General features: G+C 46.1%; 3 protein-coding genes across 4 annotated transcripts; 2 read left to right on the top strand and 1 right to left on the bottom strand.

The window, feature by feature from the left end:
• The first annotated feature begins 16,953 nt into the window (after positions 1-16,953).
• LOC123062579 (protein HESO1) lies at positions 16,954-22,387 on the top strand. The gene is made up of 9 exons (XM_044486158.1): positions 16,954-17,197; positions 18,166-18,325; positions 18,935-19,096; positions 19,452-19,630; positions 19,708-19,803; positions 19,896-19,965; positions 20,045-20,175; positions 20,952-21,059; positions 21,151-22,387. Exons 2-9 carry the CDS (start codon positions 18,175-18,177, stop codon positions 22,198-22,200), a joined length of 1,947 nt encoding a protein of 648 aa, XP_044342093.1. The 5' UTR covers positions 16,954-17,197; positions 18,166-18,174; the 3' UTR covers positions 22,201-22,387.
• A 1,723-nt stretch (positions 22,388-24,110) lies between these two features.
• LOC123057037 (protein HESO1-like) lies at positions 24,111-32,060 on the top strand. Its single transcript, XM_044480210.1, has 6 exons — positions 24,111-24,125; positions 24,836-25,001; positions 30,969-31,145; positions 31,337-31,515; positions 31,603-31,698; positions 31,784-32,060. The coding sequence occupies exons 1-6, from the start codon at positions 24,111-24,113 to the stop codon at positions 31,868-31,870; spliced, it is 720 nt and encodes a 239-aa protein (XP_044336145.1). The 3' UTR covers positions 31,871-32,060.
• LOC123062580 (uncharacterized) lies at positions 28,358-30,872 on the bottom strand. Of its 2 annotated transcripts, none has more exons than XM_044486160.1 (2): positions 29,060-30,872; positions 28,358-28,733 (listed from the first exon to the last, which is right to left on the bottom strand). In XM_044486160.1, exons 1-2 carry the CDS (start codon positions 30,132-30,134, stop codon positions 28,690-28,692), a joined length of 1,119 nt encoding a protein of 372 aa, XP_044342095.1. In that variant the 5' UTR covers positions 30,135-30,872; the 3' UTR covers positions 28,358-28,689. The 2 variants fall into 2 exon arrangements, with proteins under 2 accessions (XP_044342095.1, XP_044342094.1); XM_044486159.1 differs by having other exon boundaries at positions 28,931-30,872.
• Positions 32,061-72,089: the final 40,029 nt, after the last annotated feature.

Raw genomic sequence — 72,089 nt, forward strand, 5'->3', positions numbered from 1 at the left:
CAGCTGATGAAGCTATGTACCTAGGGTAGGGTCATGGACCTGTCCAGCATACCCTCCCCGAGGACATCTTTACAAAGAATCAGAAGCAGTCGAAGAGAAAATATCATCCACTCAACCATGAAGATGTGCTCACTCGACTTCCTTGAAGACACTCGACCACCTTGAAGACACTCGACCACCAGAAGACGAGAAGCCCTCCACTCTGCAACGGTCGCGACTTAAACCATAGCATTATGGGCATTTATAACACTTTATTGTAGACGTTACCAGTAACGCCCCACCTTTATGAACATTGAACCCTGTGTAATGGAGGGGAGCTGGGGTCCTGGCGCACTCTATATAAGCCACCCCCCTCCTCTGGGACAGAGGTTCGCACTTTTGTAAACACACACACACACACGTATAATCCAGTCGACAGCCTCAGGGCACCGAGACATAGGGCTGTTACTTCCTCCGAGAAGGGCCTGAACTCGTAAAACTCGTGTGTACAACTACTCCATAGCTAGGATCTTGCCTCCTCATACCTACCCCCATTCTACTGTTAGTCTTAGATCCACGATAGTTGGCGCCCACCGTGGGGCAGGTGTCTTAGCGACTTATTGGAGAAGTTGCAATTTTTCCGATCCCCATCATCATGGTTCCAGGCGGAGGTTTGGCTGAGGGCCGCGAGATCCATCTCGGCGTGCTCGTGTTTGTCGCCGACGACTCCGCTTGGCTTTAGGAGGCACCACTCGACATCGATGCGCTCCCCGCCCACAGGGCGACGCACTTTCACGCGTGCGTCCGCGGCGTCCTCCTACGGCAACCGTCGACCCAGTACCAGTTGACTCCTATGGCTTTCCCCCTCCCTGCGACCCGCCAGAACAAGCGCACCGGCCGGTCGAGGGTTCAACGGTGGGTGAAGCATGCGGTGCCCCGCCAGTCGGCCACCCCTCAAGTCGCGGCGCTCGAGCCCGACGAGTCTCTCTACGGCTTGTTCGATCTGTCGACTGGCTCCGTAGAGACTGCATCCGAGTGCGGCAACAATGACTCGGCAGCGGAAGTCCTGATGGTCAATGGACCATGCGGTCCTCCTGGCTTCGATCGTGAAGACGGAGGTGACGGGAACGGCGATCCGTCACGCGTTCACGAGGAGTACCGCCCCGAGCCTCTCTCCTCGCAGCAGAGAGAAGAACTTCGTCGCCGAAACATGGATGCCCTTCATACTCCTATAGTTGGAGAAACGCCTGAGGCCCAGGCCTTGGAACAGGCTCGCTTGGCCAATCTGGCTAAGCACACTCGGCTGGAGAACCTACAGCACGCACTCGACGATCGCGCTCGTCAACGTGCTCCTGAGTCCAGCCGACGCCAACTTTTTCCACCTCTGGCTCAGGTATACCGAGCACCGATCCAAAACCTAGAAGTTGCGGCCCGGATAGCAGAGTCGATTCAACCTTCCCAGTCAGAAGCTGGCCGAGGTCTGGCGCAGATCAGGGCCTTGCTCCGGGCAGCAGAAGAGCAGAATACGGCCGTGTCTCAGTCGCAGGATAGGATCAATAGCAGATTTGTGGTCGCAGATACGGTCCAGTCGGCCCATAGCCCGAGATCGCCCCCGAGGCGTGAGGGACGTGGAGAGCGGCGTGATCAGTACAGAAACCAGGAGCAGTATGATCGTCGAGCCGATCGCGATGGTCGCCGTCGAGTGCCCACGCCTCCTCCAAGGAGTGGGTCGTACGTGCCGCGGCCATATGAACACAGGCGCCCTAGCATCATCGGAAGAGGTATTCCAGTCGACCCCAGGGAGCCAGGCTTTGATGCGAGATCTATTCTCGTACAAGGCTTGGTCGACAGAAACAGAGCTCACCGAGATGGCCATGACAGAGGCCCGCAAACCAGCAACAGGGTGCATGTCTCTGGCCCAGAGTGCTTCAGCAGAGCTATCAGAGCTGCAGTGATTCCCCCAACTTCAGGTTGGCGACTGGAGTCAGTAAGTTCACCGGAGAGTCCAAGCCTGACACCTGGCTCGAAGACTATCAAGTGGCTGTCCAGATTGGTGGCGGCAATGATGAGGCGGCCATGAAACACCTTCCTCTGATGTTGGAGGGCTCGGCTAGGGCATGGCTGAATCAGTTGGCGCCTGGCAGCATCTATACTTGGGAAGATCTCGCCCGAGTGTTTGTCAGAACGTTTGAGGGTACTTGCAAGCGGCCAGCAGGTTTGACAGAATTACAGTGTTGCGTCCAGAAACCGAATGAAACTTTGAGAGATTATATCCAGAGGTGGATCACCCTGCACCACACAGTGGAAGATGTGTCTGATCATCAGGCAATTTGTGCTTTCAAGGAAGGCGTCAGGTACCGAGAGTTGAATCTGAAATTCGGTCGGACAGGAAACGTGACTTTGACTCGGATGATGGAAATCGCCACCAAGTATGCCAATGGTGAAGAGGAGGAGCGACTGCGGAGCGGCAAGCACAAAGCAGTCGCCCACGAAGCCGGAGGAGGAAACTCCAGTCGGAAACAAAAACGCAAGGCCGAACCAGCTGCTCCGGGTGAGGCCTTGGCTGTGGTTCAAGGAAAGTTCAAGGGGAAGCCCAAAGGGCCGTGGAACTCCAAGAAAGTAAAAGATCAAGATGGAAATGATGTGTTGGATCTGTCGTGCCATATCCACACCAAAAAAGACGAAGAAAGTAATTTCATTTACCCGAAGCATACCACTCGACAGTGTCGGCTCCTGATCCAGCAGTTCCGAGAGAAACATCCCAAGGAAAAGGAGAAGGAGGCAGACAAGGCTGAGAGTGAAGGGGAAGATGATGATGGTTATCCTCACGTGAATTCCACTCTGATGATTTTTGCTGATGTTGAAAACAAGAGTCGATTGAAAGTCATCAACAGAGAAGTGAACATGGTCGCTCCGGCGACACCCAATTACTTGAAATGGTCGCAAACTGCCATTACGTTCGACCAGTCTGATCACCCAGCGCACATCGCCACCCCTGAGAGGCAAGCGCTGGTGGTCGACCCGGTGGTCGAATGCACTCGACTGACAAAGGTCCTGATGGACGGTGGCAGTGGCCTGAACATTCTATACGTAGAAACATTGAAAGGAATGGGCATTCCGATGTCTAGACTCAGTGAAAGCCACATGAGTTTCCATGGGGTCATCCCAGGCAAGAAGGCTGCGTCCCTCGGTCAGATTGCACTCGACGTGGTTTTCGGTGATGCCAAAAATTACCGCAAAGAAAAGTTGACATTTGAAGTCGTGGATTTTCAGAGTGCGTATCATGCAGTTCTGGGCAGGCCAGCTTATGCACGATTCATGGCTCGACCTTGTTACGTGTACCTCAAACTAAAGATGCCTGGTCCGAGAGGAGTGATCACTATCTCTGGTAATCGGAAAAAGGCGGAAGAGTGTTTCCAGAAGGGCTCAAAGATCGCCGATGCCCAGATGGCCGTGGCAGAATTGCAAGAATACCAGAAAAATGCAGACCCAAGTGACTTGTTGTGAGCCAAGAAGCCAGCCACGGATTCACAATTCCAGTCGTCTGGCGAGACGAAGTCTGTTCACATTCACCCGACGGACCCCAATGCAGCTCCGACCCACATTTCAACCACACTCGACTCCAAATAGGAAGAAGCGCTCATCCAGTTCCTCTGTGAGAACTGGTACATCTTTGCATGGAAGCCTTCTGACATGCCAGGTGTTCCCAGGGGACTGGCTGAGCACCGTTTGCGAGTCAACCCAAAAGTGAAACCAGTCAAAGAACATCTTCGACGGTCCGCCGTCCAGAAAAGAAAAGCAATCGGCGAAGAGGTGGCTCGGCTTTTGGCAGCTGAGTTTATCCGAGAGATTTACCACTCCGAGTGGTTAGCCAATGTTGTCATGGTCCCAAAGAAAGATGACTCACTCCACATGTGCATCGATTTCAAGCATATCAATCGGGCCTGCCCGAAAGATCACTTCCCTCTCCCTCGCATCGATCAGATAGTCGACTCGACTGCTGGGTGCGAGCGTTTGTCCTTTTTGGATGCCTACTCCGGGTACCACCAGATCCGTCTGTACGGACCCGATGAAATAAAGACAACTTTTATCACCCCGTTCGGGTGCTTCTGTTATATTACAATGACATTCGGCTTGAAGAACACCGGAGCCACATTTATGCGAATGATTCAGAAATGCCTACTCACTCAGATCAGTCGGAATGTGGAAGCATACATGGATGACATTATGGTCAAGTCACGTAAAGGTTCTGACCTGCTGACCGACCTCACCGAAACCTTTGCCAACCTTAGAAGGTATGATATCAAGCTCAATCCATCAAAGTGCACGTTTGGAGTTCCAGGCGGAAAGTTACTCAGTTTTCTTGTTTCCGAACGAGGAATCGATGCTAACCCAGAGAAAGTAGGCGCTATACTTCGGATGAAACGCCCTGTGCGTGTGCATGATGTCCAGAAGCTTACTGGTTGCTTGGCTGCCCTAAGTCGATTCATTTCTCGCCTCGGTGAAAAGGCCCTGCCTCTTTACCGACTGATGAAGAAATCAGATGCGTTTGAGTGGACTCCGGAAGCTGATACAACATTTGCAGAGCTAAAAGCCCTGCTTTCCACCCAGCCGGTGCTTGCTGCTCCAATCAGCAAAGAGCCTCTTTTGCTTTATATAGCAGCCACTGGACAAGTCATCAGTACATTACTTACGGTCGAGCGGGAAGAAGAAGGAAAAGCGTACAAAGTTCAACGCTCGGTTTATTATATTTCTGAAGTCCTGACCCCGTCAAAGCAGAGATATCCTCACTATCAGAAGCTTGTCTATGGAATTTACATGACCATGAAGAAGGTTGCACACTACTTCTCAGATCACTCTGTTACAGTCGTCAGCGATGCTCCATTGTCAGAGATTCTGCACAATAGGGATGCAACTGGTCGAGTGGCAAAATGGGCGATTGAACTCCTTCCTTTGGATATCAAGTTTGAAGCAAAGAAAGCTATCAAGTCCCAAGCAATAGCAGATTTCCTCGCCGAGTGGATCGAACAGCAAATGCCGACTCAAGTTCACTCGGAGCACTGGACCATGTTCTTTGACGGATCCAAGATGTTGAACGGTTCTGGTGCTGGAGTAGTTCTAGTATCCCCTCAAGGAGACAAGCTCAGATATGTCCTCCAGATTCACTTTGATTCCTCCAACAATGAAGCAGAGTATGAAGCACTCCTGTATGGGTTGCGCATGGCCATCTCACTCGGCGTCCGTCGCCTCATGGTCTATGGCGACCCAGATTTGGTAGTTAATCAAGTGATGAAGGAGTGGGACGTCAGAAGCCCAGCCATAACTGGTTACTACAACGCGGTGAGAAAGCTTGAGAAGAAGTTCGAGGGGTTAGAACTCCACCACATCCCCCGATTGAAAAATCAAGCAGCCGATGAATTGGCAAAGATAGGTTCCAAGAGAGAGGCCATTCCCAGCAATGTGTTCTTGGAGCATATTCACACGCCGACAGTTCAGGAAGACCCTTTCATTGAAGAGCCCCCACAACCCAAGAGTGCCACGGATCCGACTGAAGTCGAGGTCCCAACTGTGGTCGACCTAATCATGGAGGTTCTGGCCATTACTCCCGACTGGACGGTGCCCTACATTGCGTACATCCTTAGGAAAGAGCTCCCAGAGGATGAAGAAGAAGCTCGATAGATCATCCGCCGATCTAAAGCTTTTACTGTGATAAGAGGGCAGCTGTTCAGAGAAAGTGTGACTGGAGTCGGTCAGAAGTGCATAACACCAGAAGAAGGTCGAATGATCCTCAATGACATCCACTCGGGGACCTGTGGTCACCATGCGTCCTCTCGGGCCATCGTGGCTAAAGCATACCGAGCTGGATTCTATTGGCCACGAGCAAATGAGATGGCGAAAGATATAGTCGACAGATGTGAAGGCTGTCAATTTTACTCCAATATGTCTCACAAGCCAGCGTCAGCCCTGAAGACCATCCCCCTCGTCTGGCCCTTCGCTTTTTGGGACCGGATATGGTTGGACCGCTGAGGACCGGCAGAAGCGGCTTCACTCACGCGCTCGTTGCAGTCGACAAGTTTACCAAATGGATCGAAGCCAAACCCATCAAGAACCTTGACGCTAGCACCGCTGTCAGTTTTATCAGAGAATTGACGTTCCGATATGGAGTCCCACACAGCTTCATCACGGAAAACGGATCAAACTTCGATTCCGATGAGTTCAGAATTTTCTGCGCCTCTCAGGGCACTCGAGTCGACTATGCTTCTGTTGCTCACCCGCAGTCGAACGGACAAGCAGAAAGAGCCAATGGCCTAATTCTCAAAGGACTGAAGCCCCGACTGATGCGTGATCTCAAACACGCAGCAGGTGCTTGGGTTGATGAACTTCCGTCAGTTCTGTGGGGTTTAAGGACAACTCCTAATCGGTCGACTGGAAGAACTCCTTTCTTCTTAGTCTATGGAGCCAAAGCTGTTCTGCCAAGTGACTTGCTCCACAACGCACCCCGAGTTGAACTCTTCTCCGAAGAAGAAGCAGAGCAGGCCCGGCAAGATTCAGTCGATCTCTTAGAGGAGGAAAGAGAGATGGCCTTGATCCGATCAACCATTTATCAGCAAGATTTGCGTCGATTCCACGCCAGGAATGTGAGGGGTCGGGCCTTTCAAGAAGGAGACTTGGTTCTTCGAGTGGATCAGCAGAAACCACCCAAGCTCGCTCCAACTTGGGAAGGCCCCTTCATCGTCACCAAAGTTCTCCACAACGGAGCATACCATCTTTACAGTATCGAGCATCAGAAAGACGAGCCACAGGCTTGGAACGCGGAGCTGCTCCGCCCCTTTTATACTTAAACACTCGTTCGAATAAAATGCAATAAGTAACACCTTTTGTAATTCATCAAAGACAAGAGCTTACGGTTCTCTCATTCGATTGTGTTGTTCTTATTTACTCCTGAAATCCCCCAGTGGGTGGGCTTAGTCACGAATCCGTTCCGCCTAAGTTCGAAAAAATCCTACCGAGTGAAGAGCAATCCTTCCACTCGGGGGCTTAGCTGCAGTCGAGCACTCGCCTAAGTTCTCTCACTAAGAGGCTTAACGGCAGTCCAGCACTCGCCTAAGTTTGGAAAAATCCTACCGAGTGGAGAGCAATCCTCCCACTCGGGGGCTTAGCTGCAGTCGAGCACTCGCCTAAGTTCCCTCACTAAGAGGCTTAACGGCAGTCGAGCACTCGCCTAAGTTTGAAAAAGTCCCACCGAGTGGAGAGTAGTCCTCCCACTCGGGGGCTTAGCTGCAGTCGAGCACTCGCCTAAGTTCTCTCACTAAGAGGCTTAACGGCAGTCTAGCACTCGCCTAAGTTTGAAAAAATCCTATCGAGTGGAGAGCAGTCCTCCCACTCGGGGGGCTTAGCTGCAGTCGAGCACTCACCTAAGTTCGCTCACTAAGAGGCTTAACGGCAGTCCAGCACTCGCCTAAGTTTGAAAAAATCCTACCGAGTGAAGAGCAATCCTTCCACTCGGGGGCTTAGCTGCAGTCGAGCACTCGCCTAAGTTCTCTCACTAAGAGGCTTAACGACAGTCCATCACTCGCCTAAGTTTGAAAAAATCCTACCGAGTGGAGAGCAGTCCTCCCACTCGGGGGCTTAGCTGCAGTCGAGCACTCGGCTAAGTTCTCTCACTAAGAGGCTTAACGGCAGTCCAGCACTCGCCTAAGTTTGGAAAAATCCTACCGAGTGGAGAGCAATCCTCCCACTCGGGGGCTTAGCTGCAGTCGAGCACTCGCCTAAGTTCCCTCACTAAGAGGCTTAACGGCAGTCGAGCACTCGCCTAAGTTTGAAAAAATCCCACCGAGTGGAGAGCAGTCCTCCCACTCGGGGGCTTAGCTGCAGTCGAGCACTCGCCTAAGTTCTCTCACTAAGAGGCTTAACGGCATTCCAGCACTCGCCTAAGTTTGGAAAAATCCTACCGAGTGGAGAGCAATCCTCCCACTCGGGGGCTTAGCTGTTGGAAATATGCCCTAGAGGCAATAATAAATTAGTTATTATTATATTTCCTTGTTCATGATAATCGTTTATTATCCATGCTATAATTGTATTGATAGGAAACTCAGATACATGTGTGGATACATAGACAACACCATGTCCCTAGTAAGCCTCTAGTTGACTAGCTCGTTGATCAATAGATGGTTACAGTTTCCTGACCATGGACATTGGATGTCATTGATAACGGGATCACATCATTAGGAGAATGATGTGATGGACAAGACCCAATCCTAAGCCTAGCACAAAGATCGTGTAGTTCGTATGCTAAAGCTTTTCTAATGTCAAGTATCATTTCCTTAGACCATGAGATTGTGCAAATCCCAGATACCGTAGGAATGCTTTGGGTGTACCAAACATCACAATGTAATTGGGTGACTATAAAGGTGCACTACAGGTATCTCCGAAAGTGTCTGTTGGGTTGGCACGAATCGAGACTGGGATTTGTCACTCCGTGTAAACGGAGAGGTATCTCTGGGCCCACTCGGTAGGACATCATCATAATGTGCACAAAGTGATCAAGGAGTTGATCACGGGATGATGTGTTATGGATCGAGTAAAGAGACTTGCCGGTAACGAGATTGAACAAGGTATAGGGATACCGACGATCGAATCTCGGGCAAGTACAATACCGCTAGACAAAGGGAATTGTATACGGGATTGATTAAGTCCTTGACATCGTGGTTCATCTAATGAGATCATCGTGGAACATGTGGGAGCCAACATGGGTATCCAGATCCCGCTGTTGGTTATTGACCGGAGAACGTCTCGGTCATGTCTGCATGTCTCCCGAACCCGTAGGGTCTACACACTTAAGGTTCGATGACGCTAGGGTTATAAAGGAAGTTTGTATGTGGTTACCGAATGTTGTTCGGAGTCCCGGATGAGATCCCGGACGTCACGAGGAGTTCCGGAATGGTCCGGAGGTAAAGATTTATATATAGGAAGTCCTATTTCGGCCATCGGGACAAGTTTCGGGGTCATCGGTATTGTACCGGGACCACCGGAAGGGTCCCGGGGGTCCACCGGGTGGGGCCACCTATCCCGGAGGGCCCCATGGGCTGAAGTGGGAAGGGATCCAGCCCAAAGTGGGCTGGGGCGCCACTTCCCCCTAGGGCCAATGCGCCTAGGGTGGGGAAACCCTAAAAGGAAGAGTCCTAGGAGGGGAAGGCACCTCCTAGGTGCCTTGGGGAGGAGGGATTCCTCCCCTTGGCCGCCTCCCCTTTCCCATCTAGGGCTGCCGCCCCCCCTAGGGGTGGGAACCCTAGAGGGGGCGCACCCTCCTCCCTCTCCCCTATATATAGTGAGGCCTAGGGCTGCCCATAACACGCGATTTGATCTCTCTCATTGGTGCAGCCCTCCCTCTCTTTCTCCTCTCCCGTGGTGCTTGGCGAAGCCCTGCAGGATTGCCACGCTCCTCCATCACCACCATGCCGTTGTGCTGCTGCTGGATGGAGTCTTCCTCAACCTCTCCCTCTCTCCTTGCTGGATCAAGGCATGGGAGACATCGTCGGGCTGTACGTGTGTTGAACGCGGAGGTGCCGTCCTTTCGGTACTAGGATCTCCGGTGATTTGGATCACGACGAGTACGACTCCATCAACCCCGTTCTCTTGAACGCTTCCGCTTTGCGATCTACAAGGGTATGTAGATGCACTCTCCTTCCCCTCGTTGCTGGTCTCTCCATAGATAGATCTTGGTGACACGTAGGAAAATTTTGAATTTCTGCTACGTTCCCCAACATTAGCTGCAGTCGAGCACTTGCCTAAGTTCCCTCACTAAGAGGCTTAACGGTAGTCGAGCACTCGCCTAAGTTTGAAAAAATCCCACCGAGTGGAGAGCAGTCCTCCCACTCGAGGGCTTAGCTGCAGTCGAGCACTCGCCTAAGTTCTCTCACTAAGAGGCTTAACGGCAGTCCAGCACTCGCCTAAGTTTGAGAAAAATCCTACCGAGCGAAGAGCAGTCCTCCCACTCGGGGGCTTAGCTGTAGTCGAGCACTCGCCTAAGTTCTCTCACTAAGAGGCTTAACGGCAGTCCAGCACTCGCCTAAGTTTGAAAAAATTCTACCGAGCGGAGAGCAGTCCTCCCACTCGGGGGCTTAGCTGCAGTCGAGCACTCGCCTAAGTTCTCTCACTAAGAGGCTTAACGGCAGTCCAGCACTCGCCTAAGTTTGAAAAAAAATCCTACCGAGTGGAGAGCAGTCCGCCCACTCGGGGGCTTAGCTGCAGTCGAGCACTCGCCTAAGTTCTCTCACTAAGAGGCTTAACGGCAGTCCAGCACTCGCCTAAGTTTGGAAAAATCCTACCGAGTGGAGAGCAATCCTCCCACTCGGGGGCTTAGCTGCAGTCCAGTACTCGCCTAAGTTTGAGACCCATCCCTATCCGCAAGGACGACGAGGTGCAGGTCGACTACAACCTTCTTCTTCGGAGCTGCGGCACTAATACAACGTCCGCTCCATCCCTATCTGCAAGGACGACAAGGTGCAGGTCGACTGCCACCTTCTCCTTCGGAGCTGCGGCACAAATACAACGTCCGCTCCATCCCTATCCGCAAGGATGAAGAGGTGCAGCGAGCAAAGTCCATCCGAAGGCAAACACAAGCACATTCGGAGATAAACCAAATTCAGATAAATACTAAAAGGTTCCAAGCAGCGAATCAAAAGTACTCGGGCACCAAGCCCGAAGGAGTTTAACGGTTACAGAAACTACTCGGCATTCCGAGGCAAATTTAAAGCGTATCCAAGTTTCATAAGATTGTTCACTCAGCCGGAGGAGGACTGGCAGGCTCCACGAATGAGTCCAGATCGATCCCATCAGCGATCCGAGTGGCGGCAGCAATGAAAGTCTCCATGAAGGACTGGAAGTCGTGCTTTTTGGTGTTAGCGACTTTGATCGCAGCCAGCTTGTCTTCACGAACCTCCTTGCAATGGACTCGCACCAGGGACAGCGCCACGTCAGCACCGCACCGGGCGGAGGATTTCTTCCATTCTTGCACTCGGTCAGGGATCTCATTCAGTCGAGTCGTCAGAGATTCCAGATCATTCTGAAGCGTCGCCTCCGGCCAAAGTGTCGAGTCGATTCGAGAGACAACCTCCTTCAGGCGTGCGAGGTAGCTTGTGGCGCTGGCGATACGGGACTCCAGTCGGAGCACGTTCATCGCAGTTTCGTCGCAGACTGGGGAAGCGATAGGGTCCAGACCCATCTCGACCCTCCCAGTTTCTTCGTCAAAGTCTTGACAAAGTTCTGCAGCCAAAAGTCAGTTCAATCAACCGAGCATAATCCGATGGCAAACGTCAACACAGTCGGATTAAAAGAAATACCTCCCAGCACAAGATAAAGCTTCTTGGCGAGGGTCCTCAGATAAGCTTCTGTGTCGTTCCTCTTGCGGATCGCAAACTCCAACTTTTCATTCAGGGCGACTTTATCCTTCTTCAAGCTGGTCACTTCGCGGTTAGCTTCATTAAGACAAGATGTCAGTCTAGTCACCTCTCCTTCAAGCGTTCCGACTGAAGCAAGCTTCTTCTCTGCGAGAGCGGTTTTGTCTTGGGCTGCTTTTTGCGCGGCGGCGAGGTCCGAGTCCTTCTTGTCCAGAGCCAACTTCATTTTCCCTACAAAAGAAATAATCGAATCAAAAAAGAGATCAAAGAGATATATTGAAATTCAGTCGGCAATCAGTTACCTTCCATACCAGCGGCCTCGTCTTGAGCTTTTTTCAGATTTTGCTGAGCCAATTCCAAGTCTAAGTTGAGTTGCCTCTGCTTCTCTTCGAGTTCGGCAAACTTGGAGATAAGAGTACAAGACTTCTGCAGGAGGCAAGAGACAGGTCAATCGATAGGTTCGAAAGCAGTTCATTTCCGAATGAATAAAACCTAAAGAAGTGGACAACAAGCTGTTCAGACCCCAGTCGACTGCCAGCAGTTGACCGCGGTCTCGGGGACTACACCCAGTGGGTGCACTTGGCGTGCCCCCACCGGTTCTGATCCCACTCGCCCGGCCCGCCGGAGTCGAGTGCAAGGAGTAAAAAGAGAGAGAAGGAGAGAAAGAACAATTGCGCCGTCAAGAAAAGAAGAACTCAGACCACAGTCGACTGCCAGCAGTCGACCGCGGTCTCGAGGACTACACCCAGTGGGTGCACTTGGCATGCCCCCATCGGTTCTGATCCCACTCGCCCAGACCGAGTGGAAGAGCGAAACTACCAAAAACGACAGCAACACCCAGTGGGTGCTCTAATTCAACGCGAACAACAGGAGATTGTGCAGAAGAAGATTTTTCGAGAACAAAAACAGTCGGAAAGTCTACTCACCTTGACGTTGGCCCGAAGAGCGGCACTAGCATCGTAGGCAGCCTGACCGCTCTCGTGCACTATCTTCACCCGCTCCATCATCATATCAGCCTGTCGGATGGCTTCAGCAACCGCTTCCGACTGGTTGTCTGGGACGGGGTAGCTGGTGAAAAAAATGTGCAGACGACCCAGGTGCAGCTGCTTGAAGCTCCATGGTGTGGAGTTGGATAGTTGAAGGAACCACAGGCGTGGTCGACCGCATGGGGTGCCCACTCGGCAAGGGTGCAGTGAACGTCACAGCGGCCCTGCTCGCATCTTCAGCTTGACAGACGGGAGGCGTTGCAGTTGGTTCCTGCCGAGCCACCCTGCCAGCTGTTACCTTCTTGCTCTTCCTAGGCTTAGGAGCCACATCTTCTTCGTCGTTCGGAAGGTCAATGATGTTGGGTGGAGCTGCAAGACAGAACATTCGACCCCAAGTGAACCACTCGACCCTAAAAGGATCAAGAATCGAAATCTCAAGAGTTCATACCTAGGTTAGAGGTCACCGCATCCTCCATTTCCTCATCCCGGTACTGGTATGAAGAGGTCCCTGACGTAGCAGCACTGCAAAGGCCCGCATTCAATCGGTTACACCAAGTTAATTGAATCCACATAAAGGACAAGTAAGATGGTTACCCGGAGATAGTAGGAACGGTCACTTTGATCTGAGGCAAAGCTTTGGGCGGTTTGGAAGAGATGGCTTTCGGCACTTTCGGCGCTAGAAGCGCGACCTTGGATTGCTTTGGAGGCTTCTCAGTCGGCGTCGGGGAAGACGTCCTGGGGCGCTTCGAGGATTGCCCGATCGGCGCAGCCACCAAGTCCGGAGCGCGTGCCGGGTCATGAGTGTGCTTGGACCTCCTCTCCCTGCGAGGAGGCGAGTCGACTTCTTCCTCATCGGTCGATTCATCGCTCTCCTCGTCCTCCTCGGCTTCCGAATGCTCCTCGCCGCTCTCGCCCCGCTCCCTTCTTCTTCAGCGCCGGGGTCCTGCACTCCGTTGGGCATCAAGTACATTTCAATGAGGGCCTGAAAGGATAACAATCAAAAGACATTCAGTCGACCACAAACAGGACATCACGTGGTGAATCGGAAAGATACTTGATAAAACAGAAATATACCTGCTCCGGCTGGCGCGAGTTGTCGAATGGAATCACCCTCCTGGATCCCCGAGTGTTGTCTTTGTTGCTAGTGGTTCCCCTCAACCAGTTCTCCAAGGTATCCTCGCTGACCTCCTTCGGGTGGATCCGAGTGGTATCTTCGAGCCCAGAGTACATCCACATCGGATGATCGCGCGCCTGAAGAGGTTGGATGCGTCGACCGAGAAAGACCTCCAGCAGATCCATCCCGGTCACTCCGTCGCGGACAAGCTGGACGACCCATTCGACCAGCTCCTTGACCTGCGCCTTCTCTTCTGGAGCTACCTTCAGGGGAGCAGGCTTCTCCACTCGAGCCAAGGAGAAAGGAGGAAGTCCAGTCGACTAGCCAGGGGTTGGCTGATCCTTGCAGTAAAACCAAGTCGACTGCCAGCCCCGGACCGAGTCAGGAAGGATCATCGCTGGGAAAGTACTCTTGCTCCTCATCTGGATCCCCAGACCACCGCACATCTGGATCACCCGCGTCCTCTCGTCACTCGACTTGGCCTTTATGACCGACTGGGAACGGCAAGTGAAGATGTGTTTGAAAAGCCTCCAGTGCGGTCGACAGCCCAAGAAGTTTTCGCACATGGACACGAAAGCGGCCAAATAGACTATGGTGTTCGGAGTGAAATGGTGGAGCTGAGCCCCAAAGAAGTTCAAAAAACCCCGGAAGAAAGGGTGGGGAGGCAGCGAGAATCCGCGATCTACGTGGGTTGCTAAGAGGACACACTCACCCTCTCTAGGCTGCGGCTCAGTTTCATCCCCTGGGAGACGAGCTGACTTGTGGGGGATCAATCCCCCCTCCACCAGGTCGTCGAGGTCGTCCTGCGTGATTGCCGAGCAGATCCAGTCGCCCTGGATCCAGCCCGCCGGCAGGCCGGACCTCGACGAGGATCCGCCCCGGCTGGTTCGCTTGCCCTCCGCCTTCGCGGTCGCCTTCTTCGCGCGTTCTAGCACCGCCGTCTTATCCTTCCCCATGGTGGCAGATCGAGCTCGAGTGGAGGTCCGGCGACGAGGCGGAAGCGAGAGTGGCAGAGAGATCGGGATAAAGAGAAGAGAGAATGGTGGCGTGCGGAGCAGAGGCCTGGTCCGAGACCTTTTATAAGACCTTTCGCTGAGTGGCTGACTAGTGGACCCAAGTGATCTAAACAAATCCCGCAACAGTCGCGCGCACAGTACGTGGCGAAAAAGGTGGCGCGGGGATCGAGGAGACTTACCTAATCCGTCTCGATGACCTCGTTTCCTCCCGTCTGGCGCGCTTCCCAAAATTTGAATCCCGCGAGATCCGCGGAGAGCGGAACAACCTGTCAGACTGAAGACAAACACCCTCTACATCATCATTCAGAATTCAACCATGAAAGTTCACTCAACAACAACCAAGAATGGACCAAGGCGACTGAGAAAGGAATCGACGTCGTCTCCTCAACTCATTGTTTCAGGACAAGGCATATTCATAGCACAAAGAGTGTGTCGGAAGTGTTCTCAACCCCTTCCTCATTCAAACCCTGATCCATTCGGGGGCTAATGATGAAGCTATGTACCTAGGGTAGGGTCATGGACCTGTCCAGCATACCCTCCCCGAGGACATCTTTACAAAGAATCAGAAGCAGTCGAAGAGAAAATATCATCCACTCGACCATGAAGATGTGCTCACTCGACTTCCTTGAAGACACTCGACCACCTTGAAGACACTCGACCACCAGAAGACGAGAAGCCCTCCACTCTGCAACGGTCGCGACTTAAACCATAGCATTATGGGCATTTATAACACTTTATTGTAGACGTTACCAGTAACGCCCCACCTTTATGAACATTGAACCCTGTGTAACGGAGGGGAGCTGGGGTCCTGGCGCACTCTATATAAGCCACCCCCTCCTCTGGGACAGAGGTTCGCACTTTTGTAAACACACACACACACACGTATAATCCAGTCGACCGCCTCAGGGCACCGAGACATAGGGCTGTTACTTCCTCCGAGAAGGGCCTGAACTCGTAAAACTCGTGTGTACAACTACTCCATAGCTAGGATCTTGCCTCCTCATACCTACCCCCCATTCTACTGTCAGTCTTAGATCCACGACACCGGCAACCGAGATAATTCATGGTGATGGACACTCCGAACAACACACGAGGCGGCATATGAGGCACAACAAAAAACACCACAAAAATATGGCCCCACGCACCCCCGTGACTCACACGTCATGGACCCCTGAGCCCCCCCAGCTCGATGAGGAGCGCCTGTGCCCGATCGGATGTCGGGGAGGGTGCCAGGCAGGTCGCGGAGACGCGCCCGAATCAAACGAGTTGGAAGGCACTTGCTAGCGAGGATACCCCTAGGAGGCGGGTACTCCAACATCTTTTATATGAGTAATTATTAGTTTAGATTAAAGGAAACCAGTTTAAATTGCTAGGGCAATTGCGCGCTCCCATCAGCTACCTCGGTCATATGTCACATGTCCCATGAGCTCGCACACTGGCTCCATCTTCTACTCATCTCTACGGAGGACTATCTTATCCACTTCTTTTCCCGAACGTGTCCCCATCCCTTTCTTTCCCCTTTGCCTACTTCTGGATCCTGGCCATCGCCTCCCCCTCCATTTCTAAAGATGACATGGATGCGGTTCCTCGAGCACTGGTTCGCAACTCGGTTGCGTCCCCAAGTGAACATAAGCGAAGAGAAGCACCTCCCCACGATTCCGAGTGAAATCTATAAGAGCGGGAAGAAAAATGATGCAAGCAAGGTGTCGCTACAAGGTAAAGGCGTACAAGAGTGACACGACACACAACTGCAAACCCATTACTGCTGCTATGAGTAGAGATGCGCGCTGCTGCAATGGCTGGTGGTCGCTGCTGCAAAGGAGACGAGAGGCGAGGCAAGATTAGGCACCGGTGCTGAGGTGGTCGACGATGGTGCAATTGCGGCCGACGATGCTACAAACGCGGCCACGTCAGATGATGGCTGCTACGAGGGGGGCCACCAATGCCTGGATCCGGCCAACATCTGTTGCATCCACGTGTGATGTTGTGAAGGGGCTGCGCGGTGTGGCAAGTCGACGGGCAGTGATGTCACATCCTGAGTCAACACCGAGGGAAGAGAGATGACCGTGCAACGTCATGAGGGGGTGATCAGAGGATGGGTTTGACCATGCAAGGTGGATCTAGCTACTAATAGCAACAAAATCGAACGGTGTGCGAGGCGGCTTCGTTCGTCCTATCGCCGAGCCGATGCAGAGCGTTGCCCTAGATTTAAAGTATGATATTCTATAGTGGCCTTGTATATAAAAATGGAGGGAGTACTATGTTTAAAAATCAGCCTTTCATTTTGAGAGAAAAAAAAACAGCCTTAGCACCGAAGGTACTAGGGAATGACAAAGGGTAGAGTACATTTAATTTACATCTGTAAAGGAAGTGTGATCGAGTCAGCATCGTACCACATTAACCACCCCAAGGCCCACAGATCCATCGAAAGCTTCGTTTCCGGCTTTCCTCTGGCGCGTGCCGCTTCGGCGTCTCCGAACCAGACCAGGTCTCCGCCCTCGTTTCAACTCGGCGCGGCCGCTGCATAACCCTTTCCCCCCCTGCCATGGTCTCCTCCACCTCTCGCCCCTCGTCGACCTGCCCCCCTTGACCCGACCCGACGACGCGACTTCACCGCACGCGGCCGCCGCCGTCGCCGCCACTCAGCGGCCGCCGACTTCGCGCTCCCCCAGTAACCCAGATCCACCCCCCGTTTTTCTCCAGGTAAAAATCCCCTCGCCACTCCGCGTCGGCTAGTCCGTACGACCCCCCTCCCGGCATGAAATTTTGGGATAGGGGTCTTTCGATTGTGGGGGGTTTCGCTGGCCATCGCGGTAGCCCCCCCGCCGCTCTGATTAAAGAATGCGTCTTGCTTCGAGGGCTGATACTCGATGCATGGAAGCACGCCATGTCAGTGCTTTGCTTTCTACTACTAGCCTAGCGCTCACGGTGGGCAGCACTAGTTGTGGTGCATCAGCCTAATTAAGCTACTTTTAAGACTCAGGTTTTGCCTTTGCGTGGATGAGCAAAAGCTGCAATATACAGAAAATTTGATGAAAAAAATTTCGCGTTTGAGGCAGAAATCACTCACGGCATCGGCATGGGAGCTTTTTCTGTGGATTGTTTCCCATGTTGTGTGTTAATGGTAGGTAAGGTAAACACAAACAAGATAGGACATGCACAAAAAGGTTCCATTCCTTGACTTGGGCAGTGATGCTTCCCCTCATACCATAGTTGAATATGGTAGGAGATTTTCAAAGTACCCCACTCCTCCGAGTTGCATTGAGGGTAGTCCACTCCATGTGCCTTGTTTACATCAAGATCCTAGGGGAGTCACATATATATACTCAAAATCCCCATTACGTTAAAACTTGGTAGCGCTGCCCCTAAATCCATACTGCCTTCTCATTATGAAGATTCTAGGTTTTAGTTTGTGGTCTCCATAAATTTTCTACTTTTAGAGAGTTACGGATATGTTTGGTTCTCTCAGAGAATGCAGTGCTCCACTAAGTTCTTTCTTTGTTACGGTTCTTTGAAAACATGGCTCGTACATTCTGTCCTGGAAAATTTTGTATGAAAGAAAACCAGGGCAATCATTGTACTTGTAACTGGTGTTTAGCGGTGCTAATTGACACTCATATTACTTCTCCCTTTTTTTCTTGCTTTGGTCTCATGTTTCTTCTTGGCTTCAGTATTTCAGCATGATTGAACTTGCCCCCAACAACGATGTGCTGGAGAAGTGCATTAAAGACATCCTCTCTCAAATAAAACCGGCAGATGATGATCTGAACAAAAGACTATCTGCAATTAAGGAGCTGGAAGTTTCCATGCAACCAGTTGCAGCCTTGAAAGGTAACTTACTCCTTTACTACCATGGGAGCCTTATCCATTATTTGGAAATGAGCCTGATATTGACAGTGAAGTTTGTGCTGCACTCTGCACTACTGAAGGGAAAGCCTTTTCCTTTTGTCCATGGACTTTTGATATAAATTTCTGAAACACAGTATTTGTAATCCGTTACAGGACGTCTGCAAAGTTGAATATATCCCCAAAGGTTTTCCATAGAGTCTATCATATTCCTAAAGAACCCTAGAGTAGTTTGTGTTTGAGAATAGCAAAGAACCAAAGACGATAGATGAGAAGCGGTAATCTAGTCACCTGTGAATGCACTTCATTTGGAGACTAAGTATTGCAATGGTGACTCATTGACAGGTCCAGGTGTCTGCCACTGTGTAACTAGTGACCTATGGCGGCAATATGGGATTTGCTAGGTTATGAGCTGCTCAAATGACACACAATGATCTTTACCAGAGGATAGATTTATTTCTTGTCATAGACTTAATTAACCAACATACAGGTCAAGAAATTTGAAATTTCTATAATGACAAGTGAAAGGTGTTTGAAGTTTCTCATGATACAGTTTAAATGTTGCTTTACCTGATTTTCTCACTTTCCTTACAGGTGCTGCTGCAAAACCTTTCGGATCCTTTCTATCAAATCTATACTCAAAATCAGGAGATTTGGATATATCAGTTCAGCTCATGAATAGCTCAAACCTTCCTATAAACAAGAAAAAGAAGATAAGTATCTTGAAAGCAGTAAGGACAGCTTTGCAAAGGGGAGGTAATTCTATCTATTCTACAATACATAAGCCTACATAATGCGTTGCCTGATCACTCTATCCTGCGAATAGCATTAACCAGAATGATGAATTTCTAGTTTCGACTTGTGAATACTCATAGCTTTTGTGGTAAAACAGTCATCATATGTTTGTGTGCACCAAGTAGTACAAATCATGTGAGGGACCATCATTCTAACTTATGTGTTGGCTGTGATTTATTCAAGAATTTCATTATTGTTCTGTGGTTAGTGAATTTATTGTGGCACTTTGTTTTTTTGCCCCTGTAATGGTTTTTAGCACTCCATGCCTACTGAACATCTCATTTAAATTTGGTTGTGCTCCTTTTATTGTATTTAGGTGTTTATGGATATATGGAGTTCATTCCTCAAGCAAGAGTCCCAGTTCTTCAGTACGTGAGCAACCGCTTTGGCATTTCCTGCGATTTATCCGTTGATAACTACCCTGGTCGAATTAAATCCAAAATCTTCTACTGGATCAGTACTTTGGATGAGCGCTTTGGTGATATGGTTTTATTGGTAAGCTCCGAAGTGATAGTCCTTTGCTGATGGGTTTTTCTAGTAAACCCAAGGCTCAGCATCAAGTTTCCTTGCAGATCAAGGAGTGGGCAAAAGCTCAAAACATTAATGATCCAAAAAGTGGGACCCTGAACTCCTATTCGCTTTGCCTACTTGTTCTCTTTCATTTTCAGGTAATACTTCTTACTTTGGAAGTTAAGTCCAATTATCTTGTTTATCGTTTCAATAATATCTTTTGCTTACCTCTCTGATGCTAAATTTTGAGACATGTGAGCCAGCAATCCTACCACCTTTGGAGGACATTTATGAAGGGAATATCACAGAAGATTTTGCAGGTTCAGTGAACTCATATTTTCTCTGATGGTTGTCTAGCGTACTAGTTCCTGGTAACTTACTCATTACAGTCACATGTAGACATGACGCTTTATAATGAGGAACATCTTGACGAGGTTTGTGCTGCAAATATAGCAAAATTTCAAAGCCAGAACAAGGAACAAAGAAATGAAAGCTCTCTTTGTCATCTCCTTGCAACCTTTTTTCACAAGGTAACTGAGCATTGTGCCCTCACTATCTTTGCTAAGCCAACCATCTCTCTGACTATCTTAATTGTACTCTTATCACTTGTAGTTAACATCTTCATAAAACAGGCTACTTGTGTTTTCAGGAAATTTCCTTTTTGTCTTGGTTACGGTCATTTAATTTCCTGGTACACTTTTAGGCCATATTTTAATTAGTTGAGTTTCCCATTCCCTGATTTTGAAATGCACCTTCCATTTTGTTGATACTTCAACTAATTGATAGGAGCTTTCAGGACAGTGATAACAGAAATATTTCACTAGAATTTGTCATACAACTTACAAGGAGGCGAAATGCTAATTGATATGATAGGATATTTCAGAGCAATAATAGCATAAATATTTTACTAGAATTTGTTAAACTCCATATAACTAGTTATATTCCACAGGACAGTGTCACACAGCATCAGCCAGTCGCAAACTGTCCCATATTGTTTATTTTGCTGGGGTTACATTCCCAATAAAGCAAACTATCTTCTTTGCATTCGCTAAATATGCTAATCCCTTGGTTTCATGGATTAGTTCATGTTGCTAGCTTAAGTTTTTGAAGTTTTTGCCAATGAAAGCACGTTTAGCATTTATCCGCTATTACTCATTTGCTGGATGAGTATGTGCAATGGAATTTGGTATGGATAAATATTTTGATACCAAAAGGACACAACCATTCTCATGTCAAAAGGCATTCTGCATTTCCTCATTTTTACCTCAAGAAACAAGCCTAACTGGTGATCTTGTATTGTTTGCAGTTTTGTCACATTGACTCCCTTTCGAGTGATGTGATATCTACCTACACGGGTCAGTTCAAGAAGATTCAGGACATTCCAATTTTGAGGAAGAAACCCTATAGCTTGTTTGTAAGACCAATATCCTGTGCATTTTGCTGCTGATATAATCAAGAATTTACCCTACATACTGACATGACATCTGTTCGTTACTCTTGTTTAGGTCGAAGATCCAGTTGAGAGGCCTGATAATGCTGCTAGAGCGGTTGGTGAGAGAGGGCTCCTCCTAATTGCTAGCGCCTTCAGTGATGCTAAGAACAAGTTAGCTTCTCTCGAGCATACTGACCGAAACGACTTACTGGCAATGTTGTCCACACCTGGTGTTTGCTCAAAACTTGGTGGAAGAGTCATCGCTAACAATTATACAAATACCCCGCAAAGGACTCGACAACATGTAATCAACGTGGGAGCTAAGGTATCTAATAATCAACCTCGCCTCAGAGCCAAAGGATTTACAGGAAGCAGACCAGTCAAGAATCCTACTCAGGCAAACACTGTCCAGAATCCTACTCAGGTGAACACTGATACTGCAGGGCGCCAAACGCCAGGACACCACCGAAATCATGACCCTCCTCAGGTTTATGCTAACGCAGCAGTTCATCAGCCATCAAGACAGCCAGGGCTATACACAAACCATTATCCCTCATCGGCATATACTTCGGGCCGCCAAACAACAGGATCATACCTGAGTCAGAGCCATCCACAGGCGCACACTACATGGGGCCCGACAGGGGTACCATACGAGAATCATAATCATCAACCGGCGTATACCCCAGTGTACCAAGCAGCAGGGCCGTACTACTATCCGAGTCAACAGCAGCCTCATACAAGCGGGTTCCAAACACCAGGATCATACCAGAACGAGTATCAGAGTCAGTCGCCTGTTCATACAAGCGGGATCCAAAGGCCAGGACCATACAACTATCATAGTCAACCGCAGGGTCATACAACTGGGGTTCACATGCCAGGACAATACCAGAATGGATGTTACAATCAGCTGGCGTATACTGCAGGCCAAGGATCACACCAGAACTGGCGTGGGGCGCAATACACACCCGGCCATCAGGCGAGGTATTATAGGAATGGGGTGACTACAAGGTACGAGCCTGTTGCTGGAGGACTCCAGAATGGACCGGCACGGGCACGGGACTCGCGGTCGCAAGGCTCCTCAAGCCGTACGGAATGGCGAGGAAGCAGCCAACATCAGACCTGACCAGAACTGTTAGTCGCAGCAAAGATAGCAATTTGCTGTTTCCATTGGCTGACAAAATGTATCGATTTCGATTTCATGATGTATGTCATCCTTCATACTTTAGCTTGTCGCGAAGGCAATGTAACGATTTCCACTAAAGATTTTGTGCAGAATGTTTCGCTGGTGAAATGTCACTTGAGATGCCAAACCTTGCATTTCCCTCTTCCCTGATGATGACTAGAGCGTTGTTGCCTTTATCCACTGAACTTTGATGGACATGCATTCCCCTTGTGCTGCATCTTCTCTTTTAGAGCAGTGACTAGGGGTTTCAATGCTTAGTGTACCCGTAAATGCAATTTTCTTAGAAAAATGCTACATATCACTGCTTTTGACTTGAGCATTTTGCCCTCGGTCCTCCTTCCCTCGGCTATTGTACTGAACGTGTTCTTTCGGGTGGTACGTGATGGTCATGACCAATGAGCAATGAAAGAGAGAAGAAATAGATCAAAAGGAAAATGGGGCAGTCTTTGCCTTTCTTTTTGCGGAAAAAACTTCCGATCTACTCCATCAAACATCATGGCAGTATAAGAACACGAGAAGTAGTAAAATTTATGTCCGTAGACCATCTAGCGACGACTACAACCATTTGGAGGGAGCCGAAGACGCGTCACTGTCATTGCCCCACTTCACTGGAACTGAGCAAACCTTGTTGTAATAAACGCAAACCTTGTTGTAGTAGACAATAGTAAATCATTGTGTTAAGGCTTAAGACCCTAAAGGACAAACACACAACAACAACGCCGCCAATCAAGAGAAGTACAAGGATCCAACCTATAGACATATGAATGTAGCCCGAACGAAGCTTGAGTCTTCGCATATCCATCAAAGACAAACACCAATTCCGTGAGATCCGCCGGAGACACGCCTCCACACGCAGTCCGACGACGCGAAACACACCACTAGGATGGGCTAGGCAGTACAAACCTTATTTCATCTTCAGGGAGCCACGGTCGCCCCCGCCTCACCTTCCTAAGTAGGATACAATCCATAAACAAATTAAAAAAAACACCAAAAATGAAGCATGAGCCCTCCCGCCGGTAAGGGTCGGGATTCACCGCCCTGATTGGCCCTAAGGCCACAGGGGACGAGGCAGATTGACGGCAGCGCCGACGGGAGGCGAAAAAACCCTAAACGCCTGGGGTCTTTCTTTCTTTCAGGAGAAGGGGTAGTGCTTGGTACATGGTACGCATGTGTATGCCCGAGCACTAGCTTTTCACTGTTTTGTTTTTCAAGAGTTGACGAGAAAAAAAAGGTATACATGAAATCAAATTTCACGAAACTTGGATACAAAGTTATTGAATATCATTTGATTATCACATTTTTTTGCGGGGGATTTGATTATCATATTATCTCTACTTCTCTAGCTCAGGCTTCTTTAGATTCCCTTGATGAAATTTATGAAAAAATGACGGAGAGCAACACGGTGCGGGCGGGACCGTGCTGCACGAATGAAACTTTATGACAATTTATGGAACTTTATGAAAATCATAATACGTAGTATTGACTATGAATGAAATTTTATGGCACACGACCGCTTCTACAAGAAGCCGCTTCGGCCTTCGGCACTTCACCGCTTCGACGCCAACGCGCGGTGGTCTCTCGCCCCTCCTCCGCCCAGTCCGTCTCGGCGACCCTGTCCCGCTCCCGCCGCAAGCGGGCTCCGCCGCCTCCTCGACCGTAGCCGCCGACGGCTCGTCGCCTCAGAAGACTCCCCGTCCAGCCGCAACTTCCCCGAGGTAATTAAGCTCATGGCCTCTTCGATCGGTTTATCGCTTCGTCCGCTGGTTGGTTTCGTTGATCGCGGAAGTTAGGGTTTATCTGCTGCCATTCATATAGAAACCTACGCACACATTGTCTTGCTTCTCACGTTGATGGAGATGGAAGAGGTAGTGATTAGTGAATGCCGACAAAGTTTGCCATATAGCTACAAGAAAAGTTTTAAAAGTTTTTTGGCTGACTAAAGCGCGTGCATGCTTAAGCACAATTATGCTCACATTAAGCACAATTAAGAGCTAGGTGTTTGCCATCGCTAGGCGTGCTTAAGAAGGCGCACCTTTTTAACTATGCCTGCAAGTTCTCAGTTTCAGATCTGGGTTTTCTCAGTATGTTTCAATTTTGGGAAGAAGAAAGATATACTATTTGATTCCCTAAGAGATTTTTTTTCGGTCAAGAATATTTAACAAACATCGGAATACATGATTGAGAACATAGCTACGTGGCATCATTTACGTTCTGTTTGAGCAAGTATGTACAAATGAAAACCAGCGCAACCATTCTCCTTGTAACTTGCAGTTAGAATTTTCTTAGGTGGTAGATTTAGAAGCAGAAGCAGGCTTACTTCTTTAATGTCGACATCCAGATATCCAACGCTTGACACTCACCATCCAAACCGAGGCACGTGTGCGTGAGGCACAACTACAATGCCGTTTCGGACTGTCAGTTGTCGGTGTTGCCTACCTTGACTATTTATTGTACATATATCTTTTCGCTATATCAATCCATCAAGACGCAAGGAAGGGAATCCTTAAGTTGAATTTGGTCGTACGTGATTTATAATGCTATATGCTCGTTTAACTTACTCATTATGTTATTGTAGGGTTTCAGCATGATTGTGATTGTGCGGGACTTTTCTTTAGTGGGGGAGTGTATTGAGGAAGTTCTCTCTGTAATCAAGCCGACGGAGGACGATCGAAACAAACGTCTGGAAACAATTCAAGAGTTTGTGAATTCCATCTATTCAGCTGCTGATTTGGGAGGTAGCTTCTCATTATTTGGTCACCACAAGGTTCTTTTCCATAATTTAAAAACAAAATCCTGATAATATTTATTAAGGGTGCAATGATGTGATTGTTTGTCATCAAGCTTGGTATTGCTTACTATAGAAGGAAAATGTTTTCCCTTCTTATGCATGCTCTATTATGGTCTATGGATGTGCATTCCTGGTAGACTACTTTAACATAGTAAGCCCAATCTCAACAGTTTATTGAGACCACTGACAAGTGACAAGATTGTAAAATCTATAAACCTTCATGGGATAGCTTCGGTTTGTGAAAATTGACCGGCAACTTTTTTCATACTGCGAGTGTTGTAGGCGAAATTCAACAGTTTATTTCTTCCCTAAGTCTATCTATGCCTAGTCAGTCGATGCAAATGTTACTGAAGTTTTGAGGGAGGTGTTGAGAGGTTATTACTTATTAGTACTACAGTTTCTGAGTGTTGGATTTTCCTTAACAGATGCTGCTGTCTGAAGTGTGGTGGGTTTGGGAAATTTCTGGATAACTCTCTTCCTCTCTAGTCTGTACAATACATATACTGGTTTACATGGGCCATGTGGGCCAGATTCACACATATACAGCCCAACACTCCCCCTCAAGATGGGTGATAGATATCTATCATTCCCATCTTGTCACACGCAGAATTACACTCCTTGACACTTAAACCCTTAGTTAAACAATCAGCCACTTGTTCTCTAGAGCTCACATAACTTATCCTGATTATGCCATCATCTAACTTCTCCTTGATGAAGAAGCGGTCTATCTCGACATGCTTCGTTCTGTCATGCTGAACTGGATTATTAGCAATGCTGATAGCTGATTTATTATCACACCATAACCTTAGGGGATCCTTCCTTATTACCTTTAACTCAGAGAGAAGATTTCTTACCCATAACATCTCACTCAAGCCTTGTGAAATAGCTCTATATTCAGCTTCAGCTGTTGATTTGGACACCACTGGCTTCTTCTTACTTCGCCATGACACCAAGTTTCCCCCAACAAACACACAATAACCAGAAGTTTATCTTCTGTCATCCAAACAACTTCCCCAGTCTGCATCACAGTATCCATCTATATTAAGATGCCCATTCTTCTTAAACCATAGCCCCCTTCCTGGATTACCCTTCAGATATCGGAGGATTCGATAGACAGCCTCTAAGTGTCCACTCCTAGGATCATGCATGTATCTGCTCACCACACTCACTGCATATGAGATATCGGGTCGTGTATGACATAGGTAGATGAGCCTTCCAACAAGTCTCTGGTACTTCCCCTTATCCACTGGTTCCCCAGATTCAGCACATAACTTATGATTCTGGTCAATAGGTGTTGAAGCAGGCCTACACCCAAGCATGCCTGTATCACTAAGCAAGTCGAGAGCATACTTCCGTTGTGACAGAACAATTCCTTTAGGGGATCTAGCAATTTCTATACCAAGAAAGTACTTCAGTTGGCCTAAATCCTTTACCTCAAACTCCTTGCTCAGGCTCTTCTTTAGTCGTGATATTTCCACATCATCATCTCCGGTGATTATAATATCATCCACATACACCGCAAGGATTGTAATCTGACAATTTGAGTGCCGGTAGAATACTGTATGATCCCCATTGCACTGTTTATATCCCATATTGCACACAGCATGTCTGAATCTATCAAACCATGCTCGTGGAGACTGTTTGAGGCCATACAAAGACTTCCTTAACTTGCATACCTTTCTTGATGTCTCGGGCTTTGAGAAACCAGGTGGAATCTCCATGTAAACTTCCTCATGTAAATCACCATGCAGGAATGCATTCTTTACATCTAACTGATGCAAAGCCCAACCAAAGTTAGTGGCATAAGAAATTAAGGTTCTCACTGTGCCCATCTTTGCGACAGGTGCAAAAGTCTCATCATAATCAATCCCGTATGTCTGACTATAGCCCCTAGCCACTAACCTTGCCTTGTATCTTTCTACCCTTCCTTCAGGAGTCTGCTTCACAGTATACACCCATTTACAGCTAACCGGTCGTTTTCCTGCTGGAAGAGGTACAATATCCCATGTCTTGTTCTTTTCAAGTGCTCTCATTTCCTCCAACATTGCCTCGTACCACTTTGGATCCTGCTTTGCCATTTTCCAATCTCTTGGAGTCACCACAGATTGCAATGATGCAATGAATGCTTTGTATCTCGGAGACAGAGATGTATATGATACGTAATTAGCTATGTCATGCTGAAAACCATACCTCTCTGGAGGTTTTCCAGCTCCAACTCGGGTTCCTTTCCTCCAGGCAATAGGCAAGTTCATTGAATCGTTTACATTAGATGGAGTTGGAGTGGCACATGTCTCACCATCAGACAATTCAACAATTTCAACACTTGTTGGAGCCTGTTGCTCTGTTGGAGCCTGTTGCTCCCCCTGCACATGTGTGTCACTTGCTATTGGAGATTGTTGTTGTTGCTGCTCATCTTGTAGTTGCCTCCTGGTATAGACCCTTAAATTTTCTTCCTCATTTGGCTTTCTCTATTTCTCTTCAGTCATAGGTTGCCTCCTGGTATACACCCTTAGATTTTCTTCCTCATTTGGCTTTCTCCATCTCTCTTCCCTTGCATGACATGGAATTGAACTAACCACAACTCTCAGTGGTTCATCTTCCTTTGTCCTTGGTGGTTCACTCCCGCCCTCTCGACTAGCACCACTCATGCTAGGAGAGTCGAAGTCAAATAACGAGCTGAGATCCGTTTTTTCTCCATAAAACGGTTCAGACTCCTGAATGTCACATCCATGCTCACAAATGTTCTCCACTCGCTGGGACTCCAACACTTGTATCCCTTCTGACCAGATGGGTAACCTATGAAGATGCACTTTACTGCTCGTGGATCCAATTTTCCCACTGAGGGTCTATGATCCCGGACAAAGCAGGTGCATCCAAATACCTTAGGAGGAACTAAGAATTTGTTCTCACCTAGTAACATCTCACATGGCGACTTCATTCCAATCACCCTTGACGGCATCCGGTTGATGAGGAATGTAGCTGTTATTACAGCCTCACTCCACAAGAATTTTGGCACGTTCATTGTATACATTAGTGACCGAGCAACCTCCAAAATATGGCGATTCTTCCTCTCAGCTACTCCGTTTTGAGGTGGTGTACCCGAACAAGATGTTTGGTGCAATATACCTTGACTTGATAGGAATGTGACAAACTCCTTATTCACATACTCTGTCCCATTATCTGTCCTGATCATCTATATCCGTGTATTGAACTGATTTTTCACATAAGCATAGAAATACTGAAAGCATTTAAAAACCTCATCCTTATGCTTCATAAGATACACCCATGTCATACGAGTATAGCAATCAATGAATGTAACAAAGTACTTCATTCCACTTAGAGAGATAACAGGACATGTCCACACATCTGAGTGAACAAGCATAAAAGGGGAAATACTCCTAAGACCCTTACTCACATAAGATGTCCTTGTGTGTTTAGCAAACTCACATGCATCACACACAAGCTTGTTCTTATCCACCCCACACATTACATCGGGAAAGACTTTACTCATCTTCTCAAAAGACATATGTCCCATTCTACAATGGTGAAGCATTACCTTTGTTTCCTTTTCTCCCATCATTGTTGCTAACATCGTAGACACCGCATTATTTGGCACCTCGCGATCCATGTACCATAGCCCATTACGCCTGGTTCCAGTCCCAAGCCTCTTCCCCGTTTGCCTCTCCTGAATTAGACATAAATAGCGGTCAACTATTACTCGACAATCCACATCGTCAACCAAAGCACTCATTGACATAAGATTGACTGGAAAGGCAGGAACATGCAAAACAGATGAAAGTTTAATAGATGGTGTGCATTGTATTGTGCCAATGCCTTTAATGGGTTGTGAGGTGCCATCAGCAGTTTGGATAGTCTCCTTACATGTGGGTGGATATGGAATATATGACTCAAATTCCATTGATGTGCCGGCAACATGCTTTGATGCCCCCGAATCTAATATCCAATCAGGATGTGATCTTTGTGAGAGAATAGATGCATGAGCACAATTACCTTCATCTGTAGATACAAAGTGAGCAAAGTTGCCGTAACTACAATCCTCATGATCCTTATCACCTGTGCTTTCTGTTCTTTTCTTTGATTCTTCTTGGGTTGCGAGTGAGGATCCTTCTTCTGAGACTGCCACATTTGCCCTTTGACCACCAGAGTATCCCTGGCCTCGGCCTCCCCTTAATCCACCTCGGTTATATCCTCTCCCCCTTCCACGCATGTTCCTACGTGGAGCCGTGCAAGAACGAATCAAATGACCCTTCTCACCGCAGTTGAAGCATTCTCTGCTCTTATAGTCGATTGCTATGAAGGCTGGATGAGATGGAGTCGTTGTATTGTTCTTCATCAACTTTAATCGGACCTCCTCCTGTGCCATTGCTGCTATGGCATCCTCTAAGGCAGGTAGAGTAGGTTGATGAAATAAAGTAGCACGTCTCGCCTCAAATTCAGAGTTCAATCCTTTGAGAAACTGCATCACTCGTCTGCGTTCAATCCATTTTCTAGCAGCTGCTATGCAATCTGCATGTGGCAAATCCAGAGGATCATAGTGATCTAAATCAGCCCACAAACGCTGCAGTTCAGCAACATACTCCATCACAGAATTTTCCCCTTGTATGAGTTCACCAACTCTCTCCTCTGTTTCAGCTATTAACATCACATTCCCTTCACCTGAGTACAGTTTTGAGAGGGTTTTCCATACCTCAGTAGCAGTTGAGATAGTCTCAACAGTTGCAGTTATGGTTGGAGACAAGGAGTTCAACAACCATGCCACTATCAAAGAGTTGGTACTGCTCCATGTCCTCCATTCTGAAGTTTTCTTGTCTCCTGGCTCCTCTGCCTCACCACTGACAAAGCCCTCAAGCCCTTTAGTCCTCAAGATGAGTAGCGCCCTTCTTGACCAGCTCAAATAATTCTTAACACCTTCCAGCTTAATTTCATTTGGCATCAAGTCAATTTTCTGAATTGGCTCAATGTGAGGAACAATTGCATTATTTAGAGATGCTGCAGCTCCTACCTTGGCTGTTAGGAGCTCAGCCAATTTTTCAATTGCCTTCTCGAGTCCCTGATTTTCTCCCATGTCTTGCCTCAATCACAGCAGGCAAGAACTTTCCTTCTTCCTCAGTACGCTATCTAGCAGCCCCTCACACAGCAGCACCAAATCAATCCAGGAGCTCTTACCTCCTCTTCTCTGCTAACTCCACTGTAGTACACCACCAGCAGCAACAGAGTCAGCAGCAGCACTTGCAAGCAGCAACAACAGCATCTTCCTCCTTCTCCTCTGCAAACAACAGCAGTTCTAGCACACAGCAGCCACAAGCAGCAGCAGTGCAAAGAGCACCCTCTGCCGCACCAACAGCAAGCAGCAGCAACTGCAGACTGTTCTCAGTCTTTCTCCAGCAGCAGCAAGCCAGCCGCACAAGCAGCAAACCAGCCAGTACTTGGCCTCTCCCCTGGCGCAGCCGCCTCCTTCCTCTGCCCTCTGCCACACACAGTAGCACCCGCAGCACCAGGAGCACTTCGCGCGCGCGCACCTCTTCATGTGAGAGAGCAGTGCCGCCTGTAGCCTCCAATCCCCTCCAGGCGCTCCGCAGGCAGCCCGCGCGCTCGCACGCAGCCGCGCCCGCCGGCCCTCTCCAGGCGCGCCTCTACCGCCGCCGGTCCCGCCTCCAGTGCCCCGCGCAACACACGCGCGCCAACAACCACCCTGGGTGCCCGGAGCTCCGCCCCACGCTGCCGATTCACCGCCGGCGACCTACAGAACCCAGCATCGCCTCCCGCCTGTGCTCTGACACCATGAAGTGTGGTGGGTTTGGGAAATTTCTGGATAACTCTCTTCCTCTCTAGTCTGTACAATACATATACTGGTTTACATGGGCCATGTGGGCCAGATTCACACATATACAGCCCAACACTGTCAAACCTTTTGGATCCTTCGCATCAAATCTTTATGCAAAATCAGGTGATTTGGATGTATCGGTTGAGCTGTCAAATGACCCTGACTCCCTTACAACCAAGAAAAAGAAGCAAGCCTTGAGAGTCAAAAGAATAAATGCCTTGAGTGAAGTAAGGAGAGTTTTACAAATCAAAGGTAACTTCTTTTTGGAACCATGCATCTGCGTGAAGAATGAAAGATCTTTACTGTAACGTATATGTTGATCAATCTCCGGAGTTGCTTGATTAAATGCAATACCCTCAGTTGTTGTGCGGCTGTGCTGATTTAGATTTTATGAGGCAAGTTATTTTTTTCTCGTTTAAATTATGTTTTCATACTTCATTCAGGTGTTGCTAGGGATGTGCAGTTCATTCCTACTGCAAGGGTTCCAGTTCTTAGTTATGTGAGCAACAAATTTGGCATTTCCTGTGATATATCCATCGATAACTACCCTGGTCGAATTAAATCCAGAGTGCTATACTGGCTCAATACTCTAGATAAGCGCTTTGGTGATATGGTTTTGTTGGTGAGCTCTCTGTATCCATTTTCTTAAATTTTCTGTCTCCACGATTTCTTAGTTAAGCCCAAGGCTCAGCATCACATTTCCTTGCAGGTCAAGGAATGGGCAAAAGCTCAAAACATTAATGATCCAAAAAACGGAACCCTGAACTCATATTCGCTTTTCTTACTTGTCATCTTTTATTTCCAGGTGTTTTCCCTAATTCTTATTCGTAGTTTTAACAAAATGGAACTCCGAAATCCTATTGCTCACGCTCTTTACCTGTATTTTCCAGACTTGTACGCCTGCAATTTTTCCACCTATGAACGAGTTTTTTGATGTGGACGATCCAGCAGGCGAGACAAAATTGGCTTGTTTGTGAGACTGACGATTGTGCAGTGTACTGTGTATTAGTGTTGGTAATTTACTCGTCACGTTCACATGCAGAAATGGGGTTTATTGATGAAAAACATCTTGATGTGGTCTGTGCAGCAAATATAAAAAAATTTCAGCTCCAGAACATAGGGCAAAGAAATCAGAGCTCTCTTTGGGCTCTCCTTGTAGGATTTTTTGCGAAGGTAACTGAACATATTGTTCACTATTTTGACTACATTAGCCTTTCCTCTGAGGCTCTGACTACCTAAATTCTAGACACTGAATGTGTTATTCGTGTTTCTAAGTGCATTTTATTCTACTTATGTCATAGCCATTAGCTGCCATTTTTAGGCCTTCTTTTTGTCTATCTTGCAATCTTCATTATCATATCATAATAAAGTAAGCATAGTGGGTGTTAATGAATTTAGATTTCTAGCCAAGGAGAAGCTCAAGCAAAGCCATAAATGACTAGGACTATATGAGAGGGGTAGGTTTGTAGGTGGCTCAAGTTAGTTTGTGATCCTTACAGGGTTATAACTTGAAGTCCAGTTTGAGTCCACCCATATAGATTGATCTATTTGGATTATGTTGTCGGTAAATGAGCTAATCGCTTCACCTCATCAAAATTAGTTCATTTATGTTTGCCAAGATATAAATTTGGTGTGCTATTTGTAGCATATATTGTATGAATAATTTCCATTTGGAACAAAGCATAACATCGATTATGCGAAAAGGAATCTTACTAGCATTATCATAACCTGAGATTAAAAAAATCTCATCAGGCAAGCTTATACTCTGTTTGCAGTTTTGCGGGATGGTCCCTAGCGATGTATCCACTTACACTGGTCAGCCCAAACGAACCTATGACGAGATGAAATCTCACTGCTGGTTTGTAAGTATTTCCTTCAGAGTGCATTTGGTGGCTATGTTGGTGGAAATTTTAGCCTCAAGTTGAAGATATGTATAAGCTGTTCTTTTTGGTTTTAGGTCGAAGATCCATTTGATAGATCTGATAATGCAGCTAGAACAGTTGATGCGCTAGAGCTTGGGCGTATTGCCAATGCCTTCACAAACGCTGCTGTCGTAACCTTCTACTCTTATGATCCCGACGACCGGAATGAATTACTTACGCAGCTGTGTACACCTGAAGTTCGTTCAAAACTAGGTGCAAGACTTTCAACCAGTCCTCAACAGGGCGGAGTCACAGGACCTCTGGAACTAGTGGCAGCTACCCCATACGATAATCAGTATTGCCAGAGGGCCACAGGATCCAAAAGGAAGCGGAGGAATTCATAGGCCACATGGGTAACAACAAGTCATGCAGGTAAGAAGTGAGCAGAGCACATCTGCATATAAAATCTCCACAAGCAGAACTCACGCGTAGATCTTTTGAACATCCTATCATCTTAAGCTTCCCCAATCAGTACATGTAACAGATAGTCCCAGGACATCTTTTGATCAAAACTCGTGGACCAACTATGTTTAGTTTTTTTTTGCGGGGTAAAAAAGTGTTTAGTTAGCCTTTGCCTTATGGTCTGCGTCAATTTATATTACTTAACGTAGTACTTGGCCGGCTCATGTACTTAAGCCCGTGGTTTATGTGGATTCTAGGATCCAAAACTTATTCTGGTTGACTGAACTTTGCACGACTCACAAAACTTGTCGTGTATTCCCTTTACAGTTTATAGTCACCAACTCAATCGAAAAATACCCATTTGCTACACACTAGCTGACAAAACTAGCACCCCAGGTCACGGTCGACCTAGATCGGGCCAATTTTATAGTTGTGTTCTTGTTGTGTTGACGAGGTTGAAATGTTTGCAAAACATCCTCTCATTGTCCCGTGTAGAATTTCATAAAAGAAAAATCAACCCAGTGGTTCACACTATAAAATTTCTTTACAGGAGCTTATTGACAGATTGATCGGTGTGAGTGGGTCTCACATACTTAACTTTTGTAGAACTTCAGGTATTTAAAATTTCATCCTTGTGTTAGAGAGGGTGTATGCAGAGAAATGGACATTGTCACATAATGTCTTGCAGACACTTATTTGGGACTTCCTACCATGGTTCTATCATCTTGTTTGTGTGAGTGATTGCTTCCATCATCTTGTTGACAAAGTCTGTCAGCGAATGAAAGGATGAAAAGAAAAAACCGTCTTTATGCAAGGTACATAGATTTTGGTGAAATTGGTAGCCCAATCAACTCCTTCTTATGTCATATCAGTTTTTATATTGCCAAAGGAAACTTGCAAGTCAATTAGCAATGAAATTATTAGTTTTTGGTGGGGAGATAATCAGGAGAAAAGAAGATGCACTAGTTTGCATGGTGAAAGATGTTTGTTTCGAAGAATAAAGCTGGGTCTCGACGATGGATGTGGCTGGATGGACGGACGAGCGCAGGGCGGTGGGGTTGTTTGGCGCCGTGGCGGCGTCCATGGCAAGCTTGGCAAGGTCGATGCACCAGTAATGCTCTGAAGATGAATCGGTGGAATACGGCGGCGACGACCCATGAGGGTGCATCGATCCGGTCTGTGTCCCAAACCCGGTATTTGGCTAGCCTGGGGCCTCCTGTTTTAGATGTTAGGTTTAGGTGAGAGATCTGGGTAATTGGCTCACTATTTCTGCACCCCTTCATCAAGTGAATAGAAGTAGCGACAGATGTTGCCAAGATAGCGGATTCAGACATAGTGATATACTGCTTTGTAAGATCTTCGTGAATAATTAATAAAATGACCGCATACATCTTCCAGATGGAGAGGCCAGGGGCCATCCTCCTTTTCTAAAAAATATGGAGGCTGCTAAAAAGCTGAAAAAATTGTTGACTAGAACAGACAATGCATTGTTCTTTGGTGTTTAATATATTTAAATATAAATTATTGATCCTGTAAATAGTGTAGTATCATCATTATGTGGGAAAATACATGGATTTCGATGACTTGTGATGAAAGATGGAAGGCCAAAAGATCAATTATAGTTGGGTTTCCACCAGAACTATTTAACTAGACTGACCTGAAGATTGCCAATTCGATGGCAGCAATTCTCCCTTTCTATGTGACCAATCCCTAGAAAAAGTTCCTACATCAGAAACATTACTTTGGATTGGGCGGAAGCACGATAGCTAGTTAGTCTCCGCCAACGCGGATCTCCACCCGCCGACGCCTGACCTTAGCGCCGGGGTGGTCCGCTCCGGTGCCGGCCGGATCTGGATCGCGATTTTCTTGCCTCCGTGCAGATGACGGAGGTGAGGACTCCTCGACGGCCGAGACCTCCGAGGCATCGCGCCGGCGTAAGACTGACGAGGAGCTGGCCGCCGAGTTTTGGGCCGACATTGGGTATCCTACATCAGCCTCACGAGTATGGGAGAGACCGTCTTCTAGGCGAGGATCTGCTCAGAAGGATGGTGCACAAGAGGTAAACGGTTCTCCGACCTCGCCGGCAATTCATTCGCGGGGGTCGCCGCCGGCTGCATGCCGGCACGTGAGGGCTCCGGTTATACCTAGGCCTATGGTACGGCCCTGGATCGGACCTCTCCCTGCCCCCAGAGTCTCTCCCTCTCGTACTCTGGGAGATGCCATGCCCTCGGTCGGCTTGGCGAGGACGGCGGTGATCACGCCGACGGCGCCTCCGATGTTTCCTGCGACGGGCGTTTCGCCGGACGAGTCGGGGCGGTCGATAGGCCTGGGCCCTCACCCGATCTCAGGTGCGTCACATCCGAACCGTTCTTTACGCATGGTTAATCTCAACCGTTGGTTGTTTCATATGTGGAACAGGGACACTCCTCGCAGAAACCCTAATCTTCCTCGATCCTTCGTGGCTGCCGTCTGCTCGGGGATGGGTCGCGACGCGTCCGCGCCGCCGGGCTCTGGGCAGGCCCGACCTGTAGCCGCCGCGCCGATGCCCTCGGACGCCTCCTCATCTGGTGGTGCCCCTGGCTTCACACCTGGGGTGTTCCCCCCGGTGATCCCTTCTTCCTCTGCTCAAAGTGTCATGCCGAACCTTCCCCAACAGACTCCAGCACTGGGGCAGCAGCAACAACAGATGTATCAAATGCCGCCAACAGTTCTTTCAGCAGCAACCGATGTATCATGCACCGCCGGGGTACATGCAGCAAATGGCGCCGGTGTACCCATATCAACCAGCCGGCCCTTTCTTGCAACAGAGCCATGGTCACCCCACTGCTGTCCAGCCAATGGCCTTTAACGCTGGTCTGGCAAACCCGGCGGCCGGAGTTCAGACAGGGAATATCCGTCCTAGGAAACCGAAGGGAGGAAAAGGAAATCGGCCTAAGAACCGTGCGGGAAACGCCCCGATCATCGCTGCTCCACCCACCTTGCCTTATCATGGCATACAAGGTGCTCCGGCTTTTGTCTCGGGGCCTCTTGTGACTGCTGCTCCTCTTATGGCACCGGCTCAACAACAACATGATGTGGCTCAGGCGGCACCTGCTCCCGGGGTGAACACGGTAATGACCAGGTTGTGGTGTACCAAGTGTCAGTCGGCCGGACATGTGGCTTCAGATTGTGAAACACAGCAGTATTGTTTCATCTGTAACAAGGCAAACCATCCGATGACTACTCGGCGGTGTCCAGCTCTCAAGATGCCAAAGCCGGCGGCGATGCTTTGTGGCTATGGGACTGAGAGCATGGCCTTCTTTCAGATGCCTGACAATGTTTGCAGGGAAGACCTTGCACCACAATCCTCCCCAACGGCTCTTGTTACGATCTCGGGAGGCTCTATCTCTTCGAGCATAGTGGAGGTGGAGGTTGCTAAGATCGCTCAATATCAGCAACAGTGGACGTGGGAGGCTATCCCTCATGGCCAGAATGCTTTTATCATGTCTTTTCCCAGTGACGAGGTGCTCCTGAGAGTTACTAGTTTCACGGTCTTCATCAAATCGCATAATGTCACTTTGGAGTTCAAGGCTTTTCATTCCGAGGAGATTCCGAATCGTTTTGAGCTTATTCCAGTTTGGGTGCATGTGCACGGAGTTCCTCACGCTCTCCGGCATTTCTTGGGTCTCTGGGCAGTTGGCTCTGTTATTGGCGCCACTCTTGACGTCGACCTCCTTTGCTTGCGCCACCGTGGTATTGTGAGGATTCAGGTTGGCGTGCTTAATCTTGATGCTTTTAAGATGAGCCCTGTCAACTCCCTCTCGTCGGATGTGGTTGTTCAGAAGAAGGGCTATGAATTCCGGTACACTCTGGAAGATGATGATTTCCGTGCGGACGCTGATTTTGTGCCTCGCGTTTGGGAGCATGGTGATGATACGGAAGGGGACAAGGAGCATGATCGAGAGGGCACTTCAAGGGCTGATGACAAGAGCAAGAGGCCGAAAGCGTCTTCGTCGTCAGCTAACATGGCGGCATCATCTTCCTCGGGAGGAGTGGTTCCGATGCAAATCACCTCTTTCACGACCGTTCCTGCCAGTACACATCCATGCTTGGCATCGCGGCCTTTGTCGAGGGACCCGCCAGCGGCAACGGAGCTCGTGCCTCCCCAGAACCCTCCCTCGCTTGCCAGCTCTGCACCGCCTCCACCACCTCAACCGGATGCTTCGCCCATGTCAGCCATTAGGACATGGGTTGATGGGCCTGCGGCGCCCTTGGCGATGGGTGTTGGAAATATGCCCTAGAGGCAATAATAAATTGATTATTATTATATTTCCTTGTTCATGATAATCATTTATTATCCATGCTAGAATTGTATTGATAGGAAACTCAGATACATGTGTGGATACATAGACAACACCATGTCCCTAGTAAGCCTCTAGTTGACTAGCTCGTTGATCAGTAGATGGTTACGGTTTCCTGACCATGGACATTGGATGTCGTTGATAACGGGATCACATCATTAGGAGAATGATGTGATGGACAAGACCCAATCCTAAGCCTAGCACAAGATCATGTAGTTCGTATGCTAAAGCTTTTCTAATGTCAAGTATCATTTCCTTAGACCATGAGATTGTGCAACTCCCGGATACCGTAGGAGTGCTTTGGGTGTGCCAAACGTCACAACGTAACTGGGTGGCTATAAAGGTACATTACAGGTATCTCCGAAAGTGTTTGTTGGGTTGGCACGAATCGAGACTGGGATTTGTCACTCCGTGTAAACGGAGAGGTATCTCTGGGCCCACTCGGTAGGACATCATCATAATGTGCACAATGTGACCAAGGAGTTGATCACGGGATGATGTGTTACGGAACGAGTAAAGAGACTTGCCGGTAACGAGATTGAACAAGGTATCGGGATACCGACGATCGAATCTCGGGCAAGTATCGTACTGATAGACAAAGGGAATTGTATACGAGACTGATTAAGTCCTTGACATCGTGGTTCATCCGATGAGATCATCGTGGAACATGTGGGAGCCAACATGGGTATCCAGATCCCGCTGTTGGTTATTGACCGGAGAGTCGTCTCGGTCATGTCTGCATGTCTCCCGAACCCGTAGGGTCTACACACTTAAGGTTCGGTGACGCTAGGGTTATAGAGATATTAGTATGCGGTAACCTGAAAGTTGTTCGGAGTCCCGGATAAGATCCCAGACGTCACGAGGAGTTCCGGAATGGTCCGGAGGTAAAGAATTATATATAGTAAGTGCTATTTCGGGCATCGGGACAAGTTTCGGGGTCACTGGTATTGTACCGGGACCACCGAAAGGGTCTCGGGGGTCCACCGGGTGGGGCCACCTGCCCCGGGGCCACATGGGCTGTAGGGGGTGCGCCTTGGCCTACATGGGCCAAGGGCACCAGCCCCAAGAGGCCCATGCGCCAAAGGGACAAGAGGAGGGGAGAGTCCTAAAGGGGGAAGGCACCTCCGAGGTGCCTTGGGGAGGATGGACTCCTCCCCCCCTTGGCCGCACCCTTCCTTGGAGGAAGGGGCAAGGCTGCGCCCTCCCCCTCTCCCTTGGCCCTATATATAGTGGGGGGAAGGGATGGCAACCATTGAAGGAAATATGCCCTAGAGGCAATAATAAAGTTATTATTTATTTCCTTATAATCATGATAAATGTTTATTATTCATGCTAGAATTGTATTTTCCGGAAACATAATACATGTGTGAATACATAGACAAACAGAGTGTCACTAGTATGCCTCTACTTGACTAGCTCGTTAATCAAAGATGGTTATGTTTCCTAACCATGAACAATGAGTTGTTATTTGATTAACGAGGTCACATCATTAGTAGAATGATCTGATTGACATGACCCATTCCATTAGCTTAGCACCTGATCGTTTAGTATGTTGCTATTGCTTTCTTCATGACTTATACATGTTCCTACGACTATGAGATTATGCAACTCCCGTTTACCGGAGGAACACTTTGGGTACTACCAAACGTCACAACGTAAATGGGTGATTATAAAGGAGTACTACAGGTGTCTCCAATGGTCGATGTTGGGTTGGCGTATTTCGAGATTAGGATTTGTCACTCCGATTGTCGGAGAGGTATCTCTGGGCCCTCTCGGTAATACACATCACATAAGCCTTGCAAGCATTACAACTAATATGTTAGTTGTGAGATGATGTATTACGGAACGAGTAAAGAGACTTGCCGTTAACGAGATTGAACTAGGTATTGGATACCGACGATCGAATCTCGGGCAAGTAACATACCGATGACAAAGGGAACAACGTATGTTGTTATGCGGTCTGACCGATAAAGATCTTCGTAGAATATGTAGGAGCCAATATGGGCATCCAGGTCCCGCTATTGGTTATTGACCAGAGACATGTCTCGGTCATGTCTACATTGTTCTCGAACCCGTAGGGTCCGCACGCTTAAGGTTACGATGACAGTTATATTATGAGTTTATGCATTTTGATGTACCGAAGGTTGTTCGGAGTCCCGGATGTGATCACGGACATGACGAGGAGTCTCGAAATGGTCGAGACGTAAAGATTGATATATTGGAAGCCTATGTTTGGACATCGGAAGTGTTCCGGGTGAAATCGGGATTTTACCGGGTTACCGGGAGGTTACCGGAACCCCCCGGGAGCCATATGGGCCATCATGGGCCTTAGTGGAAAGGAGAAAGGGGCAGCCCAAGGTGGCTGCGCCTCTTTCCCCTCCCCTAGTCCTATTAGGACTAGGAGAAGGTGGCCGGCCCCCCTCTCTCCCTTCCCCTCCAAGGAATCCTAGTTGGACTAGGATTGGGGGGAGGAATCCTACTCCCAGAGGGAGTAGGACTCTCCTGCGCCTCCCTCTTTGGCCGGCCAGCCTCCCCTCCTCTCCTCCTTTATATACGGAGGCAGGGGCACCTCTAAACACACAAGTTGACACAAGTTGATCCACGTGATCGATTCCTTAGCCGTGTGCGGTGCCCCCTGCCACCATATTCCTCGATAATACTGTAGCGGAGTTTAGGCGAAGCCCTGCTGCTGTAGTTCATCAAGATCGTCACCACGCCGTCGTGCTGACGAAACTCTTCCCCGACACTTTGCTGGATCGGAGTCCGGGGATCGTCATCGAGCTGAACGTGTGCTCGAACTCGGAGGTGCCGTAGTTTCGGTGCTTGATCGGTTGGATCGTGAAGACGTACGACTACTTCCTCTACGTCGTGTCATTGCTTCCGCAGTCGGTCTGCGTTGGGTACGTAGACAACACTCTCCTCTCGTTGCTATGCATCACATGATCCTGTGTGCGCGTAGGAAAATTTTTGAAATTACTACGAAACCCAACAGTGGCATCCGAGCCTAGGTTAATGATGTTGATGTTATATGCACGAGTAGAACACAAGTGAGTTGTGGACGATACAAGTCATACTGCCTACCAGCATGTCATATTTTGGTTCAGCGGTATTGTTGGACGAGACGACCCGGACCAACCTTACGCGTACGCTTACGCGAGACCGGTTCCCTCGACGTGCTTTGCACAGAGATGGCTTGCGGGCGACTGCCTCTCCAACTTTAGTTGAACCAAGTATGGCTACGCCCGGTCCTTGCGAAGGTTAAAACGGAGTCTATTTGACAAACTATCGTTGTGGTTTTGATGCGTAGGTGAGATTGGTTCTTACTTAAGCCCGTAGCAGCCACGTAAAACATGCAACAACAAAGTAGAGGACGTCTAACTTGTTTTTGCAGGGCATGTTGTGATGTGATATGGTCAAGGCATGATGCTGAATTTTATTGTATGAGATGATCATGTTTTGTAACCAAGTTATCGGCAACTGGCAGGAGCCATATGGTTGTCGCTTTATTGTATGCAATGCAATCGCGATGTAATGCTTTACTTTATTACTAAACGGTAGTGATAGTCATGGAAGCATAAGATTGGCGAGACGACAACGATGCTACGATGGAGATCAAGGTGTCGCGCCGGTGACGATGGTGATCATGACGGTGCTTCGGAGATGGAGATCACAAGCACAAGATAATGATGGCCATATCATATCACTTATATTGATTGCATGTGATGTTTATCTTTTTATGCATCTTATCTTGCTTTGATTGACGGTAGCATTATAAGATGATCTCTCACTAAATTATCAAGAAGTGTTCTCCCTGAGTATGCACCGTTGCAAAAGTTCTTCGTGCTGAGACACCACGTGATGATCGGGTGTGATAGGCTCTACGTTCAAATACAACGGGTGCAAAACAGTTGCGCACGCAGAATACTCAGGTTAAACTTGACGAGCCTAGCATATGCAGATATGGCCTCGGAACACGGAGACCGAAAGGTCGAGCGTGAATCATATAGTAGATATGATCAACATAATGATGTTCACCGATGAAACTACTCCATCTCACGTGATGATCGGACATGGTTTAGTTGATTTGGATCACGTGATCACTTAGAGGATTAGAGGGATGTCTATCTAAGTGGGAGTTCTTTAATAATATGATTAATTGAACTTAAAATTTATCATGAACTTAGTCCCTGATAGTATCTTGCTTGTTTATGTTGATTGTAGATAGATGGCTCGTGCTGTTGTTCCGTTAAATTTTAATGCGTTCCTTGAGAAAGCAAAGTTGAAAGATGATGGTAGCAATTACACGGACTGGGTCCGTAACTTGAGGATTATCCTCATTGCTGCACAGAAGAATTACGTCCTGGAAGCACCGCTGGGTGCCAGGCCTGCTGCTGGAGCAACGCCAGATGTTATGAACGTCTGGCAGAGCAAAGCTGATGACTACTCGATAGTTCAGTGTGCCATGCTTTACGGCTTAGAATCGGGACTTCAACGACGTTTTGAACGTCATGGAGCATATGAGATGTTCCAGGAGTTGAAGTTAATATTTCAAGCAAATGCCCGGATTGAGAGATATGAAGTCTCCAATAAGTTCTATAGCTGCAAGATGGAAGAGAACAGTTCTGTCAGTGAGCATATACTCAAAATGTCTGGGTATAATAATCACTTGATTCAATTGGGAGTTAATCTTCCAGATGATTGCGTCATTGACAGAATTCTCCAATCACTGCCACCAAGCTACAAGAGCTTCGTGATGAACTATAATATGCAAGGGATGAACAAGACTATCCCCGAGCTCTTCGCAATGCTAAAAGCTGCGGAGGTAGAAATCAAGAAGGAGCATCAAGTGTTGATGGTTAACAAGACCACTAGTTTCAAGAAAAAGGGCAAAGGGAAGAAAAAGGGGAACTTCAAAAAGAACGGCAAGCAAGTTGCTGCTCAAGAGAAGAAACCCAAGTCTAGACCTAAGCCTGAAACTGAGTGCTTCTACTGCAAGCAGACTGGTCACTGGAAGCGGAACTGCCCCAAGTATTTGGCGGATAAGAAGGATGGCAAGGTGAACAAAGGTATATGTGATATACATGTTATTGATGTGTACCTTACCAATGCTCGCAGTAGCACCTGGGTATTTGATACTGGTTCTGTTGCTAATATTTACAACTCGAAACAGGGACTACAGAATAAGCGGGCACTGGCAAAGGACGAGGTGACGATGCGCGTGGGAAACGGTTCCAAAGTCGATGTGATCGCGGTCGGCACGCTACCTCTACATCTACCTTCGGGATTAATATTAGACCTAAATAATTGTTATTTGGTGCCAGCGTTGAGCATGAACATTATATCTGGATCTTGTTTAATGCGAGACGGTTATTCATTTAAATCAGAGAATAATGGTTGTTCTATTTATATGAGTAATATCTTTTATGGTCATGCACCCTTGAAGAGTGGTCTATTCTTACTAAATCTCGATAGTAGTAATACACATATTCATAATGTTGAAACCAAAAGATACAGAGTTGATAATGAAAGTGCAACTTATTTGTGGCACTGTCGTTTAGGTCATATCGGTGTAAAACGCATGAAGAAACTCCATACTAATGGACTTTTGGAACCACTTGATTATGAATCACTTGGTACTTGCGAACCGTGCCTCATGGGCAAGATGACTAAAACACCGTTCTCCGGTACTATGGAGAGAGCAACAGATTTGTTGGAAATCATACATACCGATGTATGTGGTCCGATGAATATTGAGGCTCGTGGCGGATATCGTTATTTTCTCACCTTCACAGATGATTTGAGCAGATATGGATATATCTACTTAATGAAGCATAAGTCTGAAACATTTGAAAAGTTCAAAGAATTTCAGAGTGAAGTTGAAAATCATCGTAACAAGAAAATAAAGTTTCTACGATCTGATCGTGGAGGAGAATATTTGAGTTACGAGTTTGGTGTACATTTGAAAAACTGTGGAATAGTTTCGCAACTCACGCCCCCCGGAACACCACAGCGTAATGGTGTGTCCGAACGTCGTAATCGTACTTTACTAGATATGGTGCGATCTATGATGTCTCTTACAGATTTACCGCTATCATTTTGGGGATATGCTTTAGAGACGGCCGCATTCACGTTAAATAGGGCACCATCAAAATCCGTTGAGACGACGCCTTATGAACTATGGTTTGGCAAGAAACCAAAGTTGTCGTTTCTTAAAGTTTGGGGCTGCGATGCTTATGTGAAAAAAACTTCAACCTGATAAGCTCGAACCCAAATCGGAGAAATGTGTATTCATAGGATACCCAAAGGAAACTGTTGGGTACACCTTCTATCACAGATCCGAAGGCAAAACATTTGTTGCTAAGAATGGATCATTTCTAGAGAAGGAGTTTCTCTCGAAAGAAGTGAGTGGGAGGAAAGTAGAACTTGACGAGGTAACTGTACCTGCTCCCTTACTGGAAAGTAGTTCATCACAGAAAACTGTTTCAGTGACACCTACACCAGTTAGTGAGGAAGCCAATGATAATGATCATGAAACTTCAGATCAAGATACTACTGAACTTCGTAGATCAACCAGAGTAAGATCCGCACCAGAGTGGTACGGTAATCCTGTTCTGGAGGTCATGCTACTAGATCATGATGAACCTACGAACTATGAAGAAGCGATGGTGAGCCCAGATTCCGCAAAGTGGCTAGAAGCCATGAAATCTGAGATGGGATCCATGTATGAGAACAAAGTATGGACTTTGGTTGACTTGCCCGATGATCGGCAAGCGATTGAGAATAAATGGATCTTTAAGAAGAAGACTGACGCTGATGGTAATGTTACTGTCTACAAAAGCTCGACTTGTCGCAAAAGGTTTTCGGCAAGTTCAAGGAATTGACTACGATGAGACCTTCTCACCCGTAGCGATGCTTAAGTCCGTCCGAATCATGTTAGCAATTGCCGCATTTTATGATTATGAAATTTGGCAAATGGATGTCAAAACTGCATTCCTGAATGGATTCCTGGAAGAAGAGTTGTATATGATGCAACCAGAAGGTTTTGTCGATCCAAAGGGAGCTAACAAAGTGTGCAAGCTCCAGCGATCCATTTATGGACTGGTGCAAGCCTCTCGGAGTTGGAATAAACGTTTTGATAGTGTGATCAAAGCATTTGGTTTTATACAGACTTTTGGAGAAGCCTGTATTTACAAGAAAGTGAGTGGGAGCTCTGTAGCATTTCTGATATTATATGTGGATGACATATTACTGATTGGAAATGATATAGAATTTCTGGATAGCATAAAGGGATACTTGAATAAAAGTTTTTCAATGAAAGACCTCGGTGAAGCTGCTTACATATTAGGCATTAAGATCTATAGAGACAGATCAAGACGCTTAATTGGACTTTCACAAAGCACATACCTTGACAAAATTTTGAAGAAATTCAAAATGGATCAAGCAAAGAAAGGGTTCTTGCCTGTGTTACAAGGTGTGAAATTGAGTAAGACTCAATGCCCGACCACTGCAGAAGATAGAGAGAATATGAAAGATGTTCCCTATGCATCAGCCATAGGCTCTATCATGTATGCAATGCTGTGTACCAGACCTGATGTGTGCCTTGCTATAAGTTTAGCAGGGAGGTACCAAAGTAATCCAGGAATGGATCACTGGACAGCGGTCAAGAACATCCTGAAATACCTGAAAAGGACTAAGGATATGTTTCTCGTATATGGAAGTGACAAAGAGCTCATCGTAAAAGGTTACGTTGATGCAAGCTTTGACATTGATCCGGACGATTCTAAATCGCAAACCGGATACGTGTTTACATTAAACGGTGGAGCTGTCAGTTGGTGCAGTTCTAAACAAAGCGTCGTAGCGGGATCTACATGTGAAGCGGAATACATAGCTGCTTCGGAAGCAGCAAATGAAGGAGTCTGGATGAAGGAGTTCATATCCGATCTAGGTGTCATACCTAGTGCATCGGGTCCAATGAAAATCTTTTGTGACAATACTGGTGCAATTGCCTTGGCAAAGGAATCCAGATTTCACAAAAGGACCAAACACATCAAGAGACGCTTCAACTCCATCCGGGATCTAGTCCAGGTGGGAGACATAGAGATTTGCAAGATACATACGGATCTGAATATTGCAGACCCGTTGACTAAGCCTCTTCCACGAGCAAAACATGATCAGCACCAAAGCTCCATGGGTGTTAGATTCATTACAGTGTAATCTAGATTATTGACTCTAGTGCAAGTGGGAGACTGAAGGAAATATGCCCTAGAGGCAATAATAAAGTTATTATTTATTTCCTTATAATCATGATAAATGTTTATTATTCATGCTAGAATTGTATTTTCCGGAAACATAATACATGTGTGAATACATAGACAAACAGAGTGTCACTAGTATGCCTCTACTTGACTAGCTCGTTAATCAAAGATGGTTATGTTTCCTAACCATGAACAATGAGTTGTTATTTGATTAACGAGGTCACATCATTAGTAGAATGATCTGATTGACATGACCCATTCCATTAGCTTAGCACCTGATCGTTTAGTATGTTGCTATTGCTTTCTTCATGACTTATACATGTTCCTACGACTATGAGATTATGCAACTCCCGTTTACCGGAGGAACACTTTGGGTACTACCAAACGTCACAACGTAAATGGGTGATTATAAAGGAGTACTACAGGTGTCTCCAATGGTCGATGTTGGGTTGGCGTATTTCGAGATTAGGATTTGTCACTCCGATTGTCGGAGAGGTATCTCTGGGCCCTCTCGGTAATACACATCACATAAGCCTTGCAAGCATTACAACTAATATGTTAGTTGTGAGATGATGTATTACGGAACGAGTAAAGAGACTTGCCGTTAACGAGATTGAACTAGGTATTGGATACCGACGATCGAATCTCGGGCAAGTAACATACCGATGACAAAGGGAACAACGTATGTTGTTATGCGGTCTGACCGATAAAGATCTTCGTAGAATATGTAGGAGCCAATATGGGCATCCAGGTCCCGCTATTGGTTATTGACCAGAGACATGTCTCGGTCATGTCTACATTGTTCTCGAACCCGTAGGGTCCGCACGCTTAAGGTTACGATGACAGTTATATTATGAGTTTATGCATTTTGATGTACCGAAGGTTGTTCGGAGTCCCGGATGTGATCACGGACATGACGAGGAGTCTCGAAATGGTCGAGACGTAAAGATTGATATATTGGAAGCCTATGTTTGGACATCGGAAGTGTTCCGGGTGAAATCGGGATTTTACCGGGTTACCGGGAGGTTACCGGAACCCCCCGGGAGCCATATGGGCCATCATGGGCCTTAGTGGAAAGGAGAAAGGGGCAGCCCAAGGTGGCTGCGCCTCTTTCCCCTCCCCTAGTCCTATTAGGACTAGGAGAAGGTGGCCGGCCCCCCTCTCTCCCTTCCCCTCCGAGGAATCCTAGTTGGACTAGGATTGGGGGGAGGAATCCTACTCCCAGAGGGAGTAGGACTCTCCTGCGCCTCCCTCTTTGGCCGGCCAGCCTCCCCTCCTCTCCTCCTTTATATACGGAGGCAGGGGCACCTCTAAACACACAAGTTGACACAAGTTGATCCACGTGATCGATTCCTTAGCCGTGTGCGGTGCCCCCTGCCACCATATTCCTCGATAATACTGTAGCGGAGTTTAGGCGAAGCCCTGCTGCTGTAGTTCATCAAGATCGTCACCACGCCGTCGTGCTGACGAAACTCTTCCCCGACACTTTGCTGGATCGGAGTCCGGGGATCGTCATCGAGCTGAACGTGTGCTCGAACTCGGAGGTGCCGTAGTTTCGGTGCTTGATCGGTTGGATCGTGAAGACGTACGACTACTTCCTCTACGTCGTGTCATTGCTTCCGCAGTCGGTCTGCGTTGGGTACGTAGACAACACTCTCCTCTCGTTGCTATGCATCACATGATCCTGTGTGCGCGTAGGAAATTTTTTGAAATTACTACGAAACCCAACAACCATACCTAAGCCCTGGCGCCTCCCTCTTCCTCCCATGACACACCTTCCTCCTCCCGCAGCGCTTGGCGAAGCCCTGTTGGAATCCCGCTACTTCCACCACCACGCCGTCGTGCTGCTGGATCTCCATCAACCTCTCCTACCCCCTTGCTGGATCAAGAAGGAGGAGACGTCGCTGCTCCGTACGTGTGTTGAACGCGGAGGTGCCGTCCGTTCGGCGCTAGGATCATCTGTGATTTGGATCACAACGAGTACGACTCCATCAACCCCGTTCTCTTGAACGCTTCCGCGCGCGATCTACAAGGGTATGTAGATCCACACCTCCCTTGTTGCTAGATGACTCCATAGATAGATCTTGGTGACACGTAGGAAAATTTTGAATTTATGCTACGTTCCCCAACAATGGGATCACCGTCGGAGGCTGCTTTGGAGCATCTGAAGACACCGACATCGGCTTCTTCTCGGTCTTCTGGTCGTTGGGGTGTGATTTTCTCCCCGGCGGTGCGTGCAGATCATGACATGGCCTTGGCGACGCTTCGGGCGCTGTCTCCTGCGCCGCCGTCGCAGTACGAGGAGGTTGCTCCTACGAACGCTGTCATGGAGGATCAGCTGCAGTTTTCACGTTCTCCCGCCGCGTCGCCGGGGCCGGCGCTGTCCTCTGTGTCGCCGCCGCGGGACGTGGAGGCTGCTCCTTGTATCGCTGTTATGGAGGATGAGCTGCAGCGTTCTAGGTCTCCCGCTGCTACGCCGGAGCCGTCTACACCACCTTTCCGGCCCTCTGGGATGCGGGTTGCTTCGGAGTTTACTACTTCACCGCCTAGACGTAGCGGCCGCCATGTTGTGGGGGCTGATGGGGCCTCTGCCACTGACGAGGATTCCATGCAGAGGGCCATGCGTAGAACGGCATCGCGGAACCTCGACTTTGATGGTACGTCTCCTTGTAAATCTTTTCTATCTTTTGATAAAGCCAAAATGTCTTCAAATATTGCTAGCCTTGGTATTTCATTAGGTAGAAATGATGCAGTAGTTGATTTCTCAGTTAAAGCTCTTAAGCAAATGGAGTTCGACCGGCTTACGGTTGCTCCTAGAACGCTTCTGACGGCGGATCCACTAGTATCAGATGAGGAGGATGAGGAGTCCGATGCCAACCATGAAGGCAGACTCCTTTCTCATCTGGTCAATGATACTACAGAGGTAGACTTTGAAGATACCATGCGTGATACGATGCTTTGTGAGCTCGTTGCATCGGTACGTAAGAACAAGTCTAACTCTGGTAGTAAAAAGGGTCGCCCTAAGAAGAAGACCAAAGTATCCAAACGTAATAAAGTTTCTCCATGAAAGGAATGTTTTGGAATAGCAGAGGTCTTGGTGACTTGGCTAAGTACAAACATATTTCTGATTGTGTTAGGGATCATGCCCTCGACTTCGTGGCAATCTCTGAGTGTAGTAAGCGTGACTTTCCAATGCGTGATTTGGACCATTTTTCATGTGGCAAAGATTACGAATGGCATATCCTGCCGCCTTCAGGGAGGTCCGGAGGTATTCTTTTAGGAATACACTCCACTTACTTGGAACTTCTTTCAACTTCAAAGGGGGAGTATCATATTAAATTCCACCTTAGAAACAAGTCCGATAATTTCATTTGGAGCTTGGTTGCCGTATATGGTGCTGCTCAAGATGAATTTAAAGCGGCTTTCCTCAAAGAACTTGTCAATACCTGCAGAGAAAATCCTCACCCCATGCTACTTGGGGGGGGGACTTCAATATTTTGCGATACCAGCAGGATAAAAACAATGATAGGTTCAACACTCGATGGCTGTTTCTTTTTAATGCTGTCATTGACAGTCTTGATTTGCGGGAACTCTCACTCTCTCAGGGCGCCAATTTACCTGGGCCAATAATAGATCTATCCCGACATTCGAAAAACTTGATCGGGTGCTAGTCACCACAGACTGGGAATTTAAATATCCATTAGCATCAGTGCGGGCTTTGGAGAGAATTGAGGCCTTATCGGATCATGCTCCATTGCTTACTGATTTTGGTCAAGCAACACCCACGTCGAACCGCCATCAGTTTAAATTTGAACTGGGGTGGCTCACTAGAGAGGGTTTCCCTGAATTGGTTAAAAAGGTGTGGCAACGCCTAACACGGGGTGATACACCAATTCAACGTTGGAATAATCGCATTCGTGCGTTGCGCCAATTCCTCCGCGGATGGGCTAAACACACCGCTGGGATTTATAAGAAAGAGAAGTTGCGACTATCTGTCATGATTGACTCCTTAGATAAGATCGCAGAGGTGAGGCTTCTATCTGCGGCTGAGATTGAGCAAAAAAGTCATCTCAATGAGTAGCTAGCCCGTCTCTTACGCGAAGAGGAAATCAAATGGTACCAACGGTGCAAGAGCGACTCATTGGTACTTGGGGATGATAACACGAAGTACTTTCAAATGTTAGCCAATGGTAGACATAGAAAGAAACGAATATTCACCCTTGATCAGGACGAGGGTCGCATTGAGGGGGACGCTCCTCTCAAGGACTTTATTACAAAATACTATAAAGACTTGTTTGGTCCTTCCTTGGAAACTACGCTGGAGATGGATGAGTCTATTTGTCATGACATCCAGCAGGTTTCCGCTGCGGAAAATGAATTCCTAACCTCTGCTTTCACTGAGGAGGAAATACGGACTGCGATTTTTCAAATGCAACACAACAAATCTCCGGGACCGGATGGTTTTCTGGCGGAGTTTTATCAATTTTTTTGGGATATGTTAAAGTCTGACCTGGTTCAATTGTTTAATGAACTGCATGCTCATAGACAAGACATCTCCAGACTCAATTTTGGTGAAATTATCCTTTTACCAAAGATAAAGGATGCCAATCGGATTCAACAATATAGACCGATTTGCTTATTAAACGTGAGCTTCAAAATTTTCACCAAGGTCGCGACTAACCGCCTGAATGGGGTCGCAGACCATGTAGTCAAACCAACACAAACAGCTTTCATGCAAGGACGGAACATCTTAGACGGTGTTGCTGTCCTACATGAAACTGTTCATGAGCTCCACCGTAAAAAGTTGAATGGGGTCATCTTTAAGATTGACTTCGAGAAAGCTTATGATAAGGTGAGGTGGCCTTTTTTGCTTCAAACTCTTCGTATGAAAGGGTTTTCCGATACTTGGTGCCGATGGGTTGAGAACTTTGTGTCTGGAGGTAGCGTGGCTATCAAGGTGAACGATGACGTAGACAATTATTTCCAGACTAGGAAGGGGCTACGCCAAGGCGACCCCGCATCACCTATCCTTTTCAACATCGTGGCTGATATGCTAGTTACTCTCATTGAGAGGGCCAAGCTAGTTGGTCAAATCACCGGGGTCATTCCTCATCTAGTAGAAGGAGGCCTGTCAATCTTACAGTATGCGGATGACACCATTTTGTTTTTGAATCACGACCTAGAAAAGGCCAGAAACCTCAAATTGTTATTATGTGCTTTTGAGGATCTTTCTGTCCTTAGGATAAACTTTCATAAGAGTGAACTTTTCTGCTTTGGCGAAGCCGCAGAAACTTCACAAGAATATGCTGATATATTTGGATGCCAACTAGGCCAATTTCCGATTCGATATCTAGGTATTCCTATTCATTATCGGCGTTTGACAATCGCTGAATGGAAACATGTTGAAGAGAGACTGGAGAAACGGTTGGCGAGCTGGAAGGCCAAACTCTTGTCCTATGGGGGCCAACTAGTTCTGATCAACTCGGTTCTTACCAACATGGTCCTTTACATGCTATCTTTTTTTCATCTGCCAAAAGGTGTTCTCCAACGCCTTGATTATTTTAGATCAAGGTTTTTTTGGCAGAGTGACAATGAAAAAAAGAAATATCGCTTGGCTAGGTGGAATATATTATGTCATCCTAAAAGCCAAGGGGGACTCGGAATCCAGGATCTTGAGATCAAAAACATTGCATTGCTCAGCAAATGGGTATACAGATTACTCACTGAGGATGGTGTTTGGCAGGAGATCATTCGTAATAAATACGTTGGGTCCAAAGCAATCTCCCAGGTCTACTGGAAACCAGGTGACTCTCATTTTTGGACTGGGGTTATGAAAGCTAAAGAATTCTTTTTCCAATTTGGCACTTTCTCGGTTAGGGACGGCTCCCAGATTCGATTCTGGGAAGACACCTGGCTCGGGACTACTCCTCTAAATGTGCAATACCCAAGCTTATATCGGATAGTTAGACATAAGTTTGTCACGATTAAGCAGGTATTGGGACAAGAACACCCGGATGTTTCTTTTCGCAGAACGATTTCTGGACCTCGTCTGACTGCATGGAACAATTTGCTGACTCGTTTGGGAGCTGTCCAACTGTCGGCTGAATCGGACATCTTTAAATGGAACCTGCATCTGAATGGAAGATTTTCGGTTAAATCCATGTATGATGCATTGGTTCATAACGAGGTTCCATCTGATAATAGAAAATTGTGGAAGCTTAAGATTCCTCTAAAAGTGAAAATTTTCCTATGGTTTCTCAATAAAGGAGTTATCTTAACTAGGGACAATCTAGCTCGACGAAACTGGCAAGGCTGCAAAAAATGTGTTTTCTGCAATCATAATGAATCCATTAAACACCTATTTTTTGATTGCAAGTTTGCTAGATCGGTATGGGCAATAGTCCAAATTGCTTTGAATCTATATCCTCCACGCAGCATACGGAATATGTTCGGCAATTGGTTGAGGGGAATAGATAAACAATTGTCTAAGCACATTCTTGCGGGGGCAGCTGCCTTATGTTGGGCGTTGTGGCTCACCAGGAATGATATTGTTTTTAATCATAAAAGTGTTTCATCTCCTATGCAGGTAATTCATATATGCTCGCGATGGCTCCGTATGTGGTCTATCCTGCAGAGGCCGGAGGACAGAGACTTTTCTATGATGGCTTCTACCCGGTTGGAGTGCTCGGCCAGGGACATTTTTTACCCCCATGGATGGCGGTGTGACCTTCGGATTGGACCGGCATCACCTTAGGTCTCTTTTATCTTTTTTCGCTACTGCTGGCGTTTTTTGCCTTTTTATTTTGGCTTCTAGTACTTTGTAACTTTGGCTGTGTGCATCTAGCTATGCAGAGGCCGGGTGATCTTTGATGCGGTTGTATCAACTCGATATTTCAATTCAATGAAAAGCCCTTTATCGGAGAAAAAAACTAGACTGACATCATTCAGATAAATGTACATCTGATCTTCAGGGCCATCACAATGATGGTGCAAGCTAGCACTAGCCGGAAGAACCTATGGGGTCATTGCTAAATTTTAATTACTTTTTCATAATGTACAGTAAATGAACAATAATTTTAGTATGTTTTTTTTTTCGAAAAGTTGGGGGCTCAACTGACCGCACGGCTCGTGTGTAGAATCCCAACTGCAAGCTAGGCCAGGTTTCATGTGGAGACGAGGCGGATCTCTGGCACGATAGTAAGCAATGGCTCCTGTGTTGTCACGTCATTCTATGATTCAGGGCAAGGACGAGGCGAGGAGGCAAAAACACACATAATCATTTTTCTGTTTTTCTCTTTCCTGTTTTCAATGTCATGACAATTTTTTTCTTAAACACACTACAATTGAAGTCGCTCACATACACTCATCTCTATTAACATATACACGCACACCCTATCTCATGACTATATTTTTAAAATGTATTTCCCGTTGCAATGGACAGACAATTTTCCTAGTCTGTATGAAAGAGCCAACCCGATTCGTCGGTCACCATCTTGACACCGTTGGATGTTGGACTATATACCGGCCTCTCTCATCATCAGTGAGCGCGGCTGCATGTTGTGAGCGCCGAATTGGCCGGTGTCTAGCATTGTCGTAGGGCGTGTGGAGATTTGTCTGCGGCGGATCTTGCGGGATTCAGTCGGTGTTTGTCTTCTGTGGATCCACGTGGATTTTGTCTTCGTTCGTCTGTGTTCGTGTGTCTACATGTTGGATCCTTCTGATTTGCGCTATTCTTCATCAATGACAGATGTTGTTCTGATGTGCTGGTCCTACAGGGCATTAGTATGATGACTTCTCGACTGTCTACTATAACAAGGTTTGGCCGGCTCTAATGAGAGAGGGGCGGAGACGGCGGCGCGTCGTCGGCTCGCTCCAGTGTTAGTAGTCGTTTCTAGATGGTCTACAGACCTAGATGTATTTTTTTACTTTTAGTGTTCTTTGTACTAACTTGACAGTTGATGAGTTCAGAAGTTATTCTCGCAAAAAAAAAAAAAAAGCCGGCGAGGGAGCTCGGGACATCAAGCGTTGCTAGACGGCGCCGGCGCACATACACGCTTGGCTTGATCCCACCTGAGACACGCTAAGTATAAGAGATACGGCGTTGGAGGCAGACTAGAAGATCGTTTCCGTCCAAGATTAGCTAGCTTCCGATCGGCCGGAAACACATGCAATCATGCATGCTACAACCTGGGTCAATCGATTTCATTGATTAGCTTGGTGATGCTTTTGTGAGGGACAAGACACCAGCCGCCTCTGGCTTCGACATGCTCTCCTTGCACTTCAAGCAGCCGTGCAAAAAGCAGCCGTGCAAATTCAGACTACAACTTTTGTTTACTCTTGTATTGATTGGCATAAACCTTTTGAAATTCCTCTTCATGCACGTTGCTGCGAAATTCTAGACATTGAATGTGATATTCATGTTTCTATAACATTTTATTCACGTTTTCTCGTAGCCATTAGCTACCATTTTTAGGCCTTCCTGTCTATCTCCGAATCTTCATTACCATATTATAATCAAGTTCAGTGGCGGAGCTTGACAAGAATCTATGGGGGGCCAAAGACACAAAAAAATTTAACCAACTACAACAAAACAGAACTTGTAGCCTCTAGGCAAATTTATACTTATATTATCCATATTGGTTGTAAAATACATGTATGATTAGCAATATATATTTCATAAGAGAACTAACTACACCAAAATATATGACTTGTCTATATGGATATACCGCTCTATCCATATTGGAAGCGACGTTGATGGCCCTTTTTACCAGAAGCTTTATAGTGTTTCAGTTTTGGTTGCATAGGACCTAACAACAAATATGATCTCTCATGCTATCTCTTTGATTTGGTGGGTGTTGCCAAATTTGTGGTCGCAATGCAGGGTCTCGCTCCAAGAATTCCATACCTCGGAATACGACAGGAAGAGGAACTAAATTATTTGTTTGAGGCTCGTCATCTTGATTTTCAAGTTGTTGTTCCAACTCAAGAAGCAGGGGTAAAGATTGCGCTGGTGGAGGATACTCTGTTACTGCTTCTGTCCTTTGTCTTTTGAATTATGACTGAATGGTTGCCGCTGCTGCCCTTAACCATGGTCACTTGATCAGTCTAATCTCCTTTTGAGAACAACCGATAACAACTACTCAAGAGAACAAATACAATCTGTGATGCAAAACACAAAAAAACCCCAACTAAATCAGATGAATAGGCATACTAATTGGTAAATTACTAAGGGGGTGTTTGTTTTCTGGGACTTTTTTGTGTAGGGATTAGAAAAAGTTTCTCTTAGAGACTTTTTTACCAAACGGGAGAGACTTTTTAGGGACTAAACTAGGCATTTGGGACTAAATGTAGAAGACTCTCAAGGAGAGTCTTTTTGGAACTTTTTCAACAATGCCCCTCCATGCACCCATTGGTCCGCCACCCCACGGTGTTGTTTGATTGTTATTTTTCTAACATGCTCATTTAATAACCTTTAGGAAGAGACTAGGGACTTTTTAGTGTCTGAAAACAAATAGGGAGGGACTTCTTAGGGACTAGGGACTTTTTAGTTGGGACTAAAAAAAGTCCTAGGACTAAAGAACCAAACACCACCTAATAAACTCATACAGAATTCCTATGCAACACTACACACGGACGGCCGGATGAGGGGTCCAAATTCCAAGTTTCCAACAGTTTAAGTAGTGGGCGCAACCGCACTGAACACTTGCAAACGGGGAGCCGGGGAGGAGCGGCCGGTGACGACGAGTGGCCGGCCCGGCCGGGCAGCCGAAGTGGACGACCACCGGACCCCTGAGGCCAATTGAATAGCAGGCGACGATGATGCCCTTGTTCCTCCCACCTCGGCCCTGGGAAAGTTCGCCGGCGGCACGCGCCGATCAGGGGGAGCTTCGAGTCGGCGTCGGCGCCAGCGCGTCGAGCAAGTGCGGCGGCATGGTGGCCGGTTCACTGGGGGATGGAGGCGAGCATGGTTGGAGAAGGGGAATCGAGGCGAGCAGGTTACGCACTTACGCTCCGAGCGAGCGACCGAACCTGAAGTTTGCGTGCGGGCATGATGGTTTGATGGGCCATTAGCCCATTAGTTAGATTACTAATACCTAGTAAAAAAATTCCATCTGGGCTGGGGGGGGGGGGGGGGGGGGGGGCACGGCCCCCTCAGGTCTCCACATAGCTCCGCCGTTGATAAAGTTAGCATAGTGAAAAATGAGCGTGTCTCAAAAAAAAGAGTGAAAAATGAGTTTAGATTTCTAGCCAGAGAGAAGCTCAAGCAAAGCTATATATGACTACTAGAAGATACCCCACGCGTTGCTACGGGAATTAATTGATGAAAATTTGGGTTGATAACATGAGAACTAAAATTTAAAACACAATTTCACATTTTATTTATTATGTACAGTTGTAATAATATTTATTAATTAAATATAAGTGGAATAATTGAATAGATAATATTTTCTCATGCATGGTTGAGTGTTTTGGTAGGTCATTTCCCATGCATATGATTGCATGGTGAGATGGGTTTTATCCCATTTATAATTGTATAATAAAGTGGCATGCTTGCATGTTAAAATAAATAAGTTAGTGGGGATGGCTTTCTTAATAGGTACTATACAGGTTAGGAGAGGGGTAGGCTTGTATAGGTGGCTCAAGTTAGTTTGTGATCCTTATAGGGATTATAACTTGTAAGTCCAGTTTGAGTCCACCCATATAGGTTGAACTTCTTGGATTATTCGGTCTGTAAATGAGCTAATCCCTTCACCAAATCAAAATCAATTCATTTTTGTCAAGATATAAACTGTCAATTTACACCTGAGATTCGGGTGAAGTGTGCTATTTGTAGTATGTACGTACATGCAGTATCGTAATGAAATTTTGTATGAATGATTTACACTTGAAAAGGAACGTAACATCAATTATGCCAAAAGGAATCGACTATCATTATCATAACCCGAGATTACAAAAATCTTAACATGCAGGCTTATACTCTATTTGCAGTTTTGCTGGACGATCCCTAGCGATGTATCCACTTACACTAGTCAGCCAAAACAAACCCCTAATGAGATCAAAATATCACTGCTGGTTTGTAACTATTTTCTTCTTAGTGCATTTGGTGAAAATTTTAGCATCAATTTAACACCTCGTCTGTATGTGCTGTATTGCTATTCTTTTTGGTTTAGGTCAAAGATCCATTTGATAGATCTGATAATACAGCTAAAACAATTGATGTGCTAGAGCTCGGGTGCATTCCAAGTGCCTTCAGACACGCTCATGACATAAACTTCTCTCATGATCCCGCCGACCAAATGAAGTACTTACGCTGCTGTGTACACATGAAGTTCGTTCAAAACTAAATGCAAGGCCCATGGATAAGCGTTATACATAAACCAGGAAGAATGGCGTTTGCTGATGCGTACACATGAAGTTGGTTCAGAACTAGGTGAAAGAGCCACAACCAACCGTTGCGTGAATCCTGCATCTGAGTCCTCATTAGCACAGAGTGACAGCTATCCCATATACAGTAATAATGAGAGTGCCCAGAGAAACATTGGATCCAAAAGGAAGCCGAGGAGGAATTCATAACCACAGGGGGACAAGTCAGGCAGACAAGAAGTAAGCAGAACATGTCTGATATACACAAGCAGAACTCACGCATACATGTTTCGAACATCATCTTAAGCTTCCCCAACCAGTACATGTAACAGATAGTCCAAGACATCTTTTGATCAGCAGTCGTGGACCAACTACGTTTTCAGTTTTAGGAACCGTGGACCAGCTTTGTTTAATTAGCCTTTTCCTTATGGTTTACATCCATTTATTATGTTACTTAACTAGTACTTAGCCGGCTCATGCACTTAAGCTCGTGGTTTATGTGGTTTCTAGGATCCAAAACCTGTTCTGATTGACAGAACCTTTGCTACCGTGGAAGACGAAGATGACATGATGAAAAGCAAACTTTCACAAAACTTGTCACGTATTCCCTTTACAGTTTAAAGTCAACGAACCTAAAAAATGCCCATTTGCTACAAACAAGTTGGCTAAACGAGCGCCCGAGGTCATGGTCGACCCACATCGGGCCAATTTTATAGTTGGTGTGTTGGCGAGTCTGAAATGTTTGCAAAACACTAGCATAATCATGTGTAGGATTTTTTTGTAGAATTTTGATATTTAAAATTTGAGGAACGCTACACATACTTTATGGGAGTTTTACTTATTGATTAGGAGACAATCTAGACTCTCGTTACAACAGTACTGAAGCAATTGTCTTTATATTTGAATTCGACACATAATCTATCTTGGGCTAAATTGAATCATGCAGTTCCTGCCATCTCGGGCTACCAGAATTTCTTAGACTTCCTCAGTATCTTTTTTATACTACACTGGACTTGCCTTTACTGAAAATTTGGCGTACTAGAGCAAAAAAGGCCCTGCACACCAAGCCCATAGTTAACATCTACATTTCTAGTTCAAGAATAATAAACACCATATGTAGCCACAACATCTCAAAGTTAGATTGCTTAACTCCTTGGAGACAGATTACAGAAGGAAACCCATCTTCTGATTGGCCACATAGAGATCCATATTTGACTTATTTTATCATTGCTGCAAAATTGTACAATAATGCACAAAATGAGAGCGAAGAAACATTTTACCCCCCCCCCCCCCCCCCCCCCACACACACACACAACGGATCGCTTCTTCAACGAGACACTCAGTTGGAGATCAGATGTCAAGAACGATCAGAACATCGTAGCAGCACAGCTTGGCAATTCTGGCATGACAAAGAACACTTCGTAGTTTGCGATGGATGTCCATGGACTCATCATTGCAGCATGATAGAAAACTCTTCAGGCGGACTTGCTACTGCCCTGGAGCAGATCGATGCAGATGGCAATAGCTACAAGGCCTAACGCAATGTATAGAAGAACTGGCACATGCCTAGTGTGGCATGTGTCTCCATAATTTGGTGCCTACCTACCGTCTGGTTGGACTGATGGTTGCCAGGAAGGCTACGACTTGATTGAGTTACGGCTTTGAGCTGTATCATTTCTTCACTAGTCATCCCATGCTAATAACCCCCCATTTTCCCTTGTAGTGCCAGCCAAAGGTGACTCAGCAATGTACGGCAAAATTTGAATTTCATTGATAGACAATAGTTTCAACTAACTTATAGAGTGTATGCCTACTGTATGCATGAAACAAGAAGAAAGTGAAGATTATTGTTGTTGTAGTGGCAGTAGTAGCGACAGTGGCAGAGGCAGGGGGTGCTAGCCAGGGCCTGGGCCCAGGCCAACATGCAAATATTTCCACTAGGACATTGGGTATTTCAGCTAAAACAGTGTATTAGCTTTGTATTCCGTTGGTCTGGCCCTCCCCAAGCTAGTTTAGCAGCTCTTGGCCCTGTCCATTCAGGTTTCCTGGCTCCGCCACTGAGTAGTGAGTCTACTGGTCATCACCCTAGCACTTGCCTTTGCATTTTTCTGGAGGAGAAAGAATGATAAATCATCTCATAAGTAGTATACTGATTTTGTTTCCTATTAAGTTAAAAACATCTAGTTCATATTATTCATATACAAATTCAAATAGGAGCAGTGAGCAACCATAACGTCGAGACTGGAGAAGGGTGCTTTGATGCTCTCAAGTCGCACATGGTGAGTTTTTGTGTGTCAAACCATCTAAGTGCGTCTATTTTTTCATCATTAATAATGGGCCAACAAGTCTTATTTACGTGAATAAACCTGATGAGTTTTACCGTTTATGTTCAGGCGAAGGGATTTGTACTTCTCGATGAGCTACACTATTCTAGCAGTCAAGGGATGGAGATCAAGATGGTAATCGGCTTTCACTTTTTAATCTATGTAAATCCTAAATGTGGATGGTTCTTAATTTTTTCTTCTGAATTTTGGTAAATTATGCTAATTATAGGGCTATGAAACCAAGACTTACAAACCAGTTAGGAGGGGGGGGGGGGGGGGGGCATCGCCCCCCTGGCTACAAACGTGTTATGGGTTTCGGTACATTGTCAAGGAGAAGATATAGTTGACCTCAATTGTAATTCTTTTGTTCTTATAAATGAATCGAGAAACAAGCTTTCTGTTCAGAACATGGCCTCACGCTTTTTCACTCTTCTCTACCGTACTAGGGCTTGGTTGTGGACTGCGTTAGGAATATAAGTACAAATTCCCCACGGTTTGGAGAAACCGATGGTCACAGTATAAGTAGTTTCGATTGATCAACAATCTAATCTTTAATGTGTTCATCACGTGGAATTTTTACCTGTATTTAAGTATGTATGCCGCATGAAGTTTCATCTGGACATCAAGTGGGACAAGGGTGATGCAGTGCGCTATATATTCCAGAAACTACTTCAAAAACTCCAGCCGGGCAGTTTTGAGATCGTCCCCATCTATATCGGGGATGATAAGACGAGCGAAGATGCTTTCGAGGTAACTTACTCTCACCGAGTAAAAAGCATAAAACCACCACAATCTTCGACGTTATTAGCAGAAAATCATAAATTTTCCTCTTTTTTTTTGACAAAAACCACCAAACACAACGCTAAACTTTGCACATAGCATTGAACGAGCAATCAACGTTCTGGCCTACTTACTCTCACCTGACTATCGGGATGAAGTGGCAACAAAAATAAAAGGGAACCGCTAGGGATTAGACTAGTGATCCCTTGCATACTATTAGACCAGTCAAAGACCCTACGATTAGAATCATATCGATCGTCCGATTTGGTATGAAAACATGTGTGTGATAACTTCTTTTTAGAGTTACATACATCACGGGTGTCTCAACTTGTCGGTTACGGTCAGTTCGATACCTAAACTTAAAAAATACATAAAATATGTGCTATAACTTGTCCGGGTATTCAAATACGATGCCTTCATTCGTATGCGTGCGTATAGACTACCCGCATGGCACGTCAGCTGGCCTTTGACCCACATGTCAATGAGAGTTAGGTGGAGAGCCGCGGGTGAGGATTTTTTTCACAAATAACCCCTCATATTTCATTTAATTACGCAGAGAAGCCATCAATTAGAAACGTGGGTCTCAACAGTCTATGTGAGAGAGAAAAAAACTACGGGGAGGGGATTCATACCGTACCCCTCCTCATCAACACGACAGCTAGAAACCTATATATTCATTTCCAGTATCGCTTTGCAATTTTACTGCCACATGTTCTCCTGTGTATTTTTATTTTTTATCAAGTTCTTGTGTAGTTTTCATGGTACGTAATTTTTTAATACAGTAATTACCAATATGCAGTTATTATTTATTTCAAATCTTTAATATTTTTTTATTATTGTGTACTTTGAAGAGCTAAACATGAACTTTTATCAAAAAGTATTTGTAGATGTAAACAGTTCATCGTATTCAAAATTATTGTGTAAATTTATGTCTCTTCATCCAGGACCACAAGCGCGCTCTACTACTATAATTTATATCTTCATTTTATTTTTCAAATACATAATTGTTAAAATATTGACAGCGTTGTATTCTGAAAACTGTTCAACATGTATTAAAAATTAGTGTGTAATAAATATAAATTCTAAAAATGTATTAAATATGTTAAGCGTGTTTGTAGAAATGTAAGAGTAATTTTACACAGTAATTTTTCAAATAAACATTGTCAATTTTATTTTTTATTTTTCTGCAAGGCACGTTGGCAACTCTTTTAATGCATGATAAACATTTTGTACCTCAGGTAGTTATATTGCATAGTATAATGCATCTTGGTCTCTAGTGTGCGGTACGCCATCCGTCGTGATTTTCCTGTTAAAGTACATGAAGCCTCTTTTGGTTTACAAGTCTGTGTATCTCTTTGTTAAACAATACCACAAAAGATTGTAATATTTTATAAAAGAAGATTGTATATAATATTTTGTAACAGATTCGAATAAAAAATAGTGATTTAAATTGTATAGAATCTGGGTATCTTATTGTTAAACATGAAGCCATTCTTGGTGTACTAGTGAGGGCACATATGTGTCATACATGAGCGAAAAGTGGCTGCAGAGGCCGAGCTCCATTGATCTCTTTATTTTTTTCAGAAAAAAATACCTGTTCCACATCTTGAAAAAATGTGAAAAGAAGTTTTCATGTAGACATGTACTTGTAGTATACATGTATAAAATTTCATGAACATATATATTCATATGTGATGTACACAAAAAAGACAAATACATGGATTAAAATAGGCTTTTTCTTTGTAGTATTTATGTCAGATATTTGTCTTTTTTGTATAGTTTGAAAATAATCAAATTAGTTGATGAAATTTTATACATACTTGAAGAATATGTATATATATTTTTAGAATTTTTTTTTGAAATTTATTAAAACTTTTAAACATATTTTAATTACTTTTTGCAAAACGAGCTCCATGGAGCCCGGTCTTTGCAACACCACACTCCACACATGAGCTCCTGTCTTCAAAAGCTCACGCTCACACACTGATTACATATAACACAATGCATGCCAAAATTTTGCATGTATAGAAAAAGATAGTGCGCTATCATTGAAAGCAATTGAAATCCACTTCACTTGCAATGTATTTTGATAACAAAAATGTATTTCAATGATGTATACATATAGGGCAATGATTCAAATAAGAATCAGTTGCAAATTAATATCTATTTGATGTGCTTAAGATATTCCCGTACAACCTCAGGAAAATGTTCTTTAGCTTCATTCCCATGGTATTTGAGCAAGTATAATAAAAATTACTTTTTCAAAACATAACCACCTTCTACAAAACAATATATACATAGTTACCATGAATTCACGTGGAAGATGCAAAGAATGTGCAACATAGAATTATCTCTGTTCAAACTGAACGAACCAATTCTTTACCGTTCCAGGAGAGCACAAAATCAAAAGAAAAATAACTGGACACATCCTTGCAAATTAATAAATTATTATCTTGAATATAGTGATAATAAAATAAATGCCTGTATCTTGAACGTTATGATGATAAAAATATATAAATTTACTTGTCTGTGCTTGTTGGAAAACCAGCGGGTAATATACGTTGACAAATATATTTATTAGAATTCCAGCCGGGTTGAGCTATTTCGAGTGCTTCACTGAAATCCCTCGAAAATCTCAATAATTTCAATGCAACTCTAAGAATTATAATCTCTAATGATTGCGATGTAGCAGGATGGCCCAAGCCATATACAAGGTACACATGTTGTTGATAAAGTGGTTAAAGAATGTATATGGAGGCAAAATCTGCGAGAGGTGGATATTAGAAACCATAAAATAATGATAATGTTGCATGATGAAATGTTGTTTTCTACCCCAGTCCAACTATGAAACAATGTTGCCAACGTATGATCTCGTGTTGAATCTAACATGGCGGACAGAGCAGTACAAATGTTTAGAAACATGTTGATACTAATGACTATATATTATAATTCTGACAACCTACACAAAACTATAGATGCATGAAGTGTACAAGAGGGTCTATCAATAATAAGACATCACCGCATGTCAGTATATGTACGACCATGTTTAAACAATCGTTGTCCATAGACGGTGTAACACCCCGGTAGTTAAGCTATAGTAACCACCCACTAAAGGTACCATGTCATCAGATTTATCTTGTTAATGATCACTTTGTTCCAAACCAAACTCAAATTCCAATTCAAAATACAAGTCAAATTATTAATTCTTAAAAAGGTAAACTAAAATGTTTGTTGGGTTACAAGTATTCACTAACTAATTGACATGTAGAAACTAACATCATTTGACTCACCGATTAATCCCTAGTAAAATTTAAAGTGGCCCAGCAACAACTAAAATAGCCTTTTAAAAATAAACAAATGTTTATGTATTTTCCAAATCACTTGAAATCTTGTGTGCTAGCTCAAAACATTGCGTACTAGTTATGTGACAAGTTTTAGTTTCAACAAAACTTTTGTGGTATTAAATTAAAATACAAAGCGGTGAAGAAAATTACAAGACAGAAAATATAAAAGAAAAATAAACAAAAGAGGAAGACCACTGTGCACTATAGGCCTAGTGCTACAGTGGGCAGCCCAAGCTCACCACCAGCCTTTTTCTCCCTCCTTTGTCCAGTATAGAGAGGAGGCAAAGGCTTGTGCGTGGCGGCCATCCCCGCCTCCATGGCCATCCTTGCCGTTGTGTCGTGCATCCGGCGAACCCCTAGCGATGTATAAGAACACGCCCACGCCCCCGACGAACTGTAGCTTCGACCTTTCTCCCCACACGCGCCGCTGCTCTCTTCCCTATCCACACCCGACGCCATCGTCGCCGTGCCGTCGTCGTTCGCGTGCACCGGAAGCTCCCCGCGCCACCTGGGGACGTCCACGAGGACCGCCACCCTCTCCTTCGTCTGTCCCGGGGGCCAGCCCAAGCTAGGACACCGCGTAGCCTCGCCATCGCCTCTTCTTCCCGCCACGGTCGTCGCGCGTCCCCGCCATCGATCTCCACCACCAGGCCTCCCCGGCCATCTCGAGCTCGTCTACGACCTCCCGGTGAGCTGCTCCTCCATTCCCCCCTTGCTTCATCGCCGTGTCGCCGTTCCCGTGCTCACCCATGGTCGCCATGGCCGTGCCTGAGCTCGCCCTCGAGCGCGCGCCCGCCTGCGCCTTGCCTCGTTCGGGCCGCGCCCTTGCGCTCGTGCGCCTGTGCGGGGCCACACCCTGCCTCGCCCCAGGGGCCGCGCTCGTCGCCCCCTGCTACCTTGCCTGTTCGTGTCGGCCAACGCTCGCCTCCCCGCCGCTGCTCCTACACGCCTGCTCCGTGCCACCCCACGCGCGTGCCTAGCCCCGCATCGCCGTCGACCGCCGCTAGCCGCCTAGCCTAGCGCGCCTCGCCTTGCCTCCACCGCCCACCTCCGCTGCCGCCTGCAGCCCCCCCCCCCCCCCCCCCCCCCCCCCCCCCCGCCGGTGGCCGCCTCCGCTGCGGCCTGCGGGCCCGTGCCGGCGCCCACCTCCGTTGCCGCCTACAAGGGCGCTGCTGCCGGCCTCCGCTTGTCGTTGCTGCTCGTTGTGCCGGCCATGGCCGTGCACAGCCGCGGCTCGGCTGGCTCCCTTTCATTGGGGTCAACCCATTTATGTTAGGGTAGAATTAGATTAGGTTAGTCTAGTAATTAGTTAGCAAATGACCCCGTGACACACGGGTCCCACTTAGTTAAATAGCCTAAATAAACCCCTACTTAAAGTTACTGAGTATGACATGTGGGACCCACCAACACTATTCACTTGACCTGTCAATGATGACTGGGCAGTTGACCCAGTCAACTGGCCCGCCTGCCATACACTGGTGGGGTACACTTATGGGTACCCATAGCCTTTTTCTTATTTATTTTTTGAGACATAAATAATTTTGAAAAAGAGTAAAACTTTGAAAATTAATATAAAATAAACCATAGGTCAGATGAAAGAGTTTTGTACATGAAAGTTGTTCAGAACGATGAGACGAATCCGAATACGCAGCCCGTTCGTCCGCCACACGTCTCTAGCATAGAGAACACACACCTTTTTCCCTCCGGTTCATCTGTCCGAAAACGCGAAACACCAGGAATACTTTCCCGGATGTTTCCCCCTTCGCCGGTATCGCCTACTACCGCGTTAGGGCACACCTAGCAACGCTCATTGTCATGTCATGCATCGTCATGCATATGTTTGCATTGTATTTATTATTTCTTCCCCCTCTTCTCTCGCTAGACACCGAGACCGACGCCGCTGCTACCCAGTACGATTATGGTGTTGACGACCCCTCCTTCTTGCCAGAGCAACCAGACAAGCCCCCCCTTGATCACCAGAGATCACCTATTGTTTTCTCTACTACTTGCATTAGAGCAATGTAGCATGTTACTGCTTTCCGTTAAACCTATTCTGATGCATAGCCTGTCCTTGCTACTACTGTTGTTACCTTTACCTACAATCCTAAATGCTTAGTATAGGATGCTAGTATTCCATCAGTGGCCCTACATTCTTGTCCGTCTGCCATGCTATACTATCGGGTCGTGATCACTTGGGAGGTGATCACGGGTATATACTTATATACATTATATGTAGTACATGTGGTGACTAAAGTCGGGTCGGCTCATAGAGTACCCGCAAGTGATTCCGATGTGGGGGCTGAAGGGGCAGGTGGTTCCATCCAGGTAGTGGTGGGCCTGGGTTCCCGACGGCCCCCGACTGTTACTTTGTGGCGGAGCGACAGGGCAGGTTGAGACCACCTAGGTGAGAGGTGGGCCTGGCCCTGGTCGGTGTTCGCGGATACTTCAATTAACACGCTTAACGAGATCTTAGTATTTGATCTGAGTCTGGCCATTGGCCTATACGCACTAACCAACTACGCGGGAACAGTTATGGGCACTCGACATCGTGGTATCAGCCGAAGCCTTCGTGACGTCAATGACTGAACGACGCACGCCGGATTGGACTGGAACACCTGCTCTTGTATTAGGGAGGCTAAGTCTATTTCCGGCCGCCCTTGCAACGTGCAGGTGTGCAATGGGCGATGGGCCCAGACCCCTGCACCATAAGATTTAGACCGGGCATGCTGACCTCTCTGTTGTGCCTAGGTAGGGCTGCGACGTGTTGATCTTCCGAGGCCGGGTATGACCCACGAAAGTGTGTCCGGCCAAAGGGGATCGAGCGTGTTGGGAAATGTGGTGCACCCCTGCAGGGAAGTTTATCTATTTGAATAGCCGTGTCCCTCGGTAAAAGGACGACCCGGAGTTGTACCTTGACCTTATGACAACTAGAACTGGATACTTAATAAAACATACCCTTTCAAGTGTCAGATACAACCCGGTGATTGCTCTCTCACAGGACGACGAGGAGAGGATCGCTGGGTAGGTTTATGCTATGCGATGATACTTGGTTATCTTACCATCTACTCTCTTCCACTGCTTCAAGATGGAGGCTGCCAGAAGCGTAGTCTTTGATAGGACTAGCTATCTCCCTCTTACTCTGGCATTCTGCAGTTCAGTCCACATATACTACCCCTTTTCATTGATACCAATGCATATGTAGAGTAGTTCCTTGCTTGCGAGTACTTTGGATGAGTACTCACGGTTGCTTTGCTCCCCCTTTTCCCCCTTTCTATACCCGGTTGTTGCGACCAGACGTTGGAGTCCAGGAGCCAGACGCCACCGTCGATGATGACTCCTACTACTCTGGAGGTGCCTACTACTACGTGCAGGCCGCTGACGATGACCAGGAGTAGTTTAGGAGGATCCCAGGCAGGAGGCCTGCGCCTCTTTCGATCTGTATTGCAGTTTGTGCTAGCCTTCTTAAGGCAGACTTGTATACTTATGTCTGTACTCAGATATTGTTGCTTCCGCTTACTCTTCTATGACCGAGCTCTTGTATTCGAGCCCTCGAGGCCCCTGTTTTGTAATATGATGCTTATATGACTTATTTTATTTGTAGAGTTGTGTTGTGATATCTTCCCGTGAGCCCCTGATCTTGATCATACACATTTGCGTGTATGATTAGTGTATGATTGAATCGGGGGCGTCACAGACGGCTCCATTGAATGGGGTCTCGAGCTTTGCACCTATTCATTTGTTAAAAAACATAATAACATATATTAGACATTAATATTTTTTAATGTTGCTATGCACGTAGTGCTATGCCACTATGTGTGTTAGTCACTATTAAAAATGATATGACCTATACTTAGTCAAATAAAGCATAATTTAAATTACATAAAATAGACACTCCTATATCCATATTCAAACTCAGTTCCGTACGTATATTATGATTTGTAACCATGGAGGGAATATTTTATGAGAGATTTATGAACAATCAAAAAATGCCTTATATTTTAGAATATATTTTGAAATGAAGAGAGTATGGTATATTCAAGAAAATGAAACTAAATAACTTCATGGTGCATGTGTTGCACATTTCATGAGCACCACATAATGAGGGTTGAACAAATGGAACAACTCACCCTGAAGACCAGGAACACATGGAATCATGAGATTTGATCTCATCTCATTTCCTATCCATGTGTACTCGCAAACCACCGCTGGTAGAATCGCACTGATACTTCCAATTTTATTTTATTTTCAAACGAGGCAAAAGATTTGCTATTTTCATTGATTAAGAAGAAGAGAGTTGCCCAGTTAATTAACGAAAAACCAGGCGAAAACCATTACAACTAGCCCATCGAAAAGGGAAATCCGACGGACCTGGCACTCACAAGACCCCACACACCGCCGAGGAGAGGACACCATCATAGCAACCAACAATGTCATCGTCATCGCCTCTCCGCGAGCAGGCGTCTCCGATTTCCTCGCTGACGACCCATCAAGACCCCTCCGAACGAACGGCACCCGAGGACCTCGTTAGTCGAAGCCAAACAATCAGCCACAGACTTTTAGGACCGACAGCTCCGATTTTGTTGATGAGCTTCATAGGAGAAAGTTGCAAGCCTCGCACCGACCTAGTCCAGCGCGACCTGCGAAGAGCACCGTCCACCCTCATGGAGTCATCGTTGCCGCATGGCCCCACCGCACGCAGCTTCGACTTCTCTGTCACAGTGAGAAACATGCATAGACACACCCAACGGCGAACTGAACCGCCGACATCAAAAGGACAAGCCGCGACCTAACTCCGCACATCAACATCATCGTCGCCACACGAGTCGCAATGCCAACCACTCGCATCACCGGTTGGGCACCTGCCAACCGAGACACCATGCACGGCCAGCCCAATGGAAGCACAAGAAAGGACCATCGGTCTTCAAAGCAACGCCCCAAAGGAGGAAACGTCGTACGGACGACGTCGTTGCCCGACCCAGATGGGTCTAGGCTTTCGCCCGAAGATCCAATTTGCCCCTTCACCCAAAACTTTGTCTATCTCAAAATCTTTGTCATGAATAAACAATAACCAATACTCCCACCCTGGCCCATCACTAAATAACTAAGCAATAGGGGGCAAAACACAGATGTTTCCCATAATGCATGTCGATGATGCCCATCTGCTCTGTAGGATCCTGTGCAATTCATAGATGTTTCCACTGTCATGCACGATACAACTGTAAAAGTGTTTGGTGTGAAAAATTGCTCCTTCCATTTGTTATTGCTGCTGCCATGACCTGATGCGTCTAGAGCGAAATCTCACTGGGTGTGTGGAATGTCCATCCATGAAAATTTGCCTCAAGGCTTTCTCCGGCATAGGAACTGAGAGGAGAAACCTCGAAGCATATGAGGGAAAGGGATCGTGAGAAAGATGATCATAAAAGTTCTATCCTGAATGCGTGAGTTGTAATTTAATTCTACAAGTTTCTGGGTATAGAAAATGGTGAGAAATTACCCATCTGCTGTGCGGTTGGAGTAGCATCAGGTGTCATAGGTTGAGCCATGCGCGTTCTTCACTGTCGCAAATTCCTCTTCACGTAGCACTTGGATTTTCATATATGCACCCATGAGTATCTCAAGGTTTTAACGCTCACAAAAAAACAAAAAAAGAAGAGGGAGCGGAAGATGCTATATTAGGGTAGGTTGTTGAAAGTCGAACCTCGAGAAAGTGTCATGGACGGGGATTAAAAGGATATGTCAATTATGAACTGCTCAAGCATTCAGGCCTATCATACATCCATGAATCAAAGGTATATAAATACCAGGTGCTGCAACAGAACATGATTTATGTTGGAGCATGGCAATTGCCAAGTAAAATTACTTGCCATGACATGCCTAGCAGATCCTTAAATCACAAATTGTAGCTCTAGATATAACTTCCATTCTCCCAGTAAAATTTAGTAAATACAAGCGTTAAGAAACAAGTAGGAAAAATAGTAATGATCTACTGTTAAAACCAGATTCAGTTTGGAAAAGGAGACAAACACAGGAGTGGTTCAAAACACAGGATTTGAAGGTGACGATGCTACTAATAATAGATCCATTCTGCTTGGAGCTTCAACATGTGATGAAAGGAAACGTATCTGAGTTTTCTTATATCACTCCGATGACTTGCCTTTGTTCTCACCCCGCACTCCAAGATCCATCATCCGTGATCCGCGCCTGATTCTTCCTTCTTTCAATCAATTGCACCTGCAAATCTTGCTTATTTAACTGATTGGTTTTATCTCCTTCTGTTACTGAAAATAAAGTAAATGGTGCAGATATTATTTCTCAAGTTAATGTAGGTAAATAGTAAGAAAGGGTTGCATGTAAAGTCGAGTCAAAGAAAATGATCATCAACTCAAGAGGTAAATACTTCTTCACCTCGAAGCATAACAGAACCTTGCTAGTCAGTAACAATGTACTCTTTACTCTTCAGAGTACAGACCATTGAAGTTGTACAATATGATAAAAAGGAACTACAAAGAAAAATGCATTCTAAAGAGCTTAGGTGCTTAACAAATTTTGATTCTTCTAACTAAAAGAATTAAGAAATCATCATGAGTAAACAAACATGCATTTGAAAGTGGTGTAGTCAATGTTGGCGCCAGTTGCTGGAGCATATTCAGTTCAAAAGTACGTAATTATTTGTGATCAAATTAGTTCAGCACATTCCAACGATGCAGATGGTTCCCATCCTATTGTGAATTCCTGCTCCTGCCTATTATGGCATTTCCATAGCCATTCCGAGATATATTGCCATGCAACTTTCCACCATCTAGTTCATCATGACACATTCATCATTGTCATATTGCTTAGCATGATCATGTAGTTGACATAGTATTTGTGGCAAAGCCACCGTTCATAATTTTTCATACTTGTCACTCTTGATTCATTGCATATCCCGGTACACCCCCGGAGGCATCCATATAGTGTCATACTTTGTTTTAGAATCGAGTTGTAATCATTGTGTTGTAAATAAATAAAAGTGTGATGATCATCATTTAATAGAGCATTGTCCCAATAAAAAAAGAAAGGCCAAAGAAAAAGAAGGCCCAAAAAATAAAAAAATAAAAAAAAGGGGCAATGCTACTATCCTTTTATCACACTTGTGCTTCAAAGTAGCACCATGATCTTCATAGTAGAGAGTCTCTCATGTCATCACTTTCATATACTAGTGGGAATTTTACATTATAGAACTTGGCTTGTATATTCCAATGATGGGCTTCCTCAAATTTCCCTAGGTCTTCGTGAGCAAGCAAGTTGGATGCACACCCACTTAGTTTCATTTTGAGATTTCATACATTTATAGCTCTAGTGCATCCGTTGCATGACAATCCCTACTCACTCACATTGATATCTATTGATGGGCATCTCCATAGCCCGTTGATATGCCTAGTTGATGTGAGACTATCTTCCCCTCATTTTTGTCTTCTCCACGACCACCATTCTATTCCACCTATAGTGTTATATCCATGGCTCATGCTCATGTATTGCGTGAAGATTGAAAAAGTTTTGAAAAAGTTAGAGCATGAAACAATTGCTTGGCTTGTCATCGGGGTTGTGCATGATTTAAATACTTTGTGTGGTGAAGATGGAGCATAGCCAGACTATATGATTTTGTAGGGATAACTTTCTTTGGCCATGTTATTTTGAGAAGACATAATTGCTTTGTTAGTATGCTTGAAGTATTATTATTTTTATGTCAATATAAACTTTTGTCTTGAATCTCTCTAATCTGAATATTCATACCACAATTAAGAATATCCCATCTTGGGGCCTGTTCCGGAGCTTCTACATCATCCTAGCCCCTCCGATGAAGTGTGAGTAGTTTACCTCAGACCTTCGGGTCCATAGTTAGTAGCTAGATGGCTTCTTCTCTCTCTTTGAATCTCAATACAAAGTTCTCCCCCTCTCTTGTGGAGATCTATTCAATGTAATCTTCTTTTTGCGGTGTGCTTGTTGAGACCGATGAATTGTCGGTTTATGATCAAGTCTATCTATGAATAATATTTGAATCTTCTCTGAATTCTTTTATGTATGATTGGTTATCTTTGCAAGTCTCTTCGAATTATCCGTTTGGTTTGGCCAACTAGATTGGTAGTTCTTGCCATGGGAGAAGTGCTTAGCTTTGGGTTCGATCCTGCGGTGTCCTTTCCCAGTGACAGAAGGGGCAGCAAGGCACATATTGTATCGTTGCCATCGAGGATAACAAGATGGGGTTTATTTCATATTGCATGAATTTATCTCTCTACATCATGTCATCTTGCTTAAGGCGTTACTCTGTTTTTAACTTAATACTCTAGATGCATGCTGGATAGCGGTCGATGAGTGGAGTAATAGTAGTAGATGCAGAATCGTTTCGGTCTACTTGTCACGAACGTGATGCCTATATACATGATCATGCCTAGATATTCTCATAACTATGCTCAATTCTGTCAATT

The sequence above is a fragment of the Triticum aestivum genome, chromosome 3A (genome assembly GCF_018294505.1).
Source record: "Triticum aestivum cultivar Chinese Spring chromosome 3A, IWGSC CS RefSeq v2.1, whole genome shotgun sequence".
NCBI lineage: Eukaryota > Viridiplantae > Streptophyta > Magnoliopsida > Poales > Poaceae > Triticum > Triticum aestivum.

What these genes read in the sequence shown, in the direction of transcription:
- LOC123057037 (XM_044480210.1), top strand. An exon ending in TTGGTGATATGGTTTTGTTG is followed by an intron (nt 31,516 to 31,602) that starts GTGAGCTCTCTG and finishes ATTTCCTTGCAG; the next exon opens with GTCAAGGAATGGGCAAAAGC. An exon ending in TTGTCATCTTTTATTTCCAG is followed by an intron (nt 31,699 to 31,783) that starts GTGTTTTCCCTA and finishes TGTATTTTCCAG; the next exon opens with ACTTGTACGCCTGCAATTTT.
- LOC123062579 (XM_044486158.1), top strand. Translation starts at nt 18,175, where the DNA reads ATGATTGAACTTGCCCCCAACAACGATGTGCTGGAGAAGTGCATTAAA. An exon ending in TTGGTGATATGGTTTTATTG is followed by an intron (nt 19,631 to 19,707) that starts GTAAGCTCCGAA and finishes GTTTCCTTGCAG; the next exon opens with ATCAAGGAGTGGGCAAAAGC. An exon ending in TTGCAACCTTTTTTCACAAG is followed by an intron (nt 20,176 to 20,951) that starts GTAACTGAGCAT and finishes TATTGTTTGCAG; the next exon opens with TTTTGTCACATTGACTCCCT.
- LOC123062580 (XM_044486159.1), bottom strand. Translation starts at nt 30,134, where the DNA reads ATGGGAGAAAATCAGGGACTCGAGAAGGCAATTGAAAAATTGGCTGAG.